The 55,100-nt window shown below is 35.0% G+C and overlaps 2 protein-coding genes and 2 long non-coding RNA genes across 4 annotated transcripts; 2 read left to right on the forward strand and 2 right to left on the reverse strand.

Annotated features, from left to right (window-relative positions):
* Positions 1-18,118: 18,118 nt before the first annotated feature.
* Positions 18,119-25,403, reverse strand: LOC133189598 (uncharacterized). The gene is made up of 3 exons (XR_009721501.1): positions 25,146-25,403; positions 19,723-19,802; positions 18,119-19,214 (listed from the first exon to the last, which is right to left on the reverse strand). It is a non-coding gene; the product is annotated as an uncharacterized LOC133189598 (long non-coding RNA).
* Positions 25,404-30,622: 5,219 nt separating this feature from the next.
* Positions 30,623-40,468, forward strand: LOC133189597 (leucine-rich repeat-containing protein 74A-like). Its single transcript, XM_061324983.1, has 13 exons — positions 30,623-30,782; positions 30,863-30,950; positions 31,414-31,589; positions 32,729-32,836; positions 35,088-35,181; positions 35,950-35,999; positions 36,095-36,176; positions 36,665-36,750; positions 37,450-37,644; positions 37,852-37,947; positions 38,795-39,055; positions 39,305-39,390; positions 39,775-40,468. The coding sequence occupies exons 1-13, from the start codon at positions 30,633-30,635 to the stop codon at positions 39,860-39,862; spliced, it is 1,560 nt and encodes a 519-aa protein (XP_061180967.1). The 5' UTR covers positions 30,623-30,632; the 3' UTR covers positions 39,863-40,468.
* Positions 40,469-45,991: 5,523 nt separating this feature from the next.
* Positions 45,992-54,710, forward strand: LOC133189595 (growth arrest and DNA damage-inducible protein GADD45 alpha-like). Its single transcript, XM_061324980.1, has 6 exons — positions 45,992-46,106; positions 46,359-46,457; positions 46,760-46,883; positions 47,066-47,161; positions 53,934-54,068; positions 54,206-54,710. Exons 1-5 carry the CDS (start codon positions 46,069-46,071, stop codon positions 54,024-54,026), a joined length of 450 nt encoding a protein of 149 aa, XP_061180964.1. The 5' UTR covers positions 45,992-46,068; the 3' UTR covers positions 54,027-54,068; positions 54,206-54,710.
* Positions 49,115-53,420, reverse strand: LOC133189599 (uncharacterized). Its single transcript, XR_009721502.1, has 5 exons — positions 52,875-53,420; positions 52,366-52,439; positions 51,826-51,874; positions 51,270-51,337; positions 49,115-50,401 (listed from the first exon to the last, which is right to left on the reverse strand). It is a non-coding gene; the product is annotated as an uncharacterized LOC133189599 (long non-coding RNA).
* Positions 54,711-55,100: the final 390 nt, after the last annotated feature.

Genomic DNA, 55,100 nt, shown 5'->3' on the forward strand with positions numbered 1-55,100 from the left:
AAAAACCTCCTGTAAACAGTGAAAAATATCAACATGACAAATTGATTTACAAAGTAAGAATGGGTTATTGTGTGTTATAATTTTTAAAACAATGTTAAATAAAATACATATGTACATATCAGATGTCAGGAGTGCAACACAATAATGTAACATAGGGTCACTTCAAAATCTAGTATTTTTCGTAAGAGAACTCGTATATAACAATTCTTTTTTGGCTTAGATTTAAAGAATTGACTTGAACTGAAAAAAAGTGAATTTTGAGGAATTTTATTGCTTCATATTTTTTTCTTATTAAAACTTTTCAAACCACAATTGAAAAAAAAAAAGTAAAATAACAATCAAAAAGCCACTTTTTTGTCATATGTACAAGAGAAGATACTCATTCAAGGTCTAGATTTAATCATTTATACCCCTTTTACCATTTTGAAGCATAAAAAAACTATAATTTCTTGTGATTATGTATTTTAGAAAGTCTGTTAAGGTGTAATGATATTTTCTTTTTTCAAAAGAAATTTTACTAATAAAAATTCTGAAACTTTTTAATCCAATTGTCTATTCTATTGCCACTTCAGGATTTTAAACTAGAATGCATTTGCAATATGATGATATAAGTGAAAAATATGTTATGAGTAGTTGAATTTTGCCAAAAAAATTCAGTTTGGTGGTCATTTTTTTTTAATTCACCCTTCTACAGAGTATTGTAAGACATGTAGGTTCTGTAACTATTTATTGTGATACATGTATGTATTGGTCATGTCATATCAGTCCCATTGATATTTCAAGGGATGACTGATTTGTTTAACCTGATATATACATGTATTTATGATGTGGTGTCAAATTTATTATTGTGATACATGTATGTATTGGTCATGTCATATCAGTCCCATTGATATTTCAAGGGATGACTGATTTGTTTAACCTGATATATACATGTAGTTATGATGTGGTGTCAAATTTATTATTGTGAATAACATTCAAATACACATAAAATATGGAGTGTTCATCGGACTTCGTCCCTCTAAACTTTAAAGAAGTTATAGCAACAGTGGCTGTCAGCTATCATCCGCAACTGTACTCGGCAATGCTGGTACCGGACATCCATGACTGTACCTGCTCACTAATATCAAAAACGGAATGTCAGAGCAAGATTTTCCGGATTGTTCAACGTATTAAACTATATGTTGTTGAATAAGTATGGATTGTTTTTTAATGAAAAATACGAAATGTGTTAATATGGAGGAAAGAAAATTTCTGATTTTAAATAAATCTACTTTATGGAAGGCTGTAATCGCCAAAACGTTAACGATAACTGACTTAGTGAATATATGTAAGCTTGACTATGCCTAAATCCATTGTATGAATCGCTATTATCTCTAAAAAGTAACATTTACTACAGCGTACATTTTGTATATCTATGACTGTATCCTGTGCCTGGTATACAACATCTGCAACTGTACCTGTGCCTTATAAACAACATCCATGACTGTACCTGTGCCTTATAAACAACATCCATGACTGTACCTGTGCCTTATAAACAACATCCATGACTGTACCTGTGCCTTATAAACAACATCCATGACTGTACCTGTCCAGTACACACACTTTATTCTACATCCATGACTGTACCTGCGTCTTATAAACAACATCCCTGACTGTACCTGTGCCTTATAAACAACATTCCTGACTATACCTGTGCCTTATAAACAACATCCATGACTGTACCTGTGCCTTATAAACAGCATCCATGACTGTACCTGTGCCTTATAAACAACATCCCTGACTGTACTACCTGTGTCTTAAAACAACATCCCTGACTGTACCTGTGCATTATAAACAACATCCCTGACTGTACCTGTGCCTTATAAACAGCATCCATGACTGTACCTGTGTCTTATAAACAGCATCCATGACTGTACCTGTGCCTTATAAACAACATCCCTGACTGTATCTGTGCCTTATAAACAACATCCGTGACTGTCCCTGTCCAGTACACACACTTTATTCTACATCCCTGACTGTACCAGTGCTTATAAACAACATCCCTGACTGTACCTGTGCCTTATAAACAACATCCCTGACTGTACCTGTGTCTTATAAACAACATCCACGACTGTACCTGTCCAGTACATACACTTTATACTACATCCCTGACTGTACCTGTGTCTTATAAACAACATCCCTGACTGTACCTGTGCATTATAAACAACATCCATGACTGTACCTGTGCCTTATAAACAGCATCCATGACTGTACCTGTGCCTTATAAACAACATCCATGACTGTACCTGTGCCTAATAAACAACATCACTGACTGTACCTGTACCTTATAAACTACATCCATGACTGTACCTGTGCCTTATAAACAGCATCCCTGACTGTACCTGTGCCTTATAAACAACATCCCTGACTGTACATGTGCCTTATAAACAACATCCATGACTGTACCTGTGCCTTATAAACAACATCCATGACTGTACTTGTCCAGTACACACACACACACTTTATTCTAGATCCATGACTGTACCTGTGTCTTATAAACAACATCCACGACTGTACCTGTCCAGTACATACACTTTATTCTACATCCCTGACTGTACCTGTGTCTTATAAACAACGTCCCTGACTGTACCTGTGCATTATAAACAACATCCATGACTGTACCTGTGCCTTATAAACAGCATCCATGACTGTACCTGTGCCTTATAAACAACATTCATGACTGTACCTGTGTTTTATAAACAACATCCCTGACTGTACCTGTACAGTATACACATCTTACTCTACATCCCTGACTGTACCTGTGCTTATAAACAACATCCATGACTGTACCTGTCCAGTACACACACTTTATTCTACATCCATGGCTGTACTTGTGCCTTATAAGCAACATCCACGACTGTACCTGTGCAGTATACACATCTAATTCTACATCCCTGAACTTACCTGTGCCTTATAAACAACATCCACGACTGTACCTGTGCAGTACACACACTTTATTCTACATCCCTGACTGTACCTGTGCCTTATAAACAACATCCCTGACTGTACCTGTGCCTTATAAACAACATCCATGACTGTACCTGTGCCTTATAAACAACATCCACGACTGTACCTGTGCCTTATAAACAACATCCCTGACTGTACCTGTGCCTTATAAACAACATCCATGACTGTACCTGTGCCTTATAAACAACTTCCCTCACTGTACCTGTGCCTTATAAACAACATCCCTCACTGTACCTGTGCCTTATAAACAACATCCATGACTGTACCTGTGCCTTATAAACAACATCCACGACTGTACCTGTGCCTTATAAACAACATCCATGACTGTACCTGTGCCTTATAAACAACATCCCTGACTGTACCTGTGCCTTATAAACAACATCCATGACTGTACCTGTGCCTTATAAACAACATCCACGACTGTACCTGTGCCTTATAAACAACATCCCTGACTGTACCTGTGCCTTATAAACAACATCCATGACTGTACCTGTGCCTTATAAACAACTTCCCTCACTGTACCTGTGCCTTATAAACAACATCCCTGACTGTACCTGTGCCTTATAAACAACATCCATGACTGTACCTGTGCCTTATAAACAACATCCACGACTGTACCTGTGCCTTATAAACAACATCCCTGACTGTACCTGTGCCTTATAAACAACATCCATGACTGTACCTGTGCCTTATAAACAACATCCACGACTGTACCTGTCCAGTACACACACTTTATTCTACCTCCATGGCTGTACCTGTGCCTTATAAGCAACATCCACGACTGTACCTGTGCAGTATACATATCTAATTCTACATCCCTGAACTTACCTGTGCCTTATAAACAACATCCACGACTGTACCTGTGCAGTACACACACTTTATTCTACATCCCTGACTGTACCTGTGCCTTATAAACAACATCCACGACTATACCTATCCAGTACATACACTTTATTCTACATCCCTGACTGTACCTGTGTCTTATAAACAACATCCCTGACTGTACCTGTGCCTTATAAACAACATCCCTGACTGTACCTGTGTCTTATAAACAACATCCCTGACTGTACCTGTGCAGAATACACAACTTACTCTACATCCCTGACTGTACCTGTGCTTATAAACAACATCCATGACTGTACCTGTGCAGTACACACACTATATTCTACATCCCTGACTGTACCTGTGCCTTATAAACAACATCCCTCACTGTACCTGTGCCTTATAAACAACATCCCTGACTGTACATGTGCCTTATAAACAACATCCATGATTGTACCTGTGCCTTATAAACAACATCCACGACTGTACCTGTCCAGTACACACACTTTATTCTACCTCCATGGCTGTACTTGTGCCTTATAAGCAACATCCACGACTGTACCTGTGCAGTATACACATCTAATTCTACATCCCTGAACTTACCTGTGCCTTATAAACAACATCCACGACTGTACCTGTGCAGTACACACACTTTATTCTACATCCCTGACTGTACCTGTGCCTTATAAACAACATCCACGACTATACCTATCCAGTACATACACTTTATTCTACATCCCTGACTGTACCTGTGTCTTATAAACAACATCCCTGACTGTACCTGTGCCTTATAAACAACATCCCTGACTGTACCTGTGCCTTATAAACAACATCCCTGACTGTACCTGTGTCTTATAAACAACATCCCTGACTGTACCTGTGCAGTATACACAACTTACTCTACATCCCTGACTGTACCTGTGCTTATAAACAACATCCATGACTGTACCTGTGCAGTACACACACTATATTCTACATCCCTGACTGTACCTGTGCCTTATAAACAACATCCCTTACTGTACCTGTGCCTTATAAACAACATCCCTGACTGTACATGTGCCTTATAAACAACATCCATGACTGTACCTGTGCCTTATAAACAACATCCATGACTGTACATGTGCCTTATAAACAATATCCCTGACTTTTCCTGTGCCATATAAACAACATCTGTCCAGTACACACACATTATTCTACTTCCATGACTGCATCTTGCTTTATTAACAACATCCAAGAAAAGTTATTCAAGGTTCTACTTAAAGTTTGTTCTTTTTCGTTTGTGACCCGAACCCCCACCCCCAATGCAACCCCCACCCCGTCAAAAAAATTGAATCATATGCCTGCAAGAAAGCGTGGGATTTAGGCTTTTGTTTTTAAGAGGAAATACTCCTTCTTTCGATATACTCCATCCTCTCCTTCACAACTTTTGCCAAGTTTTATTATTATTGTAGAAGAGTTTATAAGTAATGGATTAATTATTTTAAAACCAGTGTCAAAAAGTTAACTGCTCATTTAAAACTCTTCTCATAAAGAGGGGGAAGGGTTAGACAATTTTATAAATTGAAATCGGGCTTTAAACATAACGAGTGAACCAGATTTTCAAATACTCATGGAAATGGATAAATAACCATCAAATCTCTCCGTATGTTTAACTTATGTAAAAGTCAACTGACATATTAGATTCATTGGCAATAAAATGACTATTTTTGCTGCTTTTAGTCTGTAAATATATGTTCTACCCCCTCCCCCCCCCCCACCCCCAAATAACTCACTCCCCTGAAACAAAAAACAATTGGTATAAATTTGAAGTTGTGAAATAACAATTCATAATACTTGAAAAAGGAATTGTTGTTTCAGTGAGAGGGGGGGGGGGGTGGATAAAAATATTTTCCGTTGATTTCTATAGAGATGAAGTTTTACCAAAATTATAAACTTATCTCTCTTTGTTTTCTACGAAAGCCTATTAGGATCAAACTACGGTAAAAAAAAATTAAAAGGCGTTATAACGCCTTTTCAAAAGGCGTTATAACGCGAAAAAAGGCGTTATTACGCCTTTCCAAAAGGCGTTATAACGCGAAAAAAGGCGTTATTACGCCTTTCCAAAAGGCGTTATAACGCGAAAAAAGGCGTTATTACGCCTTTCCAAAAGGCGTTATTACGCCTTTCCAAAAGGCGTTATTACGCCTTTCCAAAAGGCGTTATAACGCCTTTCCAAAAGGCGTTATTACGCCTTTCTAATAGGCGTTATTACGCCTTTCCAAAAGGTTTTATTACGCCTTTCCAAAGGGCGTTATTACGCCTTTTAAAAAGGCGTTATTACGCCTCTTTTTTTCAATACATGACTTACTTAGCCCACCCTGGGGGCTGATTATAATTAGATTTCTAGGAAAAAAGATTTTTAAATGAGTAAAATATTTTTAGTGTTAAACCAACTTAGTCCTCTGATGCCAGACGCTTCTACCAAGGTGTATGGATTTCAGAAATTTTGTTGAAGGCTAATTGCTCATTATACCTATGCAAATACTTTGCCTGTTTTTCACCAAGAGGAGAGAAAAATATTTCAAATTTGACATGAATTTTTAATACGTGGCTAGCAAAGCCCAAAGCTGATTCTGCCTATATCCTGGATTTTCAAAAGTAGAGTGTTGACTTCTCTTTATATGCATGCAAAATGCAAACAACTGTCTGCGAGATGTGCAGGAATATAGAAAATGCTATAATTTATAATATAATTTATAATATTAAAACTATAATCTAAATATTGCATCAATAAAGATGGCTTTGGTTCAATCTTTCATATTTACTATTTTAAAATAACGCCTTTCCATTTTTGGATACAACTCCTTTTCAAACAGACCGGTAGTACGAATGTGAGTGGGGGGGGGGGTTCCCCCCTCCCCACTTTTTGGGAGAATAGTCTTGCTATAGTTTAAATATAAAAAATCATTAATTGATTGCTTGGTCCCTTAACATTTTGTTGCAGTATGGTTAAACTCGGGCAAATCATTGCATTTAAAAAAAGTTTTACCGAAAAATTAGAAAAAGTTTCCCCTCAAGTTTAGGCAGTTTATTTTTTTTCGGAGGGGGGGGGGTTGTTTTTTATTTGCTTGTCAATTTTATGGGACCCCTCCTCCCCCCCCCCCACTTTAAAAGCACGGGCCTGTCAAAGACATAATAATGGCCCTTCAAAAGGCATAATAACGCCTTTTTGAAAGGCGAATTAATGCCTTTTAAAAAGGCGTAATAACGCCTTTTGAAAAGGCGTAATAACGCCTTTCGTAAAGGCGTAATAACGCCTTTTGGAAAGGCGTAATAACGCCTTTTGGAAAGGCGTAATAACGCCTTTTTAAAAGGCGTTATAACGCCTTTTAGAAAGGCGTAATAACGCCTTTTAGAAAGGCGTAATAACGCCTTTTGGAAAGGCGTAATAACGCCTTTTTTCGCGTTATTACGCCTTTATTTGCGTTATTACGCCTTTTTCCGCGTTATAACGCCTTTTCAAAAGGCCTTATTACGCCTTTTTTTCGCGTTATAACGCCTTTTCAAAAGGCGTTATAACGCCTTTTAAATTTTTTTACCGTAGTTTGATCCTAATAGGCTTTCGTAGTTTTCCCAAATAAGTTATGTTTTCTGATAAAATTCACATAAATATTCGGTATATAAATATGAAAAAATCATTCCAATATGTTAACTTTCTAAATTAACTCTGCGATAGGTGGCAGATTTTTACTATCATTCTTGCTATCATAAGGTTTATTCAAGCATGCGTATTAAAGCTATTGAGACAAGCCTTCTGCATTAGCAATACTAGTCCCCTACCGGAAAGTGTAATCTGGTTCCCATTAAAAATTGAAAATGCTGTAATTCTGTCAAAAAATCATTGAAGCGGAACATAATGCAAACTTGATCTATAACTCATCAAGATACACTGACATACCAAACATCAACACTCAATATCTGCAAACGTTTTTAAAAAAGTGTGGTAAACCCTTAAAAATTAAAAAGGTTGTAATTCCCTCAAAAATCAGTGAAGCGGAACGAAATTAAAAACTTGATCTGTAACTCATCAATACACACTAACATATCAAAATCAGCTTATCTGCAAGCGTTTAGAAAAAAAAAATGCGGAAAACCAAGTGGGACAGAGTGACAGCTAGGCGGACAGACAGACGGACGGACAGACTCAGAGGAAACCTATCGTCCCCCCGGTTTCAATTTATTTTATTAGTTGTTTATAGAAACCGGAGGGGACGATAGGTTTCCTCTGAGTCTGTCTGTCCGTCTGTCTGTCAGTCTGTCCCACTTGGTTTTTCCGCACTTTTTTCTAAACGCTTGCAGATATTGAGCTGATTTTCGGCATGTGAGTGTACCCTAACAAAAAAATACTATAGTAAACTATAGTTAACTATAGTTTACTATAGTTAACTATAGTACAAAAGTAAAAACTTTGGAACTTTGATTTACTATGGTGAAAACTTTGGAACTTTGATTTACTGTAGTAAAAACTTTGGAACTTTGATTTACTATAGTAAAAACTTTGAAACTTTGATTTACTATAGTGAAAACTTTGAAACTTTGATTTACTATAGTAAAAACTTTGGAACTTTGATTTACTATAGTGAAAACTTTGGTGATTTACTATAGTGAAAACTTTGGAACTTTGATTTACTATAGTAAAAACTTTGGAACTTTGATTTACTATAGTGAAAACTTTGGAACTTTGATTTACTATGGTGAAAACTTTGGAACTTTGATTTACTATAGTGAAAACTTTGGAACTTTGATTTACTATGGTGAAAACTTTGGAACTTTGATTTACTATAGTGAAAATTTTGGAACTTTGATTACTATGGTTAACTATAGTAAACTATAGTTAACTATAGATTACTATGGTATTTTTTTGTTAGGGTATCTTGATGAGTTACAGATCAAGTTTGCATTTTGTTACGCTTCAGTGCTTTTTGACGGAATTACGACCTTTTCATTTTTTCTGGGTTTTCCGCAATTTTTTTCTAAACGTTTGCAGATATTAAGCTGATTTTTGGTATGTGATTTACCATGATGAGTTATAGATGAAGTTTTTATTTCGTTCCGCTTCATTGATTTTTGACGGAATTGTGGCATTTTCAATTTTTAACGGGAACCAGATTACACTTGCCGGTAGGGGACTAGTATTGCTAATGCAATACTCTCAGAATGCTTGTTCTTGATGAAAGGGCAGATTAATTACTCTATTTGCATAAATGTACCACAAAATTAGAACTCTTTAGTGTGCAGTGTATAGAGGGCTCTTAAGCACATGAAAAAAAAAATCCAACTTTTTTCCTCATTTTCCTCTCCTGTTTATGTCATGTTTCATCATTGGCTTATTTCTTAATTCTTTTGAATGCCATTTAAACATTGAATTGTGAAGTGTAGATACATGTAGCATTACATGTACTGCAATAATTATTTTCAATAGGTACTTTCTTTGTTAACACGATAAAATGCACTATTCCATCCTAAAATGTTTTCAACTATGAAAACATTTTTACACCTTCTTCTGTGCCAATCCCAAAGTTGCGGGGTATTATTATCATAGTTTACAACTGATTATACGTCAAACGTATACGACAAATGTTTATTAAAATTAATTAAAATTAATAATAGTAATTGGCTATGAGTTGACTTATAGCTTTGAGTTTTCCACCTGTACACTGATGATTATTCGTGTCTCGAACTTGATTCTAATTGATATTCAAGGTCAAATTTTAAGAGTCAATGACACACTTAAAGATCAAAATTTGAAATAAAATGTTTAAATATTGTTGTTTTTATGGTAGGATGGTCCAAATACAGTATACAATACGTACCTCTTAAACCCTGAGAAGTTTATTGTGTGTAAATCTTGATTATAAGGCATAGGTACAGTCATAGATGTAGTGTGTGTCATACACAGGTACAGCTGTGGATGTTGTTTATAAGGCACAGGTACAGTCATGGATGTAGAATAAAGTGTGTGTACTGGACAGTTACAGTCGTGGATGTTGTTTATAAGGCACAGGTACAGTCAGGGATGTAGAAAAAATTGTGTGTATTGGACAGGTACAGTCGTGGATGTTGTTTATAAGGCACAGGTACAGTCAGGGGTGTAGAGTAAGATGTGTATACTGCACAGGTACAGTCAGGGATGTTGTTTATAAGGCACAGGTACAGCCATGGATGTAGAATAAAGTGTGTGTACTGGACAGGTTAAGTCGTGGATGTTGTTTATAAGGCACGGGTACAGCCATGGATGTAGAATAAAGTGTGTGTACTGGACAGGTACAGTCGTGGATGTCGTTTATAAGGCACAGGTACAGTCATGGATGTAGAGTAAGATGTGTATACTGCACAGGTACAGTCGTGGATGTTGTTTATAAGGCACAGGTACAGTCAGGGATGTAGAATAAAGTGTGTGTATTGGACAGGTAAAGTCGTGGATGTTGTTTATAAGACACGGGTACAGTCAGGGATGTAGAATAAAGTATGTATATATGCACAGGTACAGTCGTGGATGTTGTTTATAAGGCACAGGTACAGTCATGGATGTAGAGTATGATGTGTATACTGCACAGGTAAAGTCGTGGATATTGTTTATAGGGCACAGGTACAGTCATGGATGTTGTTTATAAGGCACAGGTACAGTCAGGGATGTAGAGTTAGATGTGTATACTGCACAGGTACAGTCGTGGATGTTGTTTATAAGGCACAGGTACAGTCATGGATGTAGAATAAAGTGTGTGTACTGGACAGGTACAGTCGTGGATGTTGTCAATCAGACACCGGTACAGTCATGGTGTAAAATTTCTAGAGTTGTCTGGACAGTACAGCAGAATCTTAGAGAGGTGGATCTAATAAAAATATTTACTTATACAAATATTTACTTTGAATGTTATCGATAATTTTAGCATAAATTTCCTTTAATATGATCAATTATTTTAATACCATACCCTGCATATTTCAGGTATCACACCACGGTTATCAACCAGTCAAGATGTTAATTGTTCCATGCATATAAAATTAATTTTTATTTCTTTTAAGATTTTTTTTTTTGGGGGGGGGGGGGTTCTTCCAGCCTATTTTTACAACTTTGATGCCTGTGCCTAGTAAATTTTATGTACTTTGTAAATAAATAAAGGTGTTTTGTCAGGAACTATTCTTTTTCAGGGCATAGGAGGCTACTTCCTGGGGTGCACTTGAGAGGTTTATATATAACACATTGAAAACGGGTGGATCAGCCCATTCCACCCGTATATATCGTAAGACATACAAATGTATATTTAGGCCATTCCAAGTTTTTTCTATGTTTAGCGTCCGCGTGCGCCTTGGTTTTTGGCACCCAATTTCAAAAAAAAAAAAAAAAAAAAAAACAAATTCTGGAGTCCTAAAATTGATTATTTTGGTCAAAATCTCGGAAATTTGTCAAGTTCTTTAAATATTTCTCTCTAGTATGTCATATTATGTATATTTTAAGCATTTAATACCTTAATTTTACAAAACAAAAGATATTTCTATGAGAAAAATAGATTCATGAAATCAAATTTTTTTAATGGTGTCATTTTTATTACTGTAAAGTCTGTGTTATATTTTTTGGCTTGTGTGTTTTTTGCTCATAGGTAGGTAGGTTTTTGAAAGATGGGTGGACGCTAAACAGAGAAGAAACTTGGAATGGCCTTATGGGAAATAAAACCTGTGTTTTTCATTGACACCACTTGTGTGATCAATGAAATGGGTGAAATTAATAATATTGTGACGTACTTATACTTTCTAACATAAAATTAAGGATTACAAATTAATTCCGATATTTATTTTAATTTCCTTTTTTATTTTACTTTGTTTATTATTTACTCGTATTTTTTCTATAATTATACTAGCATGTTTCATTTTTAAATTCATCATTATTATTGAGCACGTGGGATATTGAAATCATGCCCCCAGCCCCCCCCCCCCCCCCCCGAAAAAAAAATTAAATAAATAAAGACCTGGTTCATATTGTTCTCTGAACATAAAGCTTTAAATTTAAATCTGTAAAAGTTTTGGATCTTTCCCTAATCACTGCTGACATCGTTTGTCTCGGTATCACTGTCATGGGTAATACAAAGATTAGCGTTAATTGCGCTTTGATTGAATTCAGTTTAAATCTAAATCGGAGAAAATCCACAGAATTTTTTGTTGTGGATGTTATTAATCAAGCGCGGGTTGAGTCAGTGGAAGTGTGTATGTACGGCACAGGTACAGTCGCAGATGTTGTATACCAGGCAGAGGATACAGTCATAGATATACAAAATGTAGGCATAGTCAAGTTTACATATATATGCTCCCTGCAGAGCAGATTTAGGTAGACATCCCCTGTGGACAAGAATACATTTTTCCAGTATAAAATTTTGGAACCATCTTATTACTTCCAAGAATACTTTAGTATTTAAAATCTATAAAGCAACAGTCAAAACAAACTCATGGACTAAAAATATTTTTTCAATTTTCAATAAGTTAGGATTTTCATTCATTACCAAAAAAGAAAATTCAATAAAATCACTTCTGAGAAACATAAAACTAAGAATATCAGATCAATGCTTACAAGAGGAATATGCAAAGATTCATAATTCATCAAAACTAAAATTTTATCAAGTTGTTTTTAATAATTTCAAACGCTGTGGATACACTGATATATTAAAAAAGAAAACAGAGAGATCAATTATTAGCAGGTTGAGACTTAGTGCACATAACCTTGCCATAGAAAAAGGGAGACATTTGTCTATACCCACAGATAAAAGATTTTGTAATATTTGCAACACAGGGGAGATTGAAGATGAATTTCATTTTCTATTCAGCTGCCATAAATACAATAATTATAGGTTAACTTTTGAAAGGAACTTGATGAATTTTTTTCAAGGAAAAATATCAAATATGTCTTATACTCAAAAAGTTAAGCTTTGCTTTAATAGCCATTGTCCAGAAATACTGAAAATAACACACTCATTTATTAAAAAATGTCTTGCATCTAGAAATGATTGCATTACATAATTATTATACAAATGATGTGTGATTTATAATTATGTATAGCCTCACATTCTATACTAAAATATTGTGTATTTATGTATGAACAATCGATTTTTCTTATAATGTGTTGTGCCTTTGCCAATTATTGTAATTGTGTTTGTGCCAATAAATATTTGTATTTGTATTTGTATTTGTATATTTTCCGCGATATATTCACTAAGCCAGTTATCGTTACCGTTTTGGCGATTACAGCTTTCCATAAAGTAGATTTATTTAAAATCAGAAATTTTCTTTCCTCCATATTAACACATTTCGTATTTTTCATTAAAAAACAATCCATACTTAATAAACAACATATAGTTTAATATGTTGAACAATCCGGAAAATCTTGCTCTGACATTCCGTTTTTGATATTAGTGAGCAGGTACAGTCATGGATGTCCGGTACCAGCACTGCCGAGTACAGTTGTGGGGGAGAGTCTATAAGCCCGTGAACTCAACGTTGGGAAGCCCGTGATTTCGATTGTAAACACACATTTTGATACGTAAGCCGTTTATGTGTACCTTCTTAACGTATTGATAAACAGTCAAAACATTAGCCTAACTTACTGTCTTTTTTATGAATTTAATGAATTTTGACATTCGCAAAAATAAAGAACGTATATATTTATAGTAAACCCAATTTTCTAAGGTCTAGAGCTAACGTAATTATGGATATACAGCCCGTGAATTCATCGACACCCTATAAAGAACTAAGTATGAGGCCCGTGACTTCACCAACACCCTATATAGTATTGAATCAGAGGCCCGTGACTTCACCGACACCCTATATAGAACTGAGTCTGAGACCCATGACTTCACCGAAACCCTATATAGAACTGAGTCTGAGACCCATGACTTCACCGACACCTTATATAGAACTGAGTCTGAGACCCATGACTTCACCGACACCTTATATAGAACTGAGTCTGAGGCCCATGACTTCACCGACACCCTATATAGAACTAAGTATGATGCCCGTGACTTCACCAACACCCTATATAGTATTGAGTCTGAGGCCCGTGACTTCACTGACACCCTAAATAGAGCTGAGTATGTGGCCCATGGCTTCACCAACACCCTATATAGAGCTGAGTATGAGGCCCGTGACTTCACCGACACCCTATATAGAGCTGAGTCTGAGGCCCGTGACTTCACCAACACCCTATATAGTATTGAGTCTGAAGCCCGTGACTTCATCGACACCCTATAAAGAACTAAGTATGAGGCCCGTGACTTCACCAACACCCTATATAGTATTGAGTCTGAGGCCCGTGACTTCACTGACACCCTAAATAGAGCTGAGTATGAGGCCCATGGCTTCACCAACACCCTATATAGTATTGAGTCTGAGGCCCGTGACTTCACCAACACCCTATATAGTATTGAGTCTGAGGCCCGTGACTTCATCGACACCCTATAAAGAACTAAGTATGAGGCCCGTGACTTCACCAACACCCTATATAGAGCTGAGTATGAGGCCCGTGACTTCACCCACACCCTATATAGAACTGAGTCTGAGACCCATGACTTCACCGAAACCCTATATAGAACTGAGTCTGAGACCCATGACTTCACCGACACCTTATATAGAACTGAGTCTGAGACCCATGACTTCACCGACACCTTATATAGAACTGAGTCTGAGGCCCATGACTTCACCGACACCCTATATAGAACTAAGTATGATGCCCGTGACTTCACCAACACCCTATATAGTATTGAGTCTGAGGCCCGTGACTTCACTGACACCCTAAATAGAGCTGAGTATGTGGCCCATGGCTTCACCAACACCCTATATAGATCTGAGTATGAGGCCCGTGACTTCACCGACACCCTATATAGAGCTGAGTCTGAGGCCCGTGACTTCACCAACACCCTATATAGTATTGAGTCTGAGGCCCGTGACTTCATCGACACCCTATAAAGAACTAAGTATGAGGCCCGTGACTTCACCAACACCCTATATAGAGCTGAGTATGAGGCCCGTGAATCCATCGACACCCTATAAAGAACTAAGTATGAGGCCCGTGACTTCACCAACACCCTATATAGTATTGAATCAGAGGCCCGTGACTTCACCGACACCCTATATAGTATTGAGTCAGAGGCCCATGACTTCACCGACACCCTATATAGAACTGAGTATGATGCCCGTGACTTCACCAACACCCTATATAGTATTGAGTCTGAGGCCCGTGACTTCACTGACACCCTAAATAGAGCTGAGTATGAGGCCCATGGCTTCACCAACACCCTATATAGAGCTGAGTCTGAGGCCCGTGACTTCACCAACACCCTATATAGTATTGAGTCTGAGGCCCGTGACTTCATCGACACCCTATAAAGAACTAAGTATGAGGCCCGTGACTTCACCAACACCCTATATAGAGCTGAGTATGAGGCCCGTGACTTCACCCACACCCTATATAGAACTAAGTATGATGCCCGTGACTTCACCAACACCCTATATAGTATTGAGTCTGAGGCCCGTGACTTCACTGACACCCTAAATAGAGCTGAGTATGTGGCCCATGGCTTCACCAACACCCTATATAGAGCTGAGTATGAGGCCCGTGACTTCACCGACACCCTATATAGAGCTGAGTCTGAGGCCCGTGACTTCACCAACACCCTATATAGTATTGAGTCTGAAGCCCGTGACTTCATCGACACCCTATAAAGAACTAAGTATGAGGCCCGTGACTTCACCAACACCCTATATAGAGCTGAGTATGAGGCCCGTGACTTCACCGACACCCTATATAGAACTGAGTATGATGCCCGTGACTTCACCAACACCCTATATAGTATTGAGTCTGAGGCCCGTGACTTCACTGACACCCTAAATAGAGCTGAGTATGTGGCCCATGGCTTCACCAACACCCTATATAGAGCTGAGTATGAGGCCCGTGACTTCACCGACACCCTATATAGAGCTGAGTCTGAGGCCTGTGACTTCACCAACACCCTATATAGTATTGAGTCTGAGGCCCGTGACTTCACTGACACCCTAAATAGAGCTGAGTATGTGGCCCATGGCTTCACCAACACCCTATATAGAGCTGAGTATGAGGCCCGTGACTTCACCGACACCCTATATAGAGCTGAGTCTGAGGCCCGTGACTTCACCAACACCCTATATAGTATTGAGTCTGAGGCCCGTGACTTCATCGACACCCTATAAAGAACTAAGTATGAGGCCCGTGACTTCACCAACACCCTATATAGAGCTGAGTATGAGGCCCGTGACTTCACCGACACCCTATATAGAACTGAGTCTGAGACCCATGACTTCACCGAAACCCTATATAGAACTGAGTCTGAGACCCATGACTTCACCGACACCTTATATAGAACTGAGTCTGAGACCCATGACTTCACCGACACCTTATATAGAACTGAGTCTGAGGCCCATGACTTCACCGACACCCTATATAGAACTAAGTATGATGCCCGTGACTTCACCAACACCCTATATAGTATTGAGTCTGAGGCCCGTGACTTCACTGACACCCTAAATAGAGCTGAGTATGTGGCCCATGGCTTCACCAACACCCTATATAGAGCTGAGTATGAGGCCCGTGACTTCACCGACACCCTATATAGAGCTGAGTCTGAGGCCCGTGACTTCACCAACACCCTATATAGTATTGAGTCTGAGGCCCGTGACTTCATCGACACCCTATAAAGAACTAAGTATGAGGCCCGTGACTTCACCAACACCCTATATAGAGCTGAGTATGAGGCCCGTGACTTCACCCACACCCTATATAGAACTAAGTATGATGCCCGTGACTTCACCAACACCCTATATAGTATTGAGTCTGAGGCCCGTGACTTCACTGACACCCTAAATAGAGCTGAGTATGTGGCCCATGGCTTCACCAACACCCTATATAGAGCTGAGTATGAGGCCCGTGACTTCACCGACACCCTATATAGTATTGAGTCTGAGGCCCGTGACTTCATCGACACCCTATTTTCCACTAAGTTTGAGGCCCGTGACTTCATTGACATCCCTACATATATAGTACTAGTACTAAGAAATATGCCTGTGACTTCATTTACACTGTATTCCATGAAATAAACATAACAATCCACATTATCAGAGCAGAAATATTCATTACAATAGTGAACAAATGTACACACAAATTCACACTTTTTTGTCAGTTTGTAGTCATTTACTTTGTTTTAAACGTACAACAATGCAATTTCATCATGTTCATCTATGTATAATAAAATTAGCCATTATTAAAAAAACAAGAGGCCCAAGGGCCTTAACGGTCACCTGAGTGTAATACAACAATTTAAAGGATGCATCGAGTATAAAATGAACTGAAAGGTAAAGCTTTGTTGCCCAAAAGCAAGAAAAATAGGGTGATCAGGATAAACAAAATAATTAGTCTTACTTTTCATTAACAGTTCATAAATTAGGTCCTAATCTGTTCCCCATTTATCACTATCACCATATACAGTATATTAACAAATTATCAATGCTTCTGAACTATTTTAATCCCTTGTTGATATCTCTTACATTGGCCTCTCTTGGTCTTTGATGAACATTTAATAAGACAAGTTATTTTTGACTCATTTTTATTTATCTACTACTTACAACCTGATCATTAAAACTATGAAAGTACTTTTTGAGACAATAAAAATTCTTGCATAATTCTCTTATACTATTTACCTTTCAAGTACATTATTTACAGTGATTAATTATCAAAAGTAAATGGCAAAAGGGAATAACTCCTCTCAGTAGAATACAAATTAATAGAGCCCTGGCCAGGACCAGAACATTTAACCAAATGGTCCAGATGTTCAAAAATCTGGTAAAAATACCCTTCTTTATAAAAACTTTACTCTGTTTGCCTCAGATATGCCTAGGTGCGGAGAAGATTTTTAAAGAAATATTGCAATTTTACTACAGATTCACTAAATTATCAATAGAGCCCCCCCCCCCCCCCCCCCGAGAAACACCAAACACCAGAGCCTCTGACCCTGGGACCATATGTATACCTAATCACTTTGCTTATCTGTTTATCATTAAGTAGCAAAACAGGATTATTTAATAGAATTAATGCATTTTCACTATATTATCAACAGCCCCACCCTTACACCAGCACATCTGACCCACTGGGGTCATGAAATTCATTAATCTGGAAGAAGCACTCTTGCTTTTTCACTTTATAATCAATTGAAGCCCCCCCCCCCCCCCCCCTCACCAGAACCCTTGAACCTGGGGTCATGAAATTCACAATTTTGGAAGAGGCATCCTTGCGTATCATAACAATGTACTTAGTTTGTTTAAATAATACACAGGGGCAGAAAAGAAGATTTTCAAAGAAATAATGCACCTTCACTATAGGATCTATATAGCCCCGCCCTAGCACCAGAACCCCTGTCCCTGGGGCCATGAATTTCACAATTTTGGAAGAGGCATCCTTGCTTATCATAACAATGTACTTAGTTTGTTTAAATAATACCCAGGTGTAGAGAAGAAGATCTTTAAAAAATTAAAACATTTTCACTTTATAATCAATAGAGCCCCACCCTAACACCAGAACCCCTGATCCAGGGGCCATGAATTTCACGATTTTGGAAGAGGCAACCTTGCTTATCATAACTATGTATTTAATTTGTTTAAATAATACCCAGGAGTAAAGAAGATTTATAAAGATTGCATTAATTTTGATGGTTTTGGCTCCACCCCTCAGGCCCCAGGGGGGCAGGAGCCACAAATTTCACAATTTTTGTTCCCCTTCATCCATAGATGCTATATGCCAAAATTGGTTGAAATTGGTTCACTGGTTCCAGAGAAGAAGCTGAAAATGTTCAAAAGTTTACGACCGATGGATGACACGCCGCACAGCGACGGACGAAAAGAGATAGCAATAGGTCACCTGAGTAACTCAGGTGACCCAAAAATATATAAGAAATGATTACCGATTAATTGTCATTTAAATTCTTTAAAATTTATAGTTAAATAGAATTCACTTTAACTTGCACATATGGTAACAATTAAACAAATTCTTAAATTTCAAATATAACACCAGTTATGTTTATTGTAACTACATGCATCAGCAATGCATTAAATGTGACATTAAGATTGCAGATAATTAGTACTTATACAGTAATACCAGCATGCAATACATGTATGCATTTCAATTGTTTTGTTTTCTTTTGGCCTTCTTCATAGACATTTCTGTTTGTTGACTGATCTTTTCTCTGCCTCTTCTATTAATTGGCATTCCAGTTCCCAAACACAGACCAAGGAATATATGGCCTTCTTCATTAAGACATTGATTTAAGATGTGCATGCCTAAACTGAAAATGTTTATAAAAATGTGTAATACATGTAAATATTAAATTAAATTAAATATCTGGTATAAATAAATTTGTCTGCATTTTTTTTTCAAATTGACACCTGAATAATTACATTGTTAACATTATAACTTAGAGGCCCATGGGCCAAACTCTCACCTGAGTCAGTATGGCATTGCTTTTCTTCATCAGCAGATTTTTTTCATTATTCCCATGTGGCTTTGATCACCAATTGTGGACCCAACATATATTTCCAATATGAAAATCATTAATGAACTTACTTTCAATATTAATTCTTTGAGAATGAACTTTCATTTTTGCACAAAAAGCACTTTAAGTCATCTACTAGTGATAAGAAATACCAATGCTGAGTTTTAAACTAATATTACAAAATCAAGCTGCTGGAGATTACATAATTCTGGCTCATGATAGGACAAACAGACCCCAATAACTACCATATTCTTTACCCAGGGGGATGGTGATAGACAAATAAAGAAAAAGAAACACTTACACTGGATATTCTCTCAACAGCTTCTCATTAGTATGTTATTCTCCAGAACTGTACAAGTGTGGTATCTGGTATATATTGACCTGAAAAGGTGTTGAAATACTGTATTAGAAAACTCGTTAAATACTCCTAAATGAAGGATTCCTCTTTCTTTCTAATGCAAAATCAAGGCCCCCATGACCAAAAAAACAAGAGGCCCATGGGCCACATTGCTCACCTGAGCACACTGGCTAGGCAAAAGCACAAATCAGTTCAGTATTGAAAAGATTACGGGGGGCTTGAATTTTAAACTACCTGATGTCATATCAATATAACAAATGGCTTGTTGTACTTGAAAAGATTTTAAAATATTTTTCCCATATATTCCTTTGTAAAAATTTGATCCCCCATTGTGGCTCCTCCCTATCCCAGGGGTCAACATTTGAACAAACTTAAATCTACACTACCTGAGGATGCTTCCATATCAATATCACTAAACATAGCTTTTCTGTTCTTGAGAAGAAATATTTTTTCTATATGTTCTTATGTAAAACTTTTGACCCCCCATTGGGCCCCACCCTACCCCCAGGGGTTATCATTTGAACAAAATTGAATTTACACTACCTAAGGATGCTTTCATATCAAAATCACTAAACATGATTTTCAGTTCTTGAGAAGATATTTTCCTATATGTTCCTATGTAAAATTTACGATCCCCCATTATGGCCCAACTCTATCCCCGGGGGTCAGCATTTTAACAAACTTGAATCTACACTACCTGATGATGCTTCCATATCAAAATGACTAATCATGACTTTACAGTTCTTCAGAAGTAGATATTTTCCTCTATATATTTCTATTTAAGACTTTGATCCTCCATTGTGGCCCCACCCTACCCACGGTGGTCATGATTTGAACAAAATAGAATCTACACTACCTGAGGATGCTTCCACATAAATATGATCAATCAGGGCTTTGCTGTTCTTGAGAAGAAGATTTTTAAAGATGTTTCCTATATATTTCTATGTAAAACTTTGATAGTCCATAGTGGCCCCACTCTACCCCCGGGGGTCCTGATTTCAACAAACTTGAATTTACACTATCTGAGGATGCTTTCATAAAAATATGACTCATCATGGCTTTGCTGTTCTTGAGAAGATTTTTCCTAAATATTCCTAATTATGCACAACTTTGACTGTCCATAGTGGTTCTATAGGGTGTCGGTAAAGCCAAGAGGCTCAGACTCAGTACTATATAGGGTGTTGCTGAAGTCACAGGCCTCAGACTCAGTTCTATATAGGGTGTCGGTGAAGTCATGAGCCTCAGACTCAGTTCTATATAAGGTGTCGGTGAAGTCATGGGTCTCAGCCTCAGTTCTATATAGGGTGTCGGTGAAGTCACGGGCCTCAGACTCAGTTCTATATAGGGTGTCGCTGAAGTCATGGGCCTCATACTTAATACTATATGGGTTGTCGATGAAGTCATGGGCCTCATACTCATTACTATATAGGGTGTCAGTGAAGTCATGGGCCTCAGACTCAGTTCTATATAAGGTGTCGGTGAAGTCATGGGTTTCAGACTCAGTTCTATATAAGGTGTCAGTGAAGTCATGGGTCTCAGACTCAGTTCTATATAGGGTCTCGGTGAAGTCATGGGTCTCAGACTCAGTTCTATATAGGGTGTCATTGAAGTCACAGGCCTCAGACTCAGTTCTATTATACTTCTATATAGGGTGTCGGTGAAGTCACGGGCCTCATACTCAGTTCTATATAGGGTGTCGGTGAAGTCACGGGCCTCAGACTCAGTTCTATATAGGGTGTCGGTGAAGTCACGGGCCTCAGTCTCAGTTCTATATAGGGTATCGGTGAAGTCATGGGTCTCAGCCTCAGTTCTATATAGGGTGTCGGTGAAGTCACGGGCCTCAGACTCAGTTCTATATAGGGTGTCGCTGAAGTCATGGGCCTCATACTTAATACTATATGGGTTGTCGATGAAGTCATGGGCCTCATACTCATTACTATATAGGGTGTCAGTGAAGTCATGGGCCTCAGACTCAGTTCTATATAAGGTGTCGGTGAAGTCATGGGTTTCAGACTCAGTTCTATATAAGGTGTCAGTGAAGTCATGGGTCTCAGACTCAGTTCTATATAGGGTCTCGGTGAAGTCATGGGTCTCAGACTCAGTTCTATATAGGGTGTCGTTGAAGTCACAGGCCTCAGACTCAGTTCTATTATACTTCTATATAGGGTGTCGGTGAAGTCACGGGCCTCATACTCAGTTCTATATAGGGTGTCGGTGAAGTCACGGGCCTCAGACTCAGTTCTATATAGGGTGTCGGTGAAGTCACGGGCCTCAGTCTCAGTTCTATATAGGGTATCGGTGAAGTCATGGGTCTCAGCCTCAGTTCTATATAGGGTGTCGGTGAAGTCACGGGCCTCAGACTCAGTTCTATATAGGGTGTCGCTGAAGTCATGGGCCTCATACTTAATACTATATGGGTTGTCGATGAAGTCATGGGCCTCATACTCATTACTATATAGGGTGTCAGTGAAGTCATGGGCCTCAGACTCAGTTCTATATAAGGTGTCGGTGAAGTCATGGGTTTCAGACTCAGTTCTATATAAGGTGTCGGTGAAGTCATGGGTCTCAGACTCAGTTCTATATAGGGTTTCGGTGAAGTCATGGGTCTCAGACTCAGTTCTATATAGGGTGTCGTTGAAGTCACAGGCCTCAGACTCAGTTCTATTATACTTCTATATAGGGTGTCGGTGAAGTCACGGGCCTCATACTCAGTTCTATATAGGGTGTCGGTGAAGTCACGGGCCTCAGACTCAGTTCTATATAGGGTGTCGGTGAAGTCACGGGCCTCAGTCTCAGTTCTATATAGGGTATCGGTGAAGTCACGGGCCTTAGACTCAGTTCTATATAAGGTGTTGGTGAAGTACGTCACGGGCCTCAGACTCAGTTCTATATAGGGTGTCATTGAAGTCACGGGCCTCAGACTCAGTTCTATATAGGGTGTCGGTGAATTCATGGGCCTCAGACTCAGTTCTATATAAGGTGTCGGTGAAGTCATGGGTCTCAGACTCAGTTCTATATAGGGTGTCGGTGAAGTCACGGGCCTCAGACTCAGTTCTATATAGGGTGTCACTGAAGTCACGGGCCTCAGACTCAATACTATATGGGTTGTCGATGAAGTCATGGGCCTCATACTCATTACTATAAAGGGTGTCAGTGAAGTCACGGGTCTCAGACTCAGTTCTATATAGGGTTTCGGTGAAGTCATGGGTCTCAGACTCAGTTCTATATAGGGTGTCGTTGAAGTCACGGGCCTCAGACTCAGTTCTATATAGGGTGTCGGTGAAGTCATGGGCCTCAGACTCAGTTCTATATAAGGTGTCGGTGAAGTCACGGGTCTCAGACCCAGTTCTATATAGGATGTCGGTGAAGTCAAGGGCCTCAGACTCAGTTCTATATAGGATGTCGTTGAAGTCACGGGCCTCAGACTCAGTTCTATATAGGGCTGGGACGATACAACTTTTTCTATATCGATATGTATCACGATATTTGAGCCACGATATGATATGTATCACGATATGTTGAATTGGTTATAAAATGTCTTTTTTTTGTATTGAAATGAACAAAACATTTTTTTCACAAATAAGAATAATTTATTCAAAGAAGTTGTATACCTGTTGTAAAAGAAAATAATTTTACACAAGTTATGTTAGATATTATGTATTTCATATTTATATTAATATTTAGCATATTTATATTATATATTTAACCCAAAATGTTAAGTAAACAAAGAAAAATATAAGTCAGAATTTTTTTTTTGCGATATTTCGATATTTCTTCATATGTATCGATATGCGTATCATCATCACATTGAATCGATATTATCGATATCTCGATATATCGTCCCAGCCCTAGTTCTATATAGGGTGAAGTCATGGGCCTCATACTCAATACTATATGGGGTGTCGATGAAGTCATGGGCGTCATACTCATTACTATATAGGGTGTCGGTGAAGTCACGGGCCTCAGACTCAGTTCTATATAGGGTTTCGTTGAAGTCACGGGCCTCAGACTCAGTTCTATTATACTTCTATATAGGGTGTCGGTGAAGTCACGGGCCTCATACTCAGTTTTATATAGGGTGTCGGAGATGTCAAGGACCTCAGACTCAGTTCTATATAGGGTGTCGGTGAAGTCACGGGCCTCAGACTCAGTTCTATATAGGGTGTCGTTGAAGTCACGGGCCTCAGACTCAGTTCTATTATACTTCTATATAGGGTGTCGGTGAAGTCACGGGCCTCATACTCAGTTTTATATAGGGTGTCGGAGATGTCAAGGACCTCAGACTCAGTTCTATATAGGGTGTCGGTGAAGTCACGGGCCTCAGACTCAGTTCTATATAGGGTGTCGTTGAAGTCACGGGCCTCAGACTCAGTTCTATTATACTTCTATATAGGGTGTTGGTGAAGTCACGGGCCTCATACTCAGTTCTATATAGGGTGTCGGTGATGTCACGGGCCTCAGACTCAGTTCTATATAGGGTGTCGGTGAAGTCACGGGCCTTAGACACAGTTCTATATAAGGTGTCGGTGAAGTACGTCACGGGCCTCAGACTCAGTTCTATATAGGGTGTCAGTGAAGTCACGGGCCTCAGACTCAGTTCTATACATGTATAGGGAGTTGGTGAAGTTACGGGCCTCAGACTCAGTTCTATATACGGTGTCATTGAAATCACGGGCCTCTTACTCAGTACTTGATCTTGATATAACAAGATTGTCATATTTCTGGTTTGAACAATGTCATGCATACATAGGGCAATATGAACTATTTTCTTTGAAATCAGTAGGTGATTTCAAGAATTTTTTGGGTGACTCTCAACCTTTCCCCTTTTTTTCTCTGAGTTTATATTATTTAGTATACATAAAATTAGTCTGTGCTGTTTGTACATGTAATTGTACATGTATAATCATGAATGCTTGTTGTTTGTGATGCCTGAACGGGCCCTGATTTGGAAATAAGGAATCTATCTTTCTGATAGAATATGATACATCCCCCTTATTTGGATATGAATTTCTGAAAAAATAATATGTGCATTTTTTATGTCTGTTTAATTTTTTAAATAAAGGTCTCTTTTTTAAAACTGAATTATAAATTAGTTTTTTAAGTTAAAAACTTTCCATAGAACTTTTTAAAGTCTATATTTCCTCTCCGTAATTAATTTTCTTAAAAGAAAATAATTCGTAAATTTGCAACGGGCTTAGAAAGTTTAAATAGATCTAATATGAAAATGTCATTTATTGATAACATGTAACTTACTATAAGTTAGTCTATTAAATAGATTACATGTTTCGAAGATATGGGCATATTTCATAAAATTAACATTTCCGTCCGGAAAAATACTAATCTTTTAAAACAAATCTTATACTTACCACGACACATATTGACATCCCGTGCTGATTGAAAGTACTTCAACTGTTCAATGAATTGCTGAAGGATTTCCTCTGACAAAACCCAACCTCGTATACACTTTTCGTCTCTACTTTCTAATCTAAACCCTGTTACCGATTCTGCCATTGAAGATATTTACACATAGCCTGATCACTTTCAAATGAATGATTGTCGATAGCTCGGCTGCAAGTTAAAAGCGAAAGTAAAAATGACGTATGCATTTTTTGTGTACTTGACTTCACGGGCTTCCGGTTGTTTCAGATAACGGGCTTATAGATTTTCCCCAGTTGTGGATGTTAGCTGACAGACCCCACTCAGTTATAGGGTGAAATCTAAGAAAGATAACTCGGATCACGAACCTCGGTGTATCGTGTGTGTCTACTATATGTCGTGGCTTTCTACTTTAATATGGAATTATACATCACCATAAAGATTTTTTTTTTAAATAAAGAAGACAGTAATACTCGCAGATAAGTGATTTCCTCTAAATATGATCTCCATCATACCTGGGTAGAAAAAACTACTGTAACAACAATTATTCTTCGATTTACATATATACATGAACACAAAATGTTGCCTTTTGCCTAAAATGCATAAGTAAACATGTGGTCTATGGGCCTCTTATGTTAGTATTTCATACAAAAATTATTATGGGTCTGAAATTAAATAATTTATTGAAGCTGAAATTCCGTATAAAAGGAGTATTAGAAAGAGGTTTTCTGTAAAAAAAAAATGATGGTTGTCCCAACCTACAAAAAAAATGAAGCCTCAAGGAGTTATGATTTAGATACAAAATGAGGCTGATTCAATATACATGTAACTAAACTGGCTTTGCTATTCTGGAGATAAAAATTAGGAAATCTTGTTACACCTTTACAGGACACCATTAAAGTACATATCTTTTCAGGACCTCTGACGTTGTGAGGATGATACAAATTCCCAGTTATGCTACTGTTAAAATTGTGAGTAGTTTAAACTAGTTCTTTTGTAGAACTGCATCGTTTCTGGGACCCATCTGGCCTCCTGGATGAAAATGAAAATTCCGAAGCTTTACTGCACATCTATAGGACACAACTAATCAATATTTCAAACGATGAGGGTAACTGCATGAACTATATGGGGTTTAAAGAGGAAGATGTTGTGACATACGGACGCCGGAATAATAATAATATACCCGAACTTTCATATAATAAAGCTCATATCAGAAATTAAACAAGATGTGTTTGTGAAACACTGATGCCCCCGTATGGCAACTTGTAGCGAAGGTTTTTAACTTTCTCAAGTGTAAATCAAATATGTTGGTACCCAAAGTAAGGTCTTGTCTCGAGGAATATACCTGTGAAAAATGAAAGCCTTACCAACAACTATTGATAAGATATGGAAAAAGTAAAAGATTTTCAAAAGTAAGTTAAACATCAAGGTCAAGGTCAAATGGTCAAAATTAACGGTGCCCAAGGTAAGACCTTCTCACCCGATATACACATGTAAAATATGAAAGCCCTAGCATCAACCTTCTAAAAGTTATGGCCAAGGTTAAAGTTTTTCAAAAGTAGGTCAAACTTCAAGGTCAATGAGTCAAAAATGTTTAATTTAATTTAATCAGTATTTTATTATGTAAAGTCAGTTTACATAATTGGATTGGACATCAGGCATTGCCTATATAAGTCCTCTCCAAGAAGGTCAAGTTTACAAATGTTAAGAATTGACAATGATTTACAATCATGATGAAATAATTCATAATAAGTTACATTAATTTCTTTTGTTAACTAGAAGTGGGAAAAAAGGAGAGATAAATTAATAAATTCACAAGAGTTATTACGTAGCATGTACACTCACTATACAATATAATGAAAAAAATAAAAGAGTGCAAACAAACAAAATAGAATAAGTAAACAAATGAAGTGCAAAAGACAAATATGCAAGGGAAAAAAAAAGCAAAGAAAATAATATTAATAATAATAAATAAATAAATCTGGAACAAGCAAAAACACTAGATAATAAAAAAAAAATGAAAAAATGAAAGTGCAAAAGACAAATATCCAAGAAAAAAAATACAATATATATACTCAAAAATGTTGGTATCCAAAGGAAGGTCTTATCATAAGGATTACACATGTGGAGGATGAAAGCCCTAGCACCAACTTTTCGAAAGTTATGGCCAAGGTTAAAGTTTTTCAAAAGTGGGTCAAACTCCAAGGTCAAAGGGTCAAAGTTGTTGGTATCCAAAAGGAAGGTCTTCTCACAAGGATTATGCATGTGAAGTATGAAAGCCCTAGCACCATGCATGTTCAAAAGTTATGGCCAAGGTTAAAGTTGGGTAAGTTCTTGCAAAATTGGCTCAAACTCCAAGGTCAAGAGGTCAAATATGTTGCTCCCAAAGAAAGGCCTTGTCATAAAGAATACACAAATGAAATATGAAAGCCATAGCTCCAACCAATCAAAAATTATGGACAATGTTAAAGTTTTTTGCGGACACACAGATAAACAGACGGACGGACAGGGCAAAAACTATATGCCCCCGAATCTTCGATTATGGGGGCATGAAAAAACCTTTCTCTAACTTTAAATTTATTCCAAATATTTTAATTTTTAAAAGACTGATTCCTAACTACACCAAAGGACCATGAGGCTAACCTTATCATTAGCATTCAAAAAACTAGAAACTATCGGGTAGGTCTAGTGATGTACTTAAAATCAGAGGTAGCGACTTTGGTTACCTGACGACTAGGCTGAAGCTAGCAGCCAGTAGCAGCTGTCAATAAGTCAGTAGAAACTAGCAGCCAATAACAGCAGCCATCAAGTCCGTAGAAGCTAGCAGCCAATAACAGCAGCCACGAAGTCCGTAGAAGCTATAGCAGCCAATGACAGTAGCCACTAAGTCCGTAGAAGCTAGCAGGAATGAAATTCATCAAAGGACTAATGTGAATGATGATCAGATGGATATGAAATTAGTTGGTTTTGATAGCCAGTTGAAAAAAAAATTGAAAAGCTCTCACAGAATTACGAATAGATAGACGATGAACTCTCTTTAAAGAAGCTCTCTCCACCTAGCCTACTGGCTCTTGTGAATGAGCATTCGTTCATCCAAGGATAAATCCATGCGCAAAATACTTTAAAAATTAAATTTCACCCCTCCCTGAAAACTTAAATCCGACAGATCGTTTACATCGTTGAATGAGCTTTACTTCCAAGTCTTAGATATGAACCCTACATCGTGAGATTCCATCTGGATGTAAAAAGGTTTAAAAGTCTACTGTTTGGGTGTTTGCAGGTACAGATCCGTCAGGGTTTTAACGACAAGATTGTTACTACACACACAAAGACTCCATTTAAATCAGTTCATTGTCATTATCTGTTGATCTGTTCACTCTGCATCCAAAACAATAATTAATTTAAAATACAAGTCGAATTCAGATTAATTTGGTTCCAAGAGGGTTTTTTTTCTTTATAAACATATTCTTATTATAAACAATCTTTATTTGACATATAGTTTGAAAAATCACAGTCGAGAGCCAGTTGCAGCCCCCTAAAAACACTGATACTAATGATAATTTTTTTTATACATAGTATAAGATTTTGTTGATCATTTTTTTTAAATGGAACCCCCATATTCTGCCTCGTTAGCACAAGAATCTCTGCATGATTGTGAATCAAACGTGTTCATTAAAATGGGAGTCAGTAAAACAAGACAGTGGTACAAAATAAGTTAAATGAAAATCGTTATTACTTGTCACTGGTGTCAAAGGTTAGCTAGCTTAAGAGTGGATTATTGAACAATGGAAGAGGTAAGATTTAATTCTTAATTACCTATCGAAAATAATTAAAGACCAATCTGATTGAGAATGTTTCTTATTAATCCAGTGTTTCAATACTTCATAATCACTGCGTATAAAATCGGGAACACACGTTCAGTTGTTTGTAGCCTTTCATCTTGCTGGGGAAATGACTGAGAATTCTTATTTGTTTTTGGAATGTATAAAAATATTTACCCGGAAATCTGTCACAATGCTCGGTAAATTGTAAATGGAGGAAGGTACTTTAGTGCAATATTTGTTCGTCCATCATTAACACAACAGGGAATATCATGGAAATTAAGATTTCGTAAAGTTCTGATTCTGAGAAAATATGGCCAGTGTGAAAGCTGAGTATATTGGAACCACCACTGCGCGATTTACGCCAGATAAAAAGGCCATATCAAAGGTGAGTACCTTTCTAGGGGAATTTAACATAAAACTGGACATATCGCAATTAATTTTCGGAAATGAATATAGTTCGCATGTCATCATATTTTCTTTGAGTTTATTGATACACATGCATTATTTATATGGCTTGCAAGTCGTAGTAAGATAAACAAGTCATTAGATATATCTTTTATTAATATATCATTTACTATACATGTATGCTACGTATTCATTACAGGAAAAAAACTGTAAACTGAGTGTTTGCTTTTAGTGCATAATTACTAAAAAAAAAAATCCTGCTTTTTTTTATTAGATAGTTAAATGACTTTGATTCAAAATTAAAGTATATAAACACTGATTTGTACTTTCAAGAAGTTAAAATATATTAATTTGAGTATCAAAACAATAACTCTAGATGGAAAACTCGTAGAAATTGAGCTAACGTGAAAGATTTTCAAATGAAGCATGAATAAAATTCTAAAATATGTATATTAAACAAAAACAAATTACGTTTGAAATAAAAAAAAGAATAAAGCGCATTTATAAAGAAAGTACTTTACTGAGCATTTATTCGTCGGTTCTCGGCCTTGCTCCAGATTTAATACATATTTTGCAACAATTACAGTATATACAAAACTCAGGGAGTTTAGTCAATAAATCTCTAAATATCTTTAATCTAATCCTGTACATAATACAAAACACCACTCACAAATTTAGTGACCATAAACTGACTCTTGCGCCATATTCAAACCTTAAGCCAGCATGGTTGATTTGACAGCATGTACAGTAAATAATATGTAATACATGTCATTGGCCTTGCCTTCATAAGCATATTAGCATGTAAACCCATGAGAAAATATATTAAATATCATAAAAATCAAAAGATTAGTGTCTGTAAATCATTCAATCCTGCAGTTTTCATTCAAGGGTAAAATGTTTCAAACCTGGGTGTATTTAAACCTATCCCGAAAATCTCACTCTCAATGTTACACGATGTACCAAAGTGTTTAAGCCAAGCTTAAGAAAAGTTAAGTGTTTGATAGATAAACAATTCCTCCGCCCCTAACATTAAAAGATGACGACTTCTAACTTTCGTCGTATTCACTCTGTAAATTAAATAACCACTCCAACCTGGCATTCAGTATTGTTCCGCGAGGTAAGGGACAAAATCTGTATTCTTATTTTTATCAAAGAACTGAAGAACGGGGTCCTCCAACCCCATTGCAAGTAGGATTATGATTTAATAAAGTCTATTATCAAATAACTCTCAAAAACATATTTATAAGTATGTTAGAGCCTGGTTGTATTATTCACATCGCTGACATGGATGGAATTGACTACACGGACGATTTTCTCCTAACTCGGTTTTTGTCCTTCGTTAATATACGATCTGGTACCTCGGATTCTTTCGTTTCCCTGCCCCTTAGCAAGTGCGAGGTACATGGAAGATGTTCAACCAATATGGATTTTTTCTTCTGTTTTAAAGGTTTAGTTCATTAACGACTTTGTCATTTCAGGTCTTCTCAAAAGATTCCACCAGTGGAACACCTACTAAAAATAAAAAAGATATAGAAGATGATCAGGAAACTGTTTTAGATATATCAGGTAATCTAAATTTAATGTAAATTTAAACAATTCAGAATTCTCCATTATTGCATAAAAATAATTGCGTCTGTGTTAAGAACTATCAAGTATTACACTGAGATCATTATTGGAAATGAGTACAAGTACGTGCAAATTTGAAGTAAGGGTGGAGTGGGGGGGGGGGGGTGTCAGGGGCTCCGGACCCCTTTCCTTAGATTTTTAGTCTTATTAAAAATTTCTTCGTAAATTTGGTTCATAATTATTTTTGTGACCCCTCTTAAAATATAAAATGTATGTTGTTCGCGTTTCTTTTACCCCCTTTTTTCCAGAAAATATTTTTGGGAATTTTCCTGATTGGAAATGCCCATCCTCCAGTAAAAAAAACAAAACATGGCTCCTCTCATGTCAAATTTCAATGATTATTTACACTGCTTGGTATCAATGAAATCAAATAGTATCTTACATTTTAAAATGCTTCATCTAGTGCCTCACATACCCTATGATGACACTGGCAGGAGAACGTACGAAAAAATCTGTCAGAAACTGGGAGTGGTACCCTCTTCTAAAGTACTGAAAAAGTTGGTGGAGTCCCCAAACATTGACATCAAACACTATGGACTGGGGCCAAAGGGGACTATGGCGGTGTCGGTAGCACTAGTGGTAAGTGATAATCTTAATATGTATTTTGCCAGTTGTACAGATATGTGATTACTGTACAGTAACTGCTAAGTGATTTTCTACTTGAAACACTGCTGCAATCCTTACAATGACAAGAACTTACTACATGTAATGATAATCGAACAATATTCATTTTATTCATACGTTGATTTGATATATCCCATTGAACTTGAAAGGAAAGACACCAAAGTCTAACAAATCTACCTCATATCTGGATATTTTGCTAGAGAACAACACTGATGGTAAACTTACAACTAAACTGTGAGATAAATGAGATGACATAAACATTTCTATCATCAAATTCCTTTATTTATGTAGCAATATACCATTATCACCTGCATATGGAGTTTTCGTCTCCCAGTTTATACCATACACAAGCGGATGTTCTTTGTACAAACAATTTCTAAAACGAGCTAGGCTAATACGCTATTGACAAATAAGTTGATAATACAAGAGTATCAGTAATATTGTTTAAAGTCAACATTTTGCAAATTCTGTGGTCGAAACAATGACTTTGTTTGCAAATGCAATTTGTCTTTAGGTCGAATATTGACTGACATCTTCCATACAAGTTGTTAGGCTATTACATGTATTTTCACACTGAATTATCTCCGGATTTTTCTGTTTACTCGATCATGACAAAGGACACACGGCGGGTGTGACCGGTCGCCAGGGTATGCTATAAACTCCTCCTTTGCACTTGGTCCCACCTGTAATATTTTCAGAGATCCTTGTTGACTCTGCTCCAAATTTGTATTGTTTTAAATGGACTTTTGAACATGATCACTGTTCGTTGTCGAATCCTGCTTTTAACACAAGCATGTTCTGCTAGCATAAAATCATCATCATAATTATATTTTCATCCACTGTATATATTCTCCTTTACTTGAAATCGTCATCGTAGTGTTTCGTTCTGCCCAAATCACTCAACTGTTTAGAATTTCATGTTTATTGATGTTTTACAATTTCTTTTTATTTTTGCGTTTTGTAACAATAACAATTATATTTGATTACAGATGTGTATATAATTTTCTGTTGCTTGATTTATTTATCTGAAATGTACATGTATAGGTTTCACAGTTTTCAGAAAATAAACATTATTATTTTTTTTTCTACTGCAGATTAACTCGACAGTGACTTCATTAAACATCAGCGGTAACAACATAGACAAGACAGGTATCCTGTATATACAAAGGATGATGGAGGAAAACCTGACAATTACAGACCTAGTAAGACAAGTCTGAATAAATCTATCTATAGTAAGGAACCTGACAATTACAGATCTAGTAAGACATGTCTGAATAAATCTATCTATAGTAAGGAAACTAACAATTACAGACCTAGTAAGTCAAGTCTGAATAAATCTATCTATAGTAAGGAACTTCACAATTACAGATCTAGTAAGACAAGTCTAAATAAATCTATCTATAGTAAGGAAACTAACAATTACAGATCTAGTAAGACAAGTCTGAATAAATATTTCCATAGTAAGGAACCTCACAATTACTGATCTATTAAGACAAGTCTGAATAATTCTATATATAGTAAGGAACCTCACAATTACAGATCTAGTAAGACAAGTCTGAATAAATCTATATATAGTAAGGAATCTCACAATTACAGATCTAGTAAGACAAGTCTAAATAAATCTATCTGTAGTAAGGAACCTCACAATTACAGATCTAGTAAGACAAGTCTGAATAAATCTATCTATAGTAAGGAATCTCACAATTACAGATCTAGTAAGACAAGTCTGAATAAATCTATCTATAGTAAGGAACCTGACAATTACAGATCTAGTAAGACATGTCTGAATAAATCTATCTATAGTAAGGAACTTCACAATTACAGACCTAGTTAGACAAGTCTGAATAAATCTATCTATAGTAAGGAACCTCACAATAACAGATCTAGTAAGACATGTCTGAATAAATCTATCTATAGTTAGGAACCTCACAATTACAGACCTAGTAAGACAAGTCTTAGTAAATCTATCTATAGTAAGGAACTTCACAATTACAGACCTAGTTAGACAAGTCTGAATAAATCTATCTATTGTAAGGAACCTCACAATTACAGATCTAGTAAGACAAGTCTGAATAAATCTATCTATAGTAAGGAATCCCACAATTACAGATCTAGTAAGACAAGTCTGAATAAATCTTTCTACAGTAAGGAACCTCACAATAACAGACCTAGTAAGACAAGTCTGAATAAATTTATCTATTGTAAGGAACCTCACAATTACAGATCTAGTAAGACAAGTCTGAATAAATCTATATATAGTAAGGAACCTCATAATTACAGACCTAGTAAGTCAAGTCTGAATAAATCTATCTATAGTAAGGAACCTCACAATTACAGATCTAGTAAGACATGTCTGAATAAATCTATCTATTGTAAGGAACCTCATAATTACAGACCTAGTAAGACAAGTCTGAATAAATCTATATATAGTAAGGAACCTCACAATTACAGATCTAGTAAGACAAGTCTGAATAAATCTATATGTAGTAAGGAACCTCACAATTACAGATCTAGTAAGACATGTCTGAATAAATCTATATATAGTAAGGGACCTCACAATTACAGATCTAGTAAGACATGTCTGAATAAATCTATCTATAGTAAGGAACCTCACAATTACAGACCTAGTAAGTCAAGTCTGAATAAATCTATCTATAGTAAGGAACCTCACAATTACAGACCTAGTAAGACATGTCTGAATAAATCTATCTATAGTAAGGAACCTCACAATTACAGATCTAGTAAGTCAAGTCTGAATAAATCTATCTATAGTAAGGAACCTCACAATTACAGACCTAGTAAGACAAATCTCAGAAACTTTATTTATAGTAGGAATTTATCTCATATATCTAAAGTTATAGACGAGTCTTAGTAAATCTATCTATTGTAGGATTGTATTATATATACAGTAAAACAAATATGAGAAAATCTATCTTTAGTTTGATTTTATCTAATATATCGACAAAAAGGGAAGTTCTAGTAAATCTCTTTATATAGTATAATTTTATTTATTAAACGTGTATCAACAGTTAGACAAGTCTTATTAATACTATCTCTAGTAGCATGATTTTTTACCATTTAAACAACAGTAAGAAAAGTCTTCGTAATTCCCTGTCTGTAGTGTTGTTTTATTTAATATACATGTATCTACAGCAAATATTCTCAAATAGGTACTGGAGAACCCATCATCGATGTAATATGCTAGGTCTTACTAAATTTGATGTAGTACGACAAGTCCTTGTATGCATGATCTAAGATCTAATATTAAAATATTTAGTTTCCTTAAACATGCATTTTCTAACTTAAAAAACCTAGACTCTTTGAAATGGACAAAATCATAAATATAGGCCCTGTCAGCACGAAACAATTACGTACATATGAACCAAAAACTTGTTCAGAAGAACTTTTCTTTAATCTTTTATGAATTAAAAAATGATTTTCTTTTTTATATAGGACGTCTCTGACAATCATTTAAAAACATTTGGTGCCAAAGCAATCGGTATGATGTTACAGGATAACAAAGGGATAAAGCGACTTAACATATCGGGTAAGAAAATAAAGGTATAATATCGGTAAAGCTAATTTCTGTATTTTAAGTTCATGTGACAATTCTGAATCACCTCAAGTCACTGGTTGAAAGAAGCACATATCGTTAAAAAACTATTTAAAAGTGAAGACAGAAAATCAAATATTTAGAAATATTGAAAGGGTTTGTGAGTTTTGTCCGATTTGTATACATGCTTGAGGTATATTTACAATAGAAGTCTATAAAACAGGGAATTTACTCAGGTATATATTAAACATTGTTTCAAATACATTTATATATGTAAAAATGTTATTAAGCATTTAATAGGAGGATTATGAATGTAATATAATACACTGAATTCTTTAAAACTTTTTACATCACTGTAGGCAGTTTTAATACGATCTCTGTAAACATTTGATTTATTTCAGGTTCATAAATAAAAGGGGTCAATGTAAATTCAATTAACAAGATCTTTTGTGTAGCCATTTAGGCAAGAGGATCAAATAATCTAATTTTTATTAAATTGAGGTCAAGGTCATAACTAGATAATCAGTCTCATATGATGAGGTTATAATGGATAAGCCCAGGAAAGCACATCTTGTTTATGTCTGAATTTAGAGGCCAAGGTCATATATCGGTCATTATAAATGATGTCAAATGTTTTGACTACATACAAAGTTCTGATCTATGTACCGATTGTTAGACAAACAAGAACGACAGGAATTCAGAGAATTGTTTTCTGTATATATATTGAGACAAAATGTATATGAATTAATTCTCTTTTAATAGGAAACGAATTCACAGATCTTGACGCACCTTTTATTACCAAAGAATTAGAGGTCAGTATCCACCATAAAATGTTAACCGAATAGAACCCCACACCTGTCTAAGTTATCAATGAATAATTCACACAATCTGTATTTTCTCTTATCAGGCCCACCCCGCCCTGGAATACCTTAACATCAGCCGAAACGAGTTTGGTGATATTGCTGGACCTCACTTTGAAAGAATGATATGTAAGCTTAGAGAGTTAAAAAGAATGATATGTAAGCTTAGAGAGTTAAAATGAATGATATGTAAGCTTAGAAAGTTAGAAAGAATGATATGTAAGCTTAGAAAGCTAGAAATAATGATATGTAAGCTTAGAAAGAATGATATGTACCGGGTAAGCTTAGAAAGCTAGAAAGCTAGAAAGAATGATATGTAAGCTTAGAAAGCTAGAAAGAATGATATGTAAGCTTAGAAAGCTAGAAAGAATGATATGCAAGCTTAGAAAGCTAGAAAGAATGATATGTAAGCTTAGAAAGCTAGAAAGAATGATATGTAAGCTTAGAAAGCTAGAAAGAATGATATGCAAGCTTAGAAAGTTAGATAGCTGATATAGCTTTAAAACATTTGAAGTACAATACACACTGTTTGAACTAAAATGGTCACGTTATAAGAAAGAATCAACAAACATTATACATTTTTCTTCCACCTGGTATTTATATAACTTCTATTTCAGCTGAAAATAACAACATGACAGAACTTAACATCAGCTGGAATCAGTTCAGAGTACCGGGAGCCAAATGTTTAGCCAGGGGATTGAGAGTAAATATTATACACCTATTTACTGGCTATGAGGACCATAGCAAGTTTATTGTCCCCCAAGACAGCGAAGCCAAGGGAAATCATAGTTGATGTTTAGGGGGACAATTAACTTGTTATTGTTCGGATAGTCAGTAGTCCAATATGAAAGGCGAGGGAAAGGGAATGCTCTGGTGAATAACAGAATACTACGATGACTATTTCACCATGGGCAAATAGCACAAAAACTATTCCATAGTAGGGGCTGTTTAGAAAAATAGCAAGTTCATTTAATTTGTCATATTTTTATCAAGAAAAAAATCAAAGACGTACTCCTAATAACAAACAATAAGTAACAATGATGAACAACCTTTATAAAACAGTTTAAAGAATATTGGTGTAAACTCATTTATGGATACAAACTCTTTATTATAAATTTTAAATTTCCGCAAATCAGATAGAAAAAAATTGGTGATAAACTTATACCTAGAATGTAGGTCTATCGGATTTTTGAAGGAAAGGGGACACAAATCCTTGAACTAACTTGCATTTTGCAAAGTAACCTGATTAAAAGGCTTAAAAAAATTTTCTTCCAAAAAAGCAAGATGTGTCTTTTGGATTTTCTTTAGCAATATCTATTGGTTACACTAGATTAAAGTTTGTCCCCAATGGAGCCACTTTTAGAATATGTCACTAAAATTCAGAATTCTTCATAATAACCAGGATAACATGAAGCTGAAGTTAGTGAACGCCTCGTGGAATGGTATCGATGATGAGGGGGCCAATGCATTCTCTGACTGCCTGAGTAACAATGCCGTGTTAACGGAACTCGATATCTCCTGCTCGCGCATCGGAGATAAAGGTTACGCCCAGGTCATGAGAGCCTTTAAGAAAAACGAAGACTTAGAAGTCCTACGGGTACGTACTAGAAAGCAGCTGCTTCTGAGGTTCAGAGACTTCACCCAATTTCAAATTTAGCATTGGATGTTTTTTATGACGGTCGCAAAACTCGCGGAAATTGCTCATACGCAAATAAAAGTTGAGTTACAGTATATCCGGTACACAATGTTCCTGTTCTATTGTTTTACTGATCTTCGAAAAATGTTATCATTTTATTTTTTGTAGATTGGCAGAAACAACATAAAAGAAGACACAGTGAAGTTGTCTTTGGATCTTCTAAAAGAAATACCGTCTTTAGCACTAGTTGTTCTTGATTTATCAGTAAGTTTTTCTATGGCTTGTACAATTTTAGTGACGTCATGATGAATTTACGTCTGGGACTATATTATTGTAGTTAAAGTCTTGGAAGTCTTAAGCTTTTGATGAGCAAGTTTTTATATTGAAGAGAGCTTTAATTAAATTATTTCTAGCGCTCTCGATCTATAACAAACAAGTTAGTCTTTTTTACTGTAATACATTGTACAGTTTGCTCGAATTCACTAATCTGGGAAAACATGTAAGTTTCGTAAATCACTTGAAAACACATAAATCAGTTTTTAGTTTTGTCCTTTAACCTGTAGAAAATTTAAACTATGCTAAGTCTGTAGCTACTCAGAAATCAGTTATTTTCCAAAATATATAATTAAAAAAAAGAACTACCTTTTCTGGATACAAAAAAATGGTAACGCGCTGGAATATTTTAAACATCATTATTATGAGCTAGACTTGAATCACTCTTTCTGCTTGACGCATTGTATTATATGCATTATATGTATATACCGGTATGTTTTTGTACCTCTTGTACAATTTACATGGTTTTGAGAGAATAAACTGAACTGAACACAGGCTCCCTGGGTTGCAAACGATGCTTAAAGCACTTTTCCGCCTCTGTGTTGAATAAATGACGTATATATGTATGCACAGTGATATGAAGGGTAGGGGGTCTCACTCTTGTTTGTTTTCACTCAGACAAAAAAGAAATATATAATGGAATGCAAAGATTGGGCAAGTTCGACCATACTGCAACAAAAAGTTTTTCATTTGTAATATTATTAAAGAAATAGAAAGAAAAATAGTTTAATCTAAATAACTTTAATAGGTAAACATTTTTCAATTAATTCTTTTTCAGGACGTGATGCTGGGTTCTTCAGTATTAAAAGAATTGGAATCTTTGAAAGACATTCATCCGAGTTTGGAAGTGATTCACGGATACACGGACTCGTACGGTAAGAGGAAAATGGCTGGTTTTATGGACATGGGAGAGGAAGCCTTATGGATAATTAAAGAATTTATTGAAGAAAAGGAACTGACGGTCGCTAAGCTGTTTGCCGAGTTCGATGAAGACGGAAGTAATAGTGTGGATTATGATGAGTTCCGCCAAGGAATCAAGGTACACTTGTCCTTAATTTAAGCTGTACCTGTACAAACAAAATCCTGATATTAAATATCCAATGAGTAGAAGAATTAGAATATTTGAGTGAAATAACCATACAGTTATCATAGTTATTATGAGTCTATTTTTTTAATCGTCGGGAAGACAAATATTTAAAGTAAAAAAACACATCCATTAAAACTTGAAGAGTTTTTTAATTCAACCTTTGACCTTACAGTTTGCTTATAAATCTATTTCTATTTTCAGCAAGCAAAAATTCCACTCTCCTCGTACCAGGTTGATGCACTAATTACATTTATAGACATTGATGGAGATGGGGATATAGATTTTAGGTTCGTAGTTAACAGACCATCGACAAACTGTCCCTTCTTTGTATGCATGTAGTCATGATCAGGCCCGTAGGAAGCAATTTCAGTTGGGGGGGGGGGGGCACAGCCATACATTTTTCAGTTGACAGTTGAGGGGGCACTACCAAAAATTAAAAAAATAAAGGTCATCAGGCGTTTTTATTGAGGGGGCACAAGCATAAAGTATCTATGTTTACTATAGTAATCTATACATCTGCAAAATTATTGGGGGACACAGCCCCCCCCCCCCTTGTGCCCCGGTTCCTACGGCCATAATAATTGTGAGTAATTTGGAATATTAATGAAAACTTTTCCACAGCTGAGTAAACAAATAAATTTTCGATTTTATTTATTATAATTTTTTTGCAGTGAATTAGTTCTTAAAATGAAAGAAATAACAAAGAAACGGAAGGAAGAGGAAGAACAACGCCAGGCCGAGGCACGGAAACGGAGGTAGATTCCAGAGGGCTTCAAGATGACTTCCATGTCAAAAGTGTACGTCATTTCCGGTGAATATCAGATGTTCTCACAGAGAATGATCTCCGGAAGATTTCTTGCCAAAGGGTCTTGTAGTCTTTCACTGACTTTTTATACAATATCGATGTGTCCAACAGCCCGAATGTGAAACTTGACTTTTTTGTGTAAATCTGCATGTATGTGATATTTGTGATTGTATCTGTTATGAAATATTTCCTACTGAACGAGGTGTTTCAGGTTTAAAACTGTTCAAAATTAATTTAAAGTTTAATTAGCTTCACCTGCGCGAGTAACAAATCTTTTTGTTTTTGCTTTCATTTTTCGCAACGGAAATCTGTATTACGTATAGAAATAGAGAACATTGGTCTCCTTATGAAACACATTTGGAATATTCATAGAGCCTATCTTTTTAACCGACAGTTTATTACTAAAAAAGTTCATTTGAACACAAGACTACACGTTATTCAAATATTTTAATTCATACTATGAATGAAACCTCATTTGTTTGAAATTTAATTTTAGGTGACGTTAAACGTAGAATTAATCTCGGATAGCCTAAAGAAGTTTCTCCTTGTTAACAACGAAATTGCCACACAGTATTAATTGTTGTACATTTTTGATGTTAGCAAATTGAATTCATGATATTTTAAAAGGGTTCATGTATGTTCAATAATGATTTTTTAACACAATTTTTTAATCATATTAAGCATTAACCTTTCAATGGTCGAAAGCTGATATTGAATAAATTCTAAAAAATCAACAGAAGCCTCCAATTTATATGAATATATAAATGTAAAGTGAATGGGGTTCACATTATTTGAAAATAGGAATATGGTCAGCTATAAGAAGCCCCCATAAGTATTCTGTTTAATTGAAGATATCGGGAAGCGTAAATTGCATGTGTTTATTTTAAACAATATTTTATTGACAAAATGGACAAAGTTACAAATACACTAGTAATAAATACAATAGAAATGGGAAACAAGCCATGAGGCTTATATTAATCCCTCTTTCTGCAAATTCAACAAGTGAGAGAACATGTACGTAGATGAAACCTAATATTGTACTAATATTGAAAACGTTTCATATATATTTGTTTTTTAAAATCTTTTACTTTCAATTAGAAAGTTTGGAACTACAAGAAAAATATTTTGGTTTTTCCTTTCTGAAAGATTTTGTGAATCATAAAGTAATAGGATGAAGTATTGTAAGAATAGTTCTATTTCGCACTCTTATAAAATTTTTACAATGAAAAAAAAAATGTGCGATAGATTTAATTTCACCACATGAACATATTGGAGAAATACAAAGATTTCTACGAAACATATGTAAATTCAAAGAACTGCATTCGAGTCTGAGTTTCGTATGTTAAATCTGACCAGGCCTACTCCCAACAAAGAAGTAATTGGGTATTCTAGATAAACTAGAATTTAAGTATCATTTGAGACTCGAAAAGGATGGATTATTTTGAATCACCAAAGGTAATTTATTCCAAACACATATTGTACTGAGAAAGAAGGAATTATAGTATAGTTGAGTTCTAGTTTGAATTTCTTGTAGTGAGTTTTCTTGTCTAGTTTTGTAACTATGAGAATCGGAGACAATATTTACTAAGTAATCAGGGGGCTTTTTATGATATATATATATACCGGTATTTTGCGGAATTGAATTAAACGATGATTTTCTCTTCTTTTCGATAGGGTTACCCATCCCGTCTCTTTGTATAACAAGTATCTAGCTGCCATTCTATTCCCTCCTGTAACTATTCTAGCTGCTTCGAGTTGTACACCTTCAAGTTTATCTACTAAATAGACTGGTATATTATCCCTAATTATATCGGCGTATTCCAGCTAGTATACATGTAGGTCTCACAAACGAAAAAAAAATATTTTGTAACGTTTTCCTGTCCAGCATAAATGGGTATAAACCTTAGAGAAATCATATTGACCTCGGCCTTCGTGCTCGGTCTATATGCTTTCTCTAAGATTTATAAGCTTTTGTAATAAGACCATGGTAAAAAATATCTTTGTTTTACGTCCCTTTATTCTTTAAAAAGATATCTTCCAGTCCGACCAAATAACAAACACATTTCAATAAACATATTCTATAATCAGCATTTAACATTGACTAATAAATGAGAAAGAAAGCTGTTGCACGTTTTTTATTCTTTTATTTTCAAGTACATGTACTTTATTCAATTATGTCAAAAACAAGAGCATCAATTAATATGATTCAACACGCTTGAATTTCTTTTAAATTTTGCTTTCTGACTTGGTATTTTTTTATTTGGTCTTTTTCTCTCAAAAACTATTGTAGCCTCAAAATTGATTGAATTCCAATATTTCCAAAATATAGAGAGAAAATTGACGAACTTGTGTTGTTTTTAACGGATTTTTCTGAAAATCTACCCTCCTGGGGACGTAAAACAAAGAATTAATATACACTGTACTGTGGCCTAAAGGCATTAAGTGTGTGCAAAAATTAGTGAAGATTTATAAAGAAAATTGCACAAATTCGCATATTTAAACACCAGAGATCTTTATATTTCATGGATCTATTATTATATATGTAATCTATGTTAGGCAAATCAGTAAAAAAAAAAAAAAAAAAAAAAAAAAAAAAAGACATGTATATATCAGTCCATGGATTTTTTTTATTCGTGTTATGTATCCTTAATCAGTTAATTCTTTGTACATGTGGCCTATAAATTGATTGTTCAATGGGCATCATAACTGGTCGAATTAAATATATTGAAATGTAGACTATTTATGTGTCAGTATTATATACATTCAGTTTTGCCAGTTCAAATGGGAATAAAATTTTGAATACGTACATGTGGAATTGTCTAAAAAGAACTGATATTTGTTAAGTTGACATAAAAGCTCACTAGACAATATACTTTTTTTTTTTAAATCAGCGACATACCCAGGTAGCACAAAACATTTTCAAAACATTTTATTGCAGTTATAAAAAGGTTTTTTCAAAACATTTCAGAGTAAACATTTTAAAAATGTTTTTAAAACATTTTTCTTTCCCATTGTAACATTTTAAAAACATTTTTAAAATGTTTTCAAAAAGGTTAAATTAAAATCTTTAAGGAACATTTCTATAAAATGTTTTTGAAACGTTTTAAAAATGATTCCAAAGGTATGTCTTGTTTGCATATATTAAACAGTTTCATATTACGTTATAAAAATGTTTTTAAAACATGAATTAAACATTCCTCTTCTATATATATGAAACATAGTAGTGTTACGTTTCTAAAACATTTCGAAGGAACATTGTCAGAATGTTTTTTAAACATTCTTAATATTGCTTATAGTTTAATATTTAAATGTTTCAGTGTTGGTCGTGAAAATGTTTTAAAACATTGAACAAAACGTTTTTTTCCTCCGACAACTGAGATATTTTATTTGTAATTTATGCAACATTCTATAGAAACATTTTCAAAATGTTTTTAAAACATTTATATCATTGTTAATATTAATGCATTTGTTTATTTTCAAAGTATGTTGTAAAAATGTTTTAAGAACATTGACTATAACGTTTGTCCTTTTAAAGACTTAAACATTTTATTTAGCATTGATGCAATATTTAGTAATGTAATTTTTTAAAAATGTTTTTTAAAATATTCATGACTAACCCAATTTTTCTGAAAAAAAAAAATAGAATATCCAAAGAGGATTGAGATTAAATGAAGAATTGTTTTTAAAAAATGTTCCGAAAACATTATCCCAGTATTTTTATTTCTTTTTTCAAAATTTCTTATTAGGTTGACAGACATGTAATCAATACAAAGTTCACTGAATAAACTAAAGATACTTTAATTTAAAAAAGAAAACCAAATAATAAGCAAACTGATTACAATAATTAACACAGCCTGATTTTTGACGATCTCCTTTGTTTGCATCATATACACTAAGGCAGCAGATTAGGAGTGGCCTCACTGGTCAGTTTCAGTGTCATGATAACCTTGTTATGCAATTCTCCTGCTGGGCAGCGCGTACAGTGTTTAGTGGTTTGCAGCTTATCTAGGCCAAAATTTGAATTCTGGTAAACAGGTTGTGCGCGTTTTCTTGTTGCTGATTTTCAAACAAGATTTTTGCATCATATAAGCCAGAAGAATTAGCGCTGGATTATGAAAACCTGCTTTGTGAGTATAATTTCATCAGAAATTTCAAAAGATTATTTTTAAAAGTGACTTTTCTGTTACCAGTACATCATTGTATTTTTGTATGCATATGTGTAGCAATAACAAAGGTATTATGTATTTGAATTGAATACTTTAGGCAATAATAAATATTCCTCCTTGTCTTATGTTGATCATTACTCAAAATATCTTTTTATTGAAACATGAAATCATATTGCAGTTAGATGACAGTTCCATCAACAGACTTGAATTTCATTCAAATCGCCACATTTGAAAGAACCGCCTGTAGCTGATAAAGCATTTTTTTTGTACGTAAATATCATTGCTCTTCAATAATATTTGTGTGTTTTAGTTATGAACATGCAACAACTCTAATTCTTTTCATTAATGCAAATGGGAAAATTTCATGTGATTTTATGATTTAAAAAAATGTTCTTGTATATTTTCATTATTTAAAGATATGATGTAGACGGATGACTTAAACACTATTGTCTCTATGTTTACAGGTTCTGCTTTACAGAAAAGATTGAGCGTTTTGTTCAATTTTTTCCGAGGACAGACTCCTTGTAAAGTTTATCAATGTGTGCGATTTCATTTACATAGTAGATCCGCCGCTCTGTGGAACCTACACATGTACATGTAGATACATGCTTTTTGCGGGATCGTAAATGATAACAGTGATCTAGGTCTGTTTATTCTGTTTATTGGGAAGGATTTATGTGATTCTGTTGTTTTTAAATTCAAACAAATGGAATGGAATGAATGTTTTTCCTTTAAAAATACCTGTCGGGTTAAAACAGAATACAGTAACTCAGAACTTGTACCGGAAATGGAACTAAAATATGTTTCTCATATTAAATAAGGATTTGTATTAAAATTTATAAAAATTGAATTCATATCAGTTGTGATTAATTCTTTGAGAGTTATAATTAAGATGAAATGTATGAAAAGCACTTTTAAATTCATACAAAATGATGTTGATATCATTTAATGAAAAAGTTAAGTGACATTTCAGGAAAGAGATGTCATTGCAACATTTGGGTAAAATGTTTTAAAAACGTTTTAAAAACCATACAAAATCACGTGAATAAAATATTTTCAAAAATGTTTTAATAACATTTAAGGAAAATGTTCTGATGACATTTGCTGAAACATTTTGCTAAAATGTTTTAAAAACGTTTAAAAAACCATACAAAATCACGTGATTATAACATTTTTTAAAAATGTTTTCTTAACATTTTAATAAAATGTTCTGATAACATTTGCTGAAACATTGTGCTAAAATGTTTTAAAAACGTTTAAAAAACCATACAAAATCACGTGATTAAAACATTTTTAAAAATGTTTTTGTAACATTTTGAAAATGTTTTTAAAACATTTTAAAAATGTTTTTGTGCTAGCTGGGTAATAGGATAATGAATGTGCAAATGTATATATGAATCTCAATATTTGTTTGAGCGTTGTAGCCCATGCACCTCCACTTGTCTTGCTTTGATAATACATGTATGTTTGTTTGTCATCTGAATGATGTAAATTCCTCACACCTATCCCGTGAATGAAATACAAATCCACGTGGCGGATTCATTCATGCTTTGGCATGATGAAATGACATGGGGGAATCCCCGGCCCAGAAATCCCAAATTTAGGCCACATCCGGTAATGGTGCAATACTTGCAGAAGATACCCTTCTACTTTGAACGATACGATTTTGAGGCTAATATGTGCTTAACAACAGCAAAATTAGCCATCCATGCAGAAATAATCAAATTCACTATAGGATTCCATGTGTTTTTATTTATATCTGTTTACTATGACATCATCGGTAGCTAGCAACATGGCACAATTGACCTTTAAACCGACGAATTATCAAATCACATGGCGAGAAACTCTGTTAGCTCCTCCCCTCTTAGGGTCAAAGTACACGAGGAAGAATGTGCTGACATAATGTAAGACAAAGTTCAGAAGAGATACACGTTACCGGCTACCAAGGAATCGTTTGAAGAAGAAGCTGCATAAGTGTGAAATATTGGAATACTATGACTTTAACTGAGTGTAATACCACAGAAGACAAAAGGTAAAAGTTCTGAAAGAAATCACATGCTATAATTATTGAGCGCGAACGGACACGTGTTTAGGGAAATGCATTTTAGATTTTGGAAACTCTTCACTAAAACCACCTATATGCATCATGAATATTTCGCTATTAATTTTGTAGTATTTATAATTAGATGCAGTCAGAAAATCCAAATTTTCTGCCATTGAATGTGAAATTCTGAATGCTTAATTTAAAATCCAACAGCTGTCAAAAACTTATGTTCTTTTGCAGTATGGATCTGAACAAGACATTCAAAGAAGTGATAGAACAAGCTGCAGATAAAGGCAGAGTAACAACGGGGCTCTACACGTGTGCCAGAGAACTACAGGTGTAAGTGTTCGAGTGACAGGGATAGAACTAGACATGAGTCTGCAGTCTGGGAGAGAGATTTAGAGGAAGGATGAGTGGATAACTTTGGGGTTTATGAGAGACTTGTGAGAATTTAAGGTCTTGGGCCTAAAATAAGACATACATGTAGAGGAGAAACAAAGGGTATGAACATAATGCTGACTTTATTCCAATTAAGATGTAAGGGAAATGTGTGGAAGATATATTCATCTTAGAAGTAATTTAATATTTTACTGTCTCAGTCATCTATTGGTATTGTTTAAATGCTGTATATTTCTATGTAGGGCACCAGAGGGGGTGTTACTATGTGTGATGCCAGTAGAGGAGAAAGAGAGTGATGAACTGGTCCATATGCAGCATGTACTGATAGAGGCTCACTGCAGGGAACACAGGATTACACTTGTAAAGGTACATCATGTTCAAATTATAGTTAAATTAGTCTGTCAAAAAGTTGTAGAGTTCATTATATATATTTTAATGGATGTGAAAATAATTAATAAAGTAATATATTTTTACCTCACTATTCTCAAAGCTAAAAAAAAAAGTTTTTATTATTATATCTGGAATTAATTCTTGTTCATTGTTTTAAGGTGGATAGTGCAATGAAGTTGGAGCAGTTCCTCCTGATTCCAGCAAATGCTCGTAGGAAACATAAGGACCTTGACCTTAGTTGTGTTGTAGTTCAGGTAAGTCAAGGTCAATTCAAACTCCATGTGTGAATTTATACAATTTGGAAGACTACTATACTGTAATTCACTGTTATTGTTATGATAACTTCTTAAATGCGTGTCTACGAGAAAACCATGCAGAATGCTATGAAAGCAAGTTTTTCAAAATTTCTTGAAACTTTGCATACAAAGTGAGATCAAGGTCACTTACTTACTGCGTAAGTTTGGTGACGTCATTTGATTTGTTACCATGGATACAGGGAGAATTAGTTTATCGTCAGCCTATTTCTATACCCAGTATGGAAAAATAACACCTTTTGTACAATCATATTCTGTTTGTGTATAAAAAAAATTCCATAATATCTTCATAACTAATGGATTTAAGGAATTAAAACCTTTGAAAAAAATATTTACAGAATTTTTTCCACATACCTTTTTGAATGTGAAGAGCTACGAGTGCAAAAAGGTCACGATAATTGTAAGAAATAAAGATATTTGAATAGTCTGCAGAAAAACAGCTATAAAATTCCAAGAAACGCTTCCATTGATTTCATATTTTTAAAAAGTGATTGTTTTTAAATATATTATTTAGTATTAATGGGATTTTGGTTGCAAATTTAAATTAATGGAGTTTTCACTCTTGTAAGTGCAGAACTGCAAGTGCAAAAAGGTCACAATAATTCTAAGGGATATTCTGTAGAAAAAACAGGCATAGAATTTTAAGAGACACTTCAGTGATTATATTTTTTATCAAGAAGTATTTGTTTTAAGATATTTAAGTAAAAATAACAGGCAATTTGGTGGCACATTTGAATTAGTTGATTTTTTCACCCTAGCAAAATTACACAATATCTGGGTAGAAAGGCATACTGGACTAGAGTGATTACATTTTGAACGTTAAATCATTTCAGGCACATGACCTTCAATCTTCATGACTGAAATTAGCTTATATTTATCCAGAATGTCACAAAGATGCATGATTTGAATATTTGTTTAACCAGAAGTCTTTTTCGAGACTGTAGCTCTACTGGTTTGTACTTCTAACAAAGGAAGAGATAAGTAGCAGTTGGACTTGACTTTGCAACAGAAATAAATAGAATAATGATCCTTGATTTGGTCTCTTTTCATGGAAATCTGACTAAAACTAAAGGGGGAGTAGATTTTAAAAGAATTTTACAGAAATTTCTATTTTAGTATTCATAGCAACACCGTTCATCAAAATCAAAATCCGATAAAAAAAATTATGTATCTCAGTGTACTTTACTTGTGCCAAGTAATATTGGAATCAGACCAAAACTGTAGGAGTAGCTTTTGTTGACGGACAGACAGACGACCAACCCCTTACTATCGCATAAGCTCTTCTGGTCTCTAACCAGTAGAGCTAAAAATCATGAGTTTTTGACAAGGCTTAATGTATTATAGCAATGAACTGGTTATACATGTAGCTATGGGGCTCATTTTACAGGATCCCTTAGCATGAAAATGCACATTGCAAAAACTGCAAATACATAAAATTGCAAGTTTAACAGAGAGAGTGTTCAAAAGTGTGAACACATCAGTAAATAAAATCCACTTTTTCACAGTGTTGCCCAAATTTCATACAGTTCTTCATTGCAAAAGTTGTTTTTAAACATGCAAAACATTTTATACAAATGCTGATTTTGTTTGCCCTAAAATTATACAAAATATACAAATGAATGAACAGAACAAAGTTTATGTCTTTTTTAATACCATAAAGTCATAAAAACACAACTAGTATTTAAATGAAATATTTGACAATGCTCAATTAAATTCCTTCAACTGCATTTGAAAAATACCAAATGTATCATGTACATGTACATGTTACTTTTACAGAGAAAATTTAAAGACAGCAACATTATAAAAAATCTTATTACTAAGATGATCTCTAATTTTAAATTGTCAAAAAAAAAAAAAAAAAAATTAAAAACTCATTTGAAGCTACTACACTGAAATAAAGCAAAATAATAATATTTGAATTAATATGACAAATAATGGCTATGCTGTTCTTAACAAGACAATTTTTATTGATATAACATTTGTATTCCTTTGTATAACTTTGATCCCCTGTTATGGCCCCCCTATTCTCTTGGGGGGGGGGGGGGGGGTCATGATTTGAACAAAATTTGAGTCTACATTACCTGAGGATGCTTCCATTTAAATATGACTAATTATGGCTTTGCTGTTCTTGAGAAGAAGATTTTAAAAGGCTTTTTCCTATGTATTCCTATGTAAAACTTTGATCACCCATTGTGGCCCCACCCTACCCCTGGGGGGAGGGGGGGTCATGACTGGAACAAACTTGAATCTTCACTACCTGAGGATGCACCCATATAAAAATGACCAATCATGGCTTTGCTGTTCTTGAGAAGAAGATTTTTACAAATTTTTCCTATGTACATGTATTATATGCAAAACTTTGATCGACCATTCTGGCCCCACCCTACTCACGGGGGTCATGATTGGAACAAATTTGAACCTACACTACTTGAGGATGCTTCCTTTTAAATATGATCAATCATGGCTTTGCTGTTTCTGAGAAGAAGATTTTTAAAGGCTTTTTCCTATGTATTCCTAAGTAAAACTTTGATCACCCATTGTGGCCCCACCCTACCCCTGGAAGTCATGATTTGAACAAACTTGGATCTACACTACCTGAGGATGCTTCCATATAAGTTTCATATTTTCAAGCACAGTGGTTCTTGACAAGTTTTTAGGTGATGCCATCAATTTTTCACAAATTCATGATTATCTCCCCTTGGAAGAAGGTGTGGCCCTTCATTTGAACAAACTTGAATTCCCTTTACCCAAGGATACTTTGTGGAAAGTTTGGTTGAAATTGGCACAGTGGTTCTTGAGAAGAAGATGAAAATGTGAAAAGTTTACAACCACGACAACGACGACGACAGACAATGGACATATTTCGATCAGAAAAGCTCACTTGAGCCTTCGGCTCAGGTGAGCTAAAAAAAAGTTTCATCCTTTTCCTTTGGAATGCCGTCGACAGCTTGAAGCATCAACTCTGTACCTTGGCATGGTGCAACAGGCCCTATTGCTAAATGTACTGACTGTAAAATATTCCTGAACAGTATTGCAAATAGTCCAATTTCTGAGATACTTGGCACTTTAAGGGAGGGTAATCTCCATTTGACAGGATATGCTTTGCATGATTGAACAATTTATGCTGAGATCTTTCATCTTTTGACCAATTTATATGCACTGATGATATGAATTCAAAATCTGTAAAAGCAATGACAAATTGATGTTTGAATTAAAGTTCATAATTGATATTGCAATAATTATGATAATCAAAGAAGACATTTTAGTACAGTAAATTTTCATTTATACCCAAAAGCAAAAGAGCATGTATTTTGATGTTCTAAATGACATTGGGAATTAGGGAATAATTTCAATTTTACAACAAAGGGACCTTGGCAATGCTAGCCTGAATCACCTTTATTTCCTATTTTGTAAGAGATCCAAATGCCTTAAATGGCTAATTGAGTTTAATGCAAACCTGCAAATGATCCAAATATAAAACAAGCTAATTCAGAGAATTGTGGCCCCCACTTATGGAAAAAAATGAGGATGGAAGAACTGGACCAAAAAAAAAATGCAGATGGAAAAAGAAAAAGGTCAACCTTAACCTTTCAGCTTTTGGCCTTAAAGTCAATTGGTGTCTTTTTTTATTAAAGAAATAAATTCAAGACCTCAAAGAGAACCAAAGTTATCACCAGGACATTATTTATTGCAAGATATGAATTTTTCAACTAAACCTTTTAACTTTGAAATCAAAGGGGATTTCTTTAAGTCATTGGGAATTATGATATAAAATTTAACAGAAAAAGCTCAAGGGAAACTAAAGTTATTATTTGAGTTTTTTTTGTTTTGTAGGAATTTCCAACCTTGACCTTTTGACCTCAAATCAATAGGGATCTTCTCTAGGCTGTAAGGAGTTGTGATATGAAATGATATTGCAAAAGCTCAAAGGCTTTAAGAGATATTGTTCCCAAATTAAAGTGTTATAGTACATACATGTGCAGACAGAATGACCAATGGACAGACCAATAAACATTTATTGGGGGGGGGGGGGGGTGGAGGCTGTTACCTGCAGGTATTAGGTCATATGTTTTCTGTTAAGTCCATGACTTCTTCCATTTTCCTCCACTCTTTGCTCTGTAAAATAATTGAAAAAGCCATGAAGTATATATACCCTTATACATTACAGTTAATGCTAAAAATGCTAATGCTGAAACAATTTGAATGAATCATAATTAAATAATTTTAAAGCTCAAAACTTGAACTATATGGACTGGACTTTTCAGTTTATCAGTCACATATTCAGGCATCTTCACCATTTAGACCTTACTTCACATAAATTGTTCTTTGTTATTTTACTTATCAGTAATGTGAATGAGCAGTTACATGTATATTATCATGATTATAGTAACTTGTATGTATACATTATAAAATGTTAACCACATGTACAAACTCTGGTTCATGTCATTGAACTGCATGAGAACAATGTCCACTTGGTTATATTTTTCAGTGTGGAAATGAAACATATTTGTTAATTTTATTTTTTGAGATATTAAACATTGACATTATCTTTATCATTATGTAGAACCTTAAAAATATTATATTATATTACAGTAAGTGATCACCTGTTTGGTTTGATTCAATTGTTGCCTTGTCAATAGGAACACATTTCTGCTAAAGAATAAACATTAATTTTAATATTAACTATACAATACTTAATAATCCTCATAGTTACATGAATACTTATAACCAGTTATGTACACATAAAATGAAACAGAAATCACACTTGAGATTTTATTTTTAGAACTAATTCAAAACAATATGCAATTGAAATTTTATTTCCAAACAGGATTGGATCATTTACATGTGAAATGATCAATATTATGAAACTATTGAGTGTAAAAGCCATTCATCAACATTTACAGTAGAATCCTTAATTTATGTGAGTACTAAATATACTCAAATGAGAACAAGAATTAGCAAGTGGACTTCTGCTCAAGAGTTTTCACTTTTTACATGTATTTCAGCTATAACATAATAAAAGCAGGTAATTTTGCTTCATAAGTGAAACTTGATGTATAAGCTACTGAGTAAATTTTAGAAATAATTTGATAAAACTTTAAAATTTACATATAATTATAAACACACAGTATATGTATATGTACCTTTAAGCTCTTCCTTCAGCTTTACTTCCATACTGATTTTTTAAAGTGTGTTTCTATACATCTTTTGCATATACCTGTAACAATTAGGAATCAAATTAGTTGATAGATATAAATCATTATAGATTGGACATGTAAGTTGTATAAACTTGATATCAATAGGTTTTCACAAACTATAAACACAAAGTCAGTAAATATTTCCAATTATGATATCACTTTGTGATATTATATTTACATGTATAGGGTTGTCCTTAAGACCTGTGGGACTGGGGAATTTCTTCACCTATAATGACATAATTCCCCAATTACTCTGGTATTGCCCTCTCAACCTTCACTAAGGGGAGGAACCCCCAACATGCTTTTTTTTTTATATATATAAATCTGTTTCATTTCTTATTGACAACCCAAATATCATGTACAGTGTCTCTCTGAAAACTTTAAGGTCAGAAATTAAGTTAATTTCAATGGTTTAGCAAAATTCCTTAAGTTTTTAAACTGTATAATGTTCTTACCAGTTCCAACAGGCAAAACCTCATTCAGCTTGACCCTCTCGGTTAACGGGTTTGCATAATAGCGTCTCCCCTATCAGGTATGGGTGACAACATGTTCTTTTTTCCTTTTCCAGTGTAGACCAAGTATATTTCTGTGTTTGACACATACATGTACATGTAGGTATGTTTACAGAAATTAGACTGTCCAAGTCCCATAACAGCTGTATGGTTCAAGATGGTTAACGATAAGAAGCGTTTCACGGACAGAAATGTCTTATGTGCTGCATTTAAAATACCTTGTATATTCAGCTGAATCTATTTTACAATCTTTCAACAAAGCTAGAGATCTTTTATCATAATATTGTCCTCAAATCAACACTTCATCTTTTCGTCTGCCATTAAGACATCACACTTTTAATTCCTTTAAATAAGGAGAGTTCCACTAAGGGAGATAATTTTTCTAATAGTTTCAGCCAACTTCAATCTATTTTTAAATTAGCATAATGCCATTTGCAACCAAATTCCTTTTAACTATATATTGATTTTGAAGGATTTTTGCAATTAAACTGATATTTATAATGTTTTAAGCGTTTCTTGGGTTTTTACAGCATTCTAAAGATAGTGGTATTTTAAACACATTGATTTAATCTAATTTTAGACCCCACTTTTACAGAATCAGTGTTGATAAATGAAATTAAATAAAATATTTCTAGTTAGAGCACTTCCTTTAAATTTATTTAATATGTAACATTTGAATAAAAGTGCATTTTTTCCTGCAATTTTTTTCTCTTAATCTATGGGTGTTTTTCAAAATATTTTCATAAAATGTGCTAAAAATAGAATATAGGGCTATAATAGGGATCCCCAAAGGTACCTGACAGTTTTGATACTGGGATTTATTAGAGGACACATGATGCTAATCAGAAACAATAAAATCAGTCAAAATGATCACAATGCCTTTCATAATAAAATTTGGATTTTGCATGGTTTTCTCGTAGACACGCATTTAAAAGATAAAGAACATCTAAAACCATGAAAAAAATTATTCAGAAAATGAAGAGTTTTACTCATATTTGACAGGTTGCAAAGGAGGGGAGGACACAGTTGGAAAGAAAGTTTCTGAATGGATGTCGTAAACATCCCCATAATCTGGTAATCCAGATTCCGGCCTGATTTCCCCTGATGACCGCATCCCAACGGACATGCCATATGGAAGTAAGACAAAAATATACATGTACATTCAGTACATGGAATTGATAACATTCTAAATTCGTTGTATTAAAGTAGTAAAATAATATATTTTATTAACTGTTTATGTTTTTTTTTTTACCTCTTTCTTTTTGTTCTTGCAGAAGTCTGCAGACTTGTAAGTAAAGGAAGTAGTTCCTGCAAGCTGGCCGGGAATGGTTCCGTTATTATGTTTTCCATTTTACATTGTGAATTCTGCCTGAAAGTGACTGTTCTTCCAAAACCATGGCTGTAGGAGTGGAGGTGGTGTTTGGACCCCCCACGTATTGGGGGTTCCCCATCTCCACTTTCCCCAGCTCTGATCCTGGCCCTCAGAATAACACTTTGTGAATGGAACCTCATTATAGCTGGACATAAACCATTCCCATATGTACTGACTCATTTTCAGTGTGTACATTCTAAATGCATATTGGAAAAAGCATGAAAAAATATGATAAAAGCAAGGAAAGTGATAGGGAGGCTTTTGAGAAGAAGAAGAAGAAGTTGTGATGATGATGAAGAGGACAGAGAGTGAAGAAATTATACAAAAAAAAAAAAAAAAAAATTCATTACTTATGGTGTTCTTTTACATGATTATGACATTGATTACATTTAATTGATCTACTTTAATAGAACTTTTAATAAATCATTTGTAAAAGTTATGTTCTGTATTTTCTTTTATAAACAAAAAAAAAAACAAAAAAAAGCAAACAAAAAAAACCAAAATGTGTTTGGTGAAACACTGATGGCATGTATGGCAACTTATGGCTAAGGTTAAAGTTTCTCAAATGCAAGTCAAACTCCAAGGTCAAGAGATCAAAAATGTTGTTACTGAAAGAAAGGATTTGTGTCAATGGATATACCTGGTAAATATGAAAGCTCAAGCACCAACCATTCAAAAATTTTGGTCAAGGTCAACGTTTTTTAAAAAAGGTCAACCTCCAGGGTCAAGGTCAAAGGGTCAAAATTTATCGTATGCAGGGGAAGACCTTGTCAAAAGAAATACACGTGCGAAATATA

Source organism: Saccostrea echinata, unplaced genomic scaffold (genome assembly GCF_033153115.1).
Source record: "Saccostrea echinata isolate AGI-Se365-2 ecotype Australia unplaced genomic scaffold, CSIRO_AGI_Sech_v1 ptg000019l, whole genome shotgun sequence".
NCBI classification, from domain to species: domain Eukaryota; kingdom Metazoa; phylum Mollusca; class Bivalvia; order Ostreida; family Ostreidae; genus Saccostrea; species Saccostrea echinata.

Excerpts from the sequence above, each read along its gene's own strand:
- LOC133189597 (XM_061324983.1), top strand. The coding sequence starts at position 30,633 with ATGTTAGAGCCTGGTTGTATTATTCACATCGCTGACATGGATGGAATT. Across the intron at positions 30,783-30,862 it reads TGCCCCTTAGCAAGTGCGAG|GTCTTCTCAAAAGATTCCAC; the intron begins GTACATGGAAGA and ends TTGTCATTTCAG. Across the intron at positions 31,590-32,728 it reads CGGTGTCGGTAGCACTAGTG|ATTAACTCGACAGTGACTTC; the intron begins GTAAGTGATAAT and ends TTTCTACTGCAG.
- LOC133189595 (XM_061324980.1), top strand. The coding sequence starts at position 46,069 with ATGACTTTAACTGAGTGTAATACCACAGAAGACAAAAG. Across the intron at positions 46,107-46,358 it reads AATACCACAGAAGACAAAAG|TATGGATCTGAACAAGACAT; the intron begins GTAAAAGTTCTG and ends GTTCTTTTGCAG. Across the intron at positions 47,162-53,933 it reads TTAGTTGTGTTGTAGTTCAG|GTTGCAAAGGAGGGGAGGAC; the intron begins GTAAGTCAAGGT and ends CATATTTGACAG.